This window comes from Melozone crissalis, unplaced genomic scaffold (assembly GCF_028551555.1).
Source record: "Melozone crissalis strain CALT ecotype California unplaced genomic scaffold, PUWL_Pcris_2 ptg000009l_1, whole genome shotgun sequence".
NCBI classification, from domain to species: Eukaryota; Metazoa; Chordata; class Aves; order Passeriformes; family Passerellidae; genus Melozone; species Melozone crissalis.
The window spans coordinates 17633221-17702290 of NW_026535787.1; the positions used below are offsets into that span (position 1 = coordinate 17633221).

The window sequence follows — 69070 nt, forward strand, 5'->3', positions numbered from 1 at the left end:
TAGGCAGACAGAGGAACTCCTATGAGGAATTTCAATCCCTCTAGCGGTGGGAGGGTGGAAATATACTAAGGGAACCTCTATATGCATTCAGCAAGTTAAATATGAACCTAAATGAGCTTTAACTGTGTAACATCAGCTGCATTTGAAACCCATTCAATCTTCACAGGCTTCCTTTTCCTGACAACAGCTTCCAGCAATTCATAGTTTTGTAACTTCCCTACACAGAAGTTGCACCTGAATCTTTGTGTGCAAGAGCCATGCAGTCTGTGAAACCATCCATTCCCTTTTTTTAACCTTCTCCACATTTGATTCTCTGTATCTTGCTACATGCATTCCACAACACAGGACCTTTGCAGGTAATATACAGATTATATTGCTTCACACCCTCTTTTAGCTTGTGTGTACCTCTAATCTTAGAAACCACTTTTTATGTCATTTGTCATAGATGCAGAATATCTCACACAGCAGAGCAGACCATGGCACAAGTAATGGAATTCCATCAGATGTTTATTCAGCATGAGCAACAGTTTGGAAAGTTAGCGCTTTCCACCAACACGGGGAGCAGAAACCTTGACTGGTTTCACAATCTTCTGCTTAGGTGCTGCCTTTGTAGGGGCCTGTGGAGAAATAATGAAGTATGAGTGAAAAGAAGCCATTTATCTGCAGTTCTAAAACTGTCCCTGTATGTACTTTTGACAGAAATCAGACTAGGGATAGATCAATACTGGGATCATGTTAGCATTTGTTTACAAACATAACACTAAGCCAACACATGGTATTAATTCATTAGTGATAATGAAACACAGAGTAGCACTCATCAATATATTGTTACCAAGTTCCTAGACAGTGAAGATGTCACATTCAGACAAGTTTTTATTTATTAATTATCTCTGATATTAGGTCAGAGAATAGATTTCTTGTAATATTTTCTTATTATTAAGAAAGTTACACGAAATGCTTCCTCAACACAGAAACAGGAATTTCCAATTAAGTGCCACAGCAAAACGTTGTGTGTCATATTATTCCTTTTAATAATTTCAGTTTGCATACTGCATCTCACCTTTGCAGCAGAAACAGCTGTTTTCTTGGTTGCCTGCTTAGCCTTCTTGGCTTCCTTTGCAGCCCTGTTAATTCATAGAAAAAGTGGAAGTTATCTATGTCTGCCATACACAGTTTCCTTGTTTCAGCACTGTAAGCTTCCCAAGATCAGGAATGGAATGCATTACTGCAGATTTCTCCTCTATATTTACTATCCCCTGAAGGAATTTCTACAGAGACAGCAGAACTGTCAGTGACAAAGGTACAAAGGGAAAAGGCAAGGAGAGATCCTTCTCTGCTGCCACGATCTCTTGCCAAGATTACATACAAATATACAGATTAAAAGCAAACAAAAAATTCCACAGAAAATCTTGTAAAACACAGAGCCCGCCTAGAGTTTAAGCTTTTGTATGAAAAGTACTGTAACCTTTGAAAAGCTTGGGATAGCTCCACTGATCTGACTCCTCACCTGATAGCTTGTTCCCTCTGTGCCTTTCGTACTTCGGGCTTCTGGTTCCGCTTGGCCATGATCTCAGCGAGAGAGGCACCAGTGATTGCTCTCTGAAACTTCACAGCGCGGCGTGTGCGCTTCTTCTGGACCTCTTCCTAACAGGGCAGGAGACAAACACACACAATCAGCATCACAAGACATCAAATACATGGCTAAAGACAATTATGGGAACAAGCTGCTACTCAAATTGAAGCTATTTAAAACTGTACACTGTAGTAGAATTTTACTCCTCATTTTAGAGAATCCTTCTGTTGGGGACAGAGAAGTGCTGCCCTACCTCCACATGGCCCCTTCTCCAGCCACATCCTGTACTTTTCATTGTGTGTTACTACCAACAATCCTTGGCTGGCTCCCCAGCTGTCCAGCTATCAGTGCTGGAGACACACATATTAGACCCTGTATCGTCTATGCTTCTACAGCAAAGTACGAAAAAAAATAAATACTTTGAAAGAATGTTAGAAGTTCAGCCATCGGTAACTCCCAGACAAAAAAAGGGGGGAAAGATAAACCTTTGATGGTGTCTTCTGAAAGGAAAACACTCCACACCTATTCAAGTGAATCAGGTGCTGGGGAGCAGGGTAAGCCATCATGCACCAACTTTCTTCAACCATTATTGCACTGCTGTAAGCCTTTCTCAAAGCTCCTCTGCTGTGCAAGTTTAAACAAGAGCACTGCAGCATACCTCATGCTACACGTTTCACGATTTATCCTTCTCATGCAATGACAGCTACATAGGGAAAGACCTCATGCTACAGCCTAAAGTTTTCAAGGAGAGTACATTAGCAGAGTCATCCCTGCCCCTCTAACCCCAAAATCAGCTCCCTATGCTGTCACCATTGAGCAAGTTTACAAGACCAAACTTTTACACAGTCTGCATATTAAACAGCATTACCCACCTTCCCTAAAACTAACTTTTAAAAACAAGACATTCCTAACAAGCCATTAGGATCTGCTGAACATACTGTGGCTCTGAGTGGTCTCTCAAAGAAGTGCTACAATACAATACACTGCTTTTGTTGAAGTGGCGCATAAACTCATGTAACTGCAGTCACATTTTCACCATTATTAACTAGTCTTCAACCTGGTAACTTGGGTCATGCTTCTGCTGAACACTGGCACACTTAAGTGACCTCTGACAGACCAGTGACCACATCTTTTGGTGACCACCTTCCAGTGCCATTGGCTGGTTTGTACTTACTGACTGTCCCTTCTTGTGCTTACGCCTGTAGAGAACAGTCCAGTTGATCTGACGAGGGTTTCTCTTGGAAAGGAATGCAGACTCACATTTTGCATTCAAGAACTGAAAAACCTGGGAGAGAAAAATGTTTTGTGTAACTTCTGTTTCCATGAAAGACATTACCAGAGTTTGCATTAAGTATTCTTTGAGTCAGTGTTTTTCGACATTGATGTTTTTGGAGTACTTAAACACAGCTCTGGCTAGTCAAAATTTTAGAAGATAATTCAAGAAATCTCTAGTTTTGTATTTTGTTACATTGGTTAAATGGGTGTATTGCAAGGCATTCTGAAGCATTTTCGTTTTTCTGAAAAAAGTTCAAATTACCACTTGCATCCAGTGCCGCTGTGTATTTCAGGCATAGCATGAACAGCTGTGTCCAGCATCATGCTTCCCAAGTGTCTGTCCTCAAGCAACAATGTACTTCCCGTATGTGGGAGTGACTCAAAACTTGGCCTAGGGAACACGGGGAGGCCAATGCTCCACCCGATTCCCCCCCTGCCCAGTGACACTAACCTGTTTGTCTATAACAACAGGCAGAACGTGCAAGCCGGTTTGTTATTAGCTATATAATTCATTTAAAGTACAACCTTATTCCCAGGAGCACTCACAAGGATTCGGCCAGTCTATCTCCTGGTCATTTTGCTGGGAATTCAGCAGAGAAAGATGACTGTACTGGGATACTCAAAAGCCAAGCCATCCTTTCACAGGTAGGGACAATCCTGTCTGCCTATGACATGACAGCTTGAAGGGCTCTCCATCCTATTTTACTTAAAATATTTATACTCAATTAATTTGGGAGACCAGCTGTTGGCTCCAGCGAATCTCAGCATTTGATGCAGGACATCTAAGCAGCATTTTCTACACAACTTTGGTACTTTACACCTGCTGCTTTAAGACTCCCTTTAGAAACTGCATTGTAAAGCTCAACCCCAAGCTACACCACGGATCTCCTGCGGAGCAGCCACGGCAACTGCACACCGATGCTGTTTTGACACAGCTCGATACGAACGCCTCGGGCATGGGCCACATCAACACTACCGGAGTCTCCGGACAGTCCCAGAGGCGCGGCCCCGGCTCCCCGCGCACCGCCCGTCCGCCCTCCGGCCCGCAGGGCCCGCTCCGGCCCGCGGGGCTCGCCCCGGCCTCACCTTCCCGTCCGTGCGGGCGTAGCGGCGGCCATGGCCCGGGTAGATCTTGTAGCCGCTGAAGCTGCACAGCTCGACCCTGCGCGGGAGAGAAGAGTTAGGGGAGGGCGCGGGTGCCCGGGGGAGGCGGCCGGGGCCCCGCGGCGGCCTCCCCACGGCGGATGGGCGCGGATAGCGGCGGACGGGGCGCTCACTTCATGATGGCGGCGGCTTCGAGGGGCCGGAGAGGCGGAGGGGACGCCGGGAGGCGGTGTCGGCAGCGCCGCGCGGGGCCCGACGGGAGCGGAGCGGGAAGGGCAGGGCCGGGCCGGGCCGGCAGCACCGCCCCGCCCCGGCCGCACCGCGGCGGCTTCACGGAGCGCTCCCCGGGCCGGGCTCCCCCGGCGCAGCCTCGGCCGCGGGACCCGCCGCTCTAGCCAGCATAAAGGGCGCGGTGCTCCCGTAGCGGCCCGGCCCATCGGCGCTCCGTTGCCTGGCGGTGTTGTCAAGCGCGGGGCATGGCGGCGGCCGGGGCGGGGGACGAGGCGGCCGGAGCCGGTAAGGGCAGCCCCGGGCAGGTGCCGGGGGCCGCGATGTTGGGGGCTGCGGGTCCCGAAAAGCGCTCTGGCGCTCGGAGGGGTGCGGGGGGCTCGGCGCTGCGGAGGCGGCGGCGCCCCCTCCTCTCGGGGCCGGCTCGGCCGCTCCGGTGCCCCCGCTGTCAGGCGGCCCCCGAGGGCCCCGCGGGCTGGAGGCGGCCGGGGCTGCGCGGGGCGAGGGGAGCGCCGCGGGCGCCGCTTCCCGCCCTGAGGAGCGCCGCTGGCTCGGGGCAGGACGTGCTGGAGGGTCCCGCCGCCTTGTAGAGCCTTTATAGGCCAGGGTTTGAATGATATAGGGCCCGTTTTCCCTAGAGCGGAGGGCTGAGGGTCTTGGGGACAGCGCCACTTCTGAGGGTGTAGTTCCTTGGTTCCTGCCAAACGAGAAATAAGCGATTTTGAAATGTTTTCCTGGGTCCTGAAAGCCTATTAGGAAAATCTCGTTCCCCAGGTATTATATCAATGAGTCTTTAGAATGGAATCATATTAATTTTGTAGAGTTCCACGTGTATATCTAATTCATGCTGTATACTGAACTGCCATGCTTAAAGGATACCCCAGACTGGGAGATAGCGCCAGCACCCCAGGTCGTTTAACACCTGTGTGAAAACCTTCTTTGTCAGCATCATGGAGAAGTGATTGCAGCAAGTCTGACTGCAGGGATGTTTAATAGAGAAGCAGGTGGATGGTGTTGCCATAGAAATACAGGTTCTTTGCAAATAGTTGTGTGTGTTAAGTAGCAGTTGGATCATGTTATACTTGAATGTTGGAGATTTATGAGAACCGTGTGTAAAGCCACATTCTGAGTGCCCCAGTTTGAATGGGACACCTCGTGCATGAATAAAAGGATTACTCTTGCAATTCTGTACTCTGGGTCCTTGCTTCTCTCCTAGGTTGGAGGGGCCAGTTGTGGATTTTTGTAACAAACCCTTGGATAAATGAGCAGATGCAAAGTTTGTCTGATCAATTAAAGTGATCAAGCAGTTGTAGAAGTGACTGCTTGAGTGAGAAACAAGTGGTACTTCCTCCCTGAATGTGCAGACAGGAGTGTGATGATTGCTGGCTCTGCCTTGCTGCTCTCCAAAGCTCTTGGGACAACCATGGATTTGAAAAAATGATGAGAATATAATAAATGTCATCAGACATCTTTTTTTAGAAATGCATGTTCTCTAGCTGACAAAATGGTACAGAAAAAAAAATGTCTCCATCCATAGTGTAACTACACCCTAAAAGCTATAAACTGTAATATTAATATGTGCATCATATTAGGGTGAGAACACTATTTGGGATATGTTGCTGAAAAAGGAAGCATTATTTACTGAACAGATATTAAGAGAACAAGAAGCACTACAGTGATATTTGTACATCAACTACACAGCAGAGAGGCTCAATGTATGAAAATTATTACAATTATCAGGTGTCACTTTGGGTACCCAGTGATTCAGGCTCCCTGTAGATGGCAAATGTTTGCCTTTTAACTTTATGTAGTGACCCTTTTTGCATAGAACATTTGAATTGTGTGTTGTATTAAGTAAATGGTGTGCTAGCCCATTTACAGTTTCTTCTTCCCAGTGCCCCAGTACTGTAGTGTGGCTGCATGAGTGGCTTTTAGTTTAGATAGAATGCTTACACATAGTTAGTTGTCAAGCTGCTCAAAACTTAAATTCTCTGAAGAATTTTTAAATTTAGGTTCCTTTGGAATTTGGGGTTTTGAGGATCACACCTTTAAATTTAGTTACCAGAATTTTGCTGCATCTCACTTCAAAGGATTTTTGTGACTTTCCCAGAATTCTGCCAGAGTTCCTAAGTGGGACAGTGTCTGGTATATGTGTATCTTCCAGTAACTGGATCAGTTACTCTTAAAGTGTTCAAACTGAAGTCATTTGTTTCAGTTTTACATGGAAAAGAAAGTTAATCTGTTTTTCCAAATTATCTGCATCAATTATAAGCCAAATCTTTTTTATTTTGCATTGCTTTTCCAATACATGTTCTCATATATAAACTTTGTGGTGCTTTTTTTGTTGTTTTTTTCTCCTTTTTATTCTAAGGCTTGGTAGTCAACTGCTCAGGTCAAGGATTGCAAAAGCTGGGTCCAACCTTGCCCTGTGATGCTGATACTCAGACTCTGATTCTGGACAAAAATCAGATCATTAAATTGGAACACTTGGAAAAATGCAGGAATCTGATGCAGGTCAGTATTGCTTGATTTGAAATTGTTATCAAATAATGGTGCTATGATGTTAGCATCTTCTGCCTTCAGGCACTATTATGTTATTGAAGTAAGCTAGCAGTTACTGTCTTCACAGGAAAATAAATGATGGCTGGCTAAAGTAGAAAGCTTTGCCTTCAGTGGAGGTCTGCACTTGATAGTGGAGGGGGCTGTAACTAAAAATGAGCTAAGTAAATCCTAATGGGGGAGAGACATGATAAGAACACTTAGAAAAGTCACTGATAACTCAAATTTTGATACTTCTTAGCTTCTGAGTACATGAGCTTTGTAACATTAAAAATAACTTTGTATTATCACTGAAAGTCCTTCTGGATAGACTGGAAGCTGCCTGATAACTTTTACAGGCCAGCTACACTGAGTTGGCAGAGGTGGGGTTTGTTGCTACAACAAACCTTCGCCACACTGCCAGCTTGGTGATCATGTTACTGAAGTGTGCGTCTAGTCAGGATTTACCCTTTAAAAACTTTGTGGTTTACAGTCCTATTAGCACAGGACCTGACTGAGAATTGTGTGAAATACATTTTGTCCTCTGCCATATTGACAGTAAGTGCAGTTTTACACCAGGAACGGGGCAACAATTTGCACAATGAATTGGCAGTTCTGCTATTACAACCTTATTTTCATATGACACAATTCCTCATTCTTTTTCCTTTATTTAGCTGTTGCTAAGAGAATTTCCTCTTAAGTTTGTGGAGTGAGCTGTGAGGACTCATGTTCTTTGATCAGTAATTTATTTCCTGGCTCTTGCAGGTTTTTTGTCTGTGTCATTTACTTGAAATGAAATATGTAGACTGAACAATTATCTGTTGGAGTAGATTTTTAAATACTAGAAGTAAGACCTTACTCTGTCTGCCAGTTAAAACTGTTTGTTTTGTGTGTCCATCTGCAGCTCTCTGTGGCCAACAACCGGCTGGTGCGAATGATGGGTGTGGCAAAACTGACCAAGCTCAGAGTGCTCAACTTGCCTCATAATAGTATTGGGTATGTGGAAGGGCTGAAGGATTTGGTGCACCTGGAATGGCTGAATTTGGCAGGAAATAACATTAAGGTAAAGTATTCAATCTGTTGCATTTACCAGAATCTTTTGTTGTAGAAATTTGGAACATGCTGCAAAGAAATCTGAATATGTTTTGATTGGAACAATGTTACTATTTTGTGTCTGCTGGCTTATGAAGTAGAAGATGGTAGCTTTCGGAGTTGTCTAGGAAAAAATAAAAGGTGTGATATCAAAATGAAATGCAAGTAAGGAAGTAGTCTCCAAAATTATTATCTTTAAAATACAACTGTATTAAAACATAGTTTTTTATTTTGTGTTACTTAGCTAGTGGGTTTTTTATCTTTCAAAAGAATTTATAATTATTGATACCTGGTTTTATTTAGTAGCTAAAAAAGGGTTACTGTGAGTAACTGATTTCTTTATTTTTGTAGGCCATCGAACAAGTCAATTCCTGTCTGTGTCTTCAGCACCTTGATCTGTCAGACAATAACATAGCTCAATTAGGTGATCTCTCCAAGCTTACCTCACTGAAGGTAGGTGTTCTATCTCTGTTTTTAATGCATTCTGTACAGAAAGAAATTTGCTTTGAAAATTGCTGCCTTGAGACATTCACTCTTTGAACACTAGCTCTTGGAGCATTTTAATTCATTAAATGTAATTTCTAGAGAGAAGTGTGTAAATGTTCTTTTCCTTGTTTTGAAGGTGCAGAAGCTGAGGCAGTGATTTTTCTATAGCCACTCTAATGATTTTGATAAAGATATGATGGTGATATCTTCTTTGTAACTCTTTGTTCTCTTACCTCCTATCATGAATCAAACCAAAACATACTTCTAACTCTTCCAACATGCACGCTATAGAGAAAAACGTATCCAAATACATTTTTTTGGTAACTGTGACCAGAAAGTCTTACTTATCCTTCTTTTGCAATGTGTTTTTGTCAGGTGATGCCTGGAAAAGAAATCTGTGGGTTCTGATCAAGCATTCATTTCATCATGTGTTCATCATATGTTTTTATTTTATAGACTCTGTTGCTGCATGGAAATATTATAACTTCACTTCGCCCTGCCCCTGCTTGCCTACCTCAGAGTTTGACTGTTTTTTCTTTGGCAGAAAATGAAATCAGAGACTTAAATGAGGTAAGATATAGAAGACTGATCACTTTGTCTTTAGGTAGACTGAAAGAAGGAAGTGGAACAATTTTTTTGAGATTGTAACTGAAAATGGGCTCTCTTTGAAACAGCTCAACTTATAATATTTTACTTGTTTCTATGTAATAACCATATTTGCATTAGCTGCAAAAGCTAGTGATGTCTTTTAAAATTTAGTCTGGAAAAAAATTTGCCTTTCTTCTGTTATGTTTTTTTATTCAAGGATTTTGAATGGAACACTTTTAGGCCTAACCTTTTCTAGTTGTCTGAAGGTTGAAAGCTGAGCTGACTACATGCTGCAGAGACCTTCTGCAGCTGCTGGGATTAGAACAGAGGTTTGAATTGCACTTGTTGCCACTGACCTATTTTTCAAACTGTGTAAGAGAAACAAATAATCTGCCTGTGACTTTTGTCTTTATTGTTTTGTTTGTTTCATTTATTATAAGTAGCAGCCAAAACTCTTGGTTGGGATTTCATGTTGGAAGAAAATTTTTTGGTAATAATTTCTCTTCAAAACAGGGCAGGGTTTCTCCAGCTTTTTGGTTTGCCCCTTTTTTTTTTCTTTGTTTGTTTTCAAAACCCAATAGCTGTTGTAGTAAACTGGACTTATACTACATCTTTCTATACATAAAGCCCCATTCCCAATTTTAAGAGAAGGTAATACTTTCCAAGGACTAATACCATTTACAGAAGAATCATTGGGAACTTGCACTAACTGATAGAAGGTCCTTTGTAGTCCTTTGTGTTCAAAAATAAAATGTGGTTTTTGATTTGTCATTCTGTTGTTTTACACAAGCTGTCCAGCTGTAGTTAGGAGAAATGTGGAATGTTTTTCTCAGTTAACAAATATATTTTGTTTTCTCAAGGTTTCTTTCCTGGCCTCTCTTCACCACTTGGAGCAGCTGTCAATTATGAACAATCCTTGTGTGATGGCCACACCTTCTGTCCCTGGCTTTGACTACAGGCCTTATATTGTCAGCTGGTGTCTGAACCTTAAAGTTCTTGATGGATATGTGATCTCTCAGAAGGAAAGGTGACATAATAGTATTATTAAATCTCTAAAATTATTACATCAAGTTTGGCTAAGCTAAAATTGCTGTAGCTAAATTTTTCATCTTTTACACTGGAATTATTATTTAGTTAGCTTAGATAGAAGTATGAAGTTAAGCTTTTGTTTTGTTGCTCAAATCACAGAAGCACTTCTACAAAGCAAAACTGTGGTAGCAGTTCATCAGTGTCTGGTAGCCTTTCTTTACAGCCTCTTTGACTTTGCAGAATGTGACAATCAGCAGGAGTTAAAGCTGTTGTCTTGGGGGAAACTCAAACTTGCCTTTCTATAAGCATGATTTGTATGTGCATTTCTACATTTGGCTTTTTTTGTTATTGATTAGTTAAAAATTATTTTGCTCAAATCACTTGTTACTGTATCACTGTGCTCATTATATCACAATGATATCTGCATGACAAAGTTCTTGACATCAGAACAGCCCAAGCATAAACATTATCCAGTATAAGCACATTCCAGTCCAGGACACTCATATATCCTAGGACATTAATGTCCTTTTTTCCCTGTTATTAAAATAAAAAGGTGCCTTTCTTTTGGTCAGAGGTGAACCAATTCCATTTCTGTTTCACCATAACATGCTATGACTTTCCACGAAAGGTGCCTGTTGGAATTCTAGACTTCTTTTTCATGACTAATGGGATGTTCTGTATTAACTATATTATTACATGTGGGTGTATTATATTAAATAATATCAGGCAGAAATTAATTTGAAAAACAGACTTGTTGAATACTTCTTAGCAGTATGTGCTCTCTGTGTCAGTTTTGCATGTTTTTGTGAACTTCTCTGTTTCTTTGAAAGCTTTGCTGATAAGTTCATTGAGACAGATGTGTTTTCAGTGGCCAAAGATAACACACAAAGCAGAGATGCACAGTTTTGGACAAGTAGGTTTTTTCTTTTTTGTTTCATTGATGCTTAAGTGAATTAGTACATTACTCATTGTTCTGATAATGACATTGCCAGTTTCCCTGGGTGTTGGGAAGGATGAAAGTTTGACAAGAAAGTCTCACAGATAGGTATGCTTGGCAGAGAGATTTTTGAATGTGGAATCTGAAGAAGGAACAGAAATGAAAGCAAGTTTTGATATAGAAGAAGAGAATTGCTGAGCCAGTCTTACAGGCTCTTACCTGGGCATTGCACATGTTCCAAGTCTTGCTTAGATTTGTAGATTAGCTCTTTGGTACCCACTAGAAGAACTGTAGTGAAAACAGAGTTACTGTTTCTATGCTGATTATTAAAGGTGCCATTTATTAAACCATTTCCCCCTTCCTAACAGCTTGAAAGCAGAATGGCTCTACAGTCAAGGGAAAGGAAGGTCATTTCGACCTGGGCAGCATGTTCAGCTAGTTCAGTACTTGGCTAATGTATGTCCTCTCACATCTGTATATGGACTCCAGACTGAAGAGGATGCCAAACTGGAAAAAATACTGAGTAAGCAAAGGTGAGAATTTAGTTTCTTTCTTAGAGAATGTAATTGAGAACATAATTATATATCTGATGTGTTAGATGTGGTAAGATTTCATTTTTAAGTATTTCAAAGTAACAGTGAGGGCTGGAGATGCAAAGTGCCATGAAAGTACAGGATGTGTCCTAGATGGGATTGAGAGGCAAGGCAGCAGCAGCAGGAGTGTTTTTGTGCTTTCTGGGCCAACTAGGGGAAAATTCCTTTGTATTTTTCAGCCTGTGCTTTGTAGGACACTGAAAGTATTTTGTGTTAGAACTGTGATTAAAATAAACTGTGAACTGGGATTTTTTTTTTATTGCCACACAAAAAAATGATGAAAACTTCAAGAAGCAGCTTAGCTTTTGTTCTAATTGTAAATGAGGGCTACTGTGGTACACTGGTGTATTAGCCACTTTTTTATTATTGGAATGTTCTTTCTTGGTTTTAAAATTAAAGTTGTCCTTTGGGGGGCACTGTTCCCAGTGATGCGTTTGTCCATCTGTATCTGGCATCTGAGGTCTGTCAGCAGGGGCCTCTGGAGAGCCTGCTGGTTCTGGTAGCTGTGTTGCTAAGGTCTGTGCAAATAGATGAGTAGAGTTATCATGGTGTGTTTCTTGTCCATGTAAAGGTGAGCTAATTTTGGTTAGAAGCCAGAAAACAAAGCAGTACAGGTTGTTCTATTCCCCAGGACCTATTGACAAACTTTTTCTTGCTGAAAGAGCAGAAAATTCAGCTCCCAGAAGTAGGCTACCTAAGTGGCATAGTGTGGTTAAAAAGTTGAGCAACAAAGTGCTGTAGTTAGCAGAAGGGTGTCTCATCAAAAGGCCAGAAACTTGGGAGCATCTGGAAGGAGTTACTGCCCACTTTGCAAGTGTAGATTGGCCTCCAGGAGGAAATGGTGGAAATGTTTTGGCTGTTTCTGAGGAGAAGGTGCAGTCAAGGCATCTTGACCTTGGAATCTCTAGCTAAGTGCTCTAGCATTCACATCTTTCTGGGGAAAATCCAGGAAGTTGTTCTGTTGAATATAACTCTTCAAAAATTAAAAAAAAGCCCTCAACAACCAAGCAAAAAAAAACTTGAGTAGAAAAAGCAATCCCCCCAAATCCTCACCTGTATATATGTACATGCATATATGATTTATAGTTTGACTTCGTCCTCTGTCTCCTGAGCTTCTAATTTAGCTGGGCTGAGACAACCTGTGTGTTCTCTGAGCTTGTAAAGGATGATGTTTTTTTTGTGGCAATATTTGTTGATTTGTACTAGGATTTCGGGCTGTTAGTAACAGGAGCACCTATTCCTTGATTCACTCACTTTGAAATGTAAAAGATACTCCCAACATTCCTCATACTCCTCTATACCTAGACATATAATGTATTCCACTTTAGAAACTTAAAATATTTTCATGCCTTCTTTGTGTGTATAAGTACCTCATGGTTTTCAGTTTGTAGTCAGAATTGCACATTGGGCTTTTTCTCGTTTTTATTTGGTTGGTTTTTTGGGGTTTTTATGGGGATTTTTTGTTTGTTTGGTGGGATTTGTTTTGGGCTTTTTTTTTTTAGCATGTAATGAAGAAAGAGGGGCTGGAGGAAGGGGAGCAGGAAAAGACTGCAATTTCCTACTTTGTGGGTAGTCCTGTTAGTGTCTTGTGTGTAAAGGATTCTGCATAATAAGCCTCTCCTTTAGAATATTTTGATCATGAATGTTTCTTTTGAAATAGTTCATAGTTTCTTTTAGATGTTTTCTGTACAAAAGAAAGCTTAAGTAAAGCACAAAATCTATTGTTGGCACTCTGTGTTTAGACTCCACCAGAGGCAGTTGATGCATGAAAACCAAAATGAGGAACCACGGACATTTTCTGCTCCCAGCAAAGCAGTGCCAGTTGCTCATGAACACAGTGCCCAGGCCCAGCCATCACAGATGGTTCTTGAAAACGGTAAGTAGCTCATCTACTCCTGTGATCTAACCTGTGGAAATAAATATTTTTCTTTTGAGCATAGGTAACTTCATGGAAGGAATTTCAGAACAAGGCCCTGTTATTGTTTTATTTTATTGATCTTCTATTTTCTCAACTGAAGTTGTAGATTGTTTCTAAAAAAATCCAGTCCATGCTTATTTGTGTCTGGCTGGTTAGGCAAAAAACCCAATCCAACAAAATGAGAGTTACTACTTTGACTTTTGCATTTTATACAAGTTTATTCTCCAAGGAAGTGCAGTTTATGCCATTTCTTGTACCCAGTGTTTGCCAAGTTTGGATGTTACTGTGGTAAATATTGTCCTGATACAGAAATAATGCTCATTGTTACTAATATGTTAGATCATCTTACCCACCCAGGTGCTAACTGTCAAAACCAAATTGGGAACCCCTATGAATTAAACAAAGTACTTATATTATTGAAATACTCTATAATGTGCCTTTCTGCCTATTTAGAACCTGTCATCCAGAGGAATTCTTGGGTAGGACCAAGTGCAAACAATGATCATTCCTATGCAGTGAAGAATACTTTTCTTCATGAAAGAAGCTTTTCTAAGGAGCTACACCTCGAAGATGTACAGACAGATGAAGACAAACTAAACAGCAGCCTTTTATCCTCAGAGTCTACTTTCATGCCAGTTGCTTCAGGATTGTCTCCAGTGTCTCCTGCTTCAGACCTGAAGCTACATGGAATGAATTTGAGCCTAGAAGATGATGATGATACAGTGATTGAAGGTGTGAGAGATGTTAATAGAAGGGAAACAACTAAAAAGCAAGAAGCTGTGTCTGTTACAGGAGAGCACCCTAATAGAGCAGCAGGAAGTGTGGAAACCCAAGAGAATATCAAAGAAATCCAGCAGGTCGCTGCTCCTGAGCTGGTAACAGTTGGCCTGGCTGCAAGGACTGGCCACTATTTAGGGGCTGCTGAAGGCCAAGTTCAGCACAGTCACCCCAGCACCTTGCTAGGTGCTGAGTCAGGAGTAAAAACTCTTTGTCCTGAGCAGGTGACAGAAGAAAGGAATGCTTCACTGGCTGGGCAAGGTGCAGCAGCAGCTGATCGAGGTGCAGCTGAGCTGCAAAGGATGAGTGAGGCAGCTACCAAGCTCCAAGCTTCCTGGAGAGGATTTTACACCAGGAACCACCATCCTCAAGCCAAGGAAGTGCGGAATGAAATTCGCCTACACAGAATGCAGCAGCACATCATTTATTTAACGGCTGAAATAGAAAAGTAAGTTGAGGTCATGCTGTGTATTTGCAAGTCTGTCTGAATAGAGCTACCATTCCAGAGTATTTCAGATCAGATATAGATGATATAACTACTCACAGTAGAACCTAGCATCAGAAACATAGAAGTGATTACATTACAGGATCACTTCCTGTAAGGTAAGCACAGTTTTGCACATGGCTATTCATACTCTCAAAGTGCTTTCTATAAGTGGATTGGATTAGAACACATTTTTCTGTTCCTATTTTAGCAGGACTTGCATATTTCAAAATAGAAATTGCTGAGTGGGATTTTTTTTGTTTGTCTCCTCACAATTAGAGCCTATAAATCAAGTGTCCATATTGGGACCCGTTATTCTGTTGCTGGTGAAAGCAAGAATTTCCTCTACCTTGTATGATACAATTTTAAAATGTGACTGTATTTGGTTCTGTTTTAATTTTTGATCCTGTGAATTCATGTTTGGAGAAATCATGGTCAAAGTTCCTCAATTTGTTAGCCAAAAATTCTGGATTTACTTAATATCTTTCTGGATCAGCCTGGATCACTCAGTCTGACAGGCTCTTTTTCTTCACTCTCACAAGTGACAAAAGCTGTATAAATTGAGTGTTCAGTGAACCTCTAGAAACTCCCAATGCTTACACATCATACTCCATCCATACATCAGTGGGACAGCATAATTTGAAATGAAGTACTGTTTGGTGTGTGAGGGGGTGATAGTTGTGCAGGAAAAAGTAAGAGCTCGAGTTCAGTTTACAAAAAGACACATTATTGCCAAGCCAACAAATGTGCTGCAGTAAAAGGAAGCAGAATTTAAATGTAACTGAAAAAGAAACTTCAAGTCAGCAGCTGGGTATTTATGGCAAGCCAGACTGCAGTAATTTCTTAATGTTAGGCTCTGTTGTATCTTTCAAAAGTGCTGTTGTATAAGTAGGCATTTTTATGTGTTCTTGTTGCTCTTGTTACTCAAATGTTACTTATTTAAGCTGCATAAATTTTGGATGTGTGTTCTTGCAGACTGAGAAAAGAAAGAGAGGAAGATAAAATGCAAAGGCTTGTACAGGAGGAAGCTATCAAATTTCTTTGGAACCAGGTAAGTAATTTTAGTCCTCTTGTTTTTCTGCTTAAATGTGAATTTGGAATTCAAATTTGAATCTGCCTATGTGTGAATTCACATTCTTTCTTACTGTAGATCCTGAAGAGACAGTCAATATGGTTCAGTTTTTCCAATGATTTGAGTGGTTTAATAGACTATTACTGCTGTGTTGTCTGCTATACTGATACTATGGAGGGAAATAACCCTCAGGACATTACTGCAAGTACACTAGTTTTACTACTAAAAACTAAATAGTGGCCTGGTGTGAGAAGGAAGGCAAAATGCAAGAAAAGCTAAATAAACATAAGCAGGACTGTGAAGAATTATGTGACTGGTAAATGCCCATGGTAAATGAAATGACATCAAGCTGTGTTGCTTGTGAGCAACTCAAAAGTTGTTAATACAACTTTTAGGAAGGAAAGTTGTTAATACATCTTTTAATAAGCTTTTCTTCCAACAATAAGGTTGTTTTCTTAAAAATGGATAAATCCTTTCTGGTTTTAAGAAGAGATTGCTTTTTCTTCAGGTACTTGAACTGGGAGCTTTTGTGCTCTGTTAGTGTTTGGTATGTAGGTTTAAAAGCCATGATTTCACAGTAAGAAGAACAAAATTCCCCTAATGATACAGGAAATCTTTTTTTTGTCACTTGGTCTTGGATTTTATACTAGAGATTGGTTGCTGAATGCAATAAATCCACTAGAAATCCAAATATGTTTATCTGCATTTCATAATAAATTTTTCTCTATACAGGTTAAATCCCTTCAGCAGTGGCAGCTTTCAGTGATGCAGAATTTAGGTGGTGCTGGGATCCCTTCAGCCAATACTTTATGTTTATCCAAACCACCTCTTCAGTCATCCACAAGGGAGCAAGAAACCCCCCCAGCTGTTAGTTCTGCTTTGTTAGCTCCAGCTAGTGAGGATGATCTCCAGGAAAAGTCTTCGTTGCAGTTCCCAGATTCTGGCTTTCATTCTGCAGCTGATCAGACTCGTGCCAGTGAACTGTGCAGCTCTGCAAAGAGCTCAGCTGAAGGAAGTGAGAGCTCCCTTTCCATGGAAACCATCAAACAATATGGCAATTGTGTTTCAGCATGTTGCTCAGATGGAGAGGGTGGGCAAAGTAAAGAGAGCTCTAGTAATGGGCAGGACAACGGACTGATAGAACAGTATTTAAAATCTGTTCAGCAGCTGGAAGAGGCTGATGAAGACACAGATTGCAATGAGGAAATGGAGGGCAGCTGTCTGCAAGTGTCTGTGTCAGCAGAAAGCCAAGATTCTTCCTCTGACACTGTCTCTGTAGAGCTCCCTCAAGACACATCTTCCCCAGTCCAAGGTGAAATCTGTCAGATACCACCAGGAAGCTACAAACTGACTTCAGGAATAGTAGAAGGGAAGCAAACAGACTGTGATTCTTCATTCCAGATGCTGCATGTTGGGATAGCTGTATAATAGGATGGTTTCCGCAAAGGACTAGGGATTCCATTTCACTTTCTCTTTCTTCTTCCTGTTTATACAAAACTTGCTTTTCATGTGTGCTGTTTCAGATTCTGACTCATGTTATGAATTTATGTTGTAATTACTATTTTATTGATGTTGCTGAGGATTGATACTAACTATGCTAACCTGAAATCAGTAAAGTTCTCAGTGACAATCATTATGCACTTTATTTTCAAACATAAAACTGGTATCCTAATAACTGGCCTCCATTAAATTAATTCTGAAGATTGGTGGGTGGATGGTGGTGGTGGTAGTGTTTGCTGTGAATTCACTTTGGTGAATGTGTTAGTAAGTATTTGTTTGGTTTTTTCCTGCAAAGAAAGATTAAATTCTTATTTTGCAAAGAGAAGAAAACAATATGGGAAGAAATTGAGTCAATACAGGCAATATATCCTGTCATAGATGGTATACAGCCCCCTGAGAAAGATGAAAAGTTGCTTTTCAGACTTCTTTTGACTTAAACAAGAGTAACTTGGTCAGGGTATCAAAGATGCATTCCAGAAAACCAGTGTCCGAGTCAGTGACTTTTTTGTAAATAACTTGAAGCTGCTGGCAAGAAATTAGATCATTTACATACACACTGAAACGAGGAATTTCAGGAGAGTAACCTCAGGGAACTTCAAACAAGCTTTGACCTTTGTTTGCCCTGGGGTTGAATTTCCCTGCTTTCTCAGGTAAGACTCAAAATGGAACCAGTAGCAGCCAGGACTAAGGAAGAATTTCAGAAGAGCATGTGATTTGGGAACATCATTTCCAGGGCTGCCCTGCTGGGTTGCAGCAGCAAACTTGGTGGTGTGTGTTTTACTTCACTAGGATGCTAATGTCTGTGTGGGATTTGGATTTCAGTGGCTTTCAGGACATCAGTGAGTTTGATGGATCACAACTACTTTTATCTACAGGTATAAATACTAAAAGCAAATGCCATGACTTAACTATTTCCTGATATCTCTGTTGGGTTTTTTGCTTGATTTTTTTTTTTTCCCCTGTATGTCCACTAGTTGACATTTTCAGTAAATGTGGATAAAAAGTTGTATTTCTTCCCTGTTAGCAAATGTGCTGAGATACTTAGGCTATGCTTTCCATTTAAACACTGGGAAAGCAGCAGGGTTTGTATCTCAGCCAGCCATTGCTATGTTGGGTTTTTTAATGGAAAACTACTGGGTATCTTAGTATACATCAACAGTGACAAGGGAAATCTGTTTTGCCATGTGATTTGTGATGGACAATAGTGAAATAAAAGTTGATGTTGTGATTTACAGGGGTCAGTTGCATTTTGCAACATGTACTGGAAGCCCAGTGTTGCAGTAGTTTGCTAATGTTTACTTCTCAGTTACAGACACATGCTTTTGTAATTCTCTGGTTCCACAGGTTAACTTCTGATGCTACGGTGTCCCTAAAACCAACTAGCGCTCTTTTAAAAGGACTCTTATGGCCACGTTACCATGTAAAATAATTTAGTTTTTGTGAAAGCTTTGGTTGCATGTCTGCTTTTGGTTCCAAGCTGAAATTTGCCACTGCTCAGGAGTTTGGTATGAGGCCAGTATCTGCTTGAGGCATCAAAATATCCTTTATTTAGAACATAAATGGTGTTTTGGACTTGTACCAGCCATCTTCCCAGTGGTGAAGTTCACCTTGGAGGAATAAAGCTTGCCTCTGTGTTTAGAGTAGCCATCATCTCTTTTTCTCCCACCCCAAAAAAGTTCTAGGGCACCAACTTCTCCAAAGAGCTGTCTCTGCAGTCAGGCTGATCTTTGACTGTGCCTTGCATAAGAGGAGCATTAAAGAAAACCTGGAACAGCAGAGGTGGTAGGTCCTTAGTGTGCTGTCCTTCTAGCTGAATGTAGTCACAGCACATTGGTAGCATGACCATATTCATAATTAGATCTTGGAGCACAGTTGTGCTTGGGTATTGAAAATGGTACAGGTGCATTAATGTGTCACAGTGCCTGATTACCTGGGCAAAGCAGGGTGGAGTCCATGGGATCATAGCCTTGTCCTCTGAAGGTGCTGAACTTGGCTTTAAATCTGCCTTGCCTGGGGATCTGCAGTTGATAGGACTTAGCTCTTTGAATGTCAGTATGTTATATAAAACCCCCAAATGTCAAATTGCAGATTGAGAGAGGAATTATTTCAGTGTTTGAAGCAGTTCTGGATCTTGCACTCTGGAGGCAGTGGTCAGGTGTAAGTTCTCTTCCATGGCAGAGTGTTTTATTGCCAGACCTGGAAGGAACTAGACCACTGCCTGGATAACAATGTTTCCCTTACTGGAGACTCTGAGGGAGCATATGTATTTTCCTGTTTTGGATTGTCACTTTTGCTGTGCACTTAGAGGTGAAACAACTTTAATTTTGGACTTGTCACAGGGGGAAAACTTGGTGCAAGTAAATTTTTTTATGGAAGCCCTAGATGTTTCTTGTTATTTCCTTTTCCTGTTAGAACTTGCAAGCACAAAGACAAGACAACTTGCTTTAACTAATGCTGAGGTCAGCTGTTGTCCTTATTAATGTGTAACCTGTATATACAAAAATGGTTTTATGCAGGTACAGCAAAGCATGTACCGACAAATATTCAGCTTTATCTTACTTTTTCTTGGGAAACAGTGAAATACTAGAAAGTTTTTTTCTAATGTTCTGAAAAGTATCTTGCATGTGTAGAAGATGAGTTGCCTAAATATAGAGAAATCAAAGAATGGTGAAGTTTTTGGATTAGTTTTTACAGGGTTAAATGTAATTATAGTTTGTATATACAGAAAATATTTTCATCCTGACCATTAAAATACATACAGGGAAAGACATAATGAGGGATACAATGGAAAAATAAGGAGTAAAACTGAATGTATACTTAAAATTGTCTTCTTTCAGCCCTGTTTTGAACTCTCAAAAAATCATGATGTGGAAGTATCATAGTTTAATATATGACTTAGCATTTACTCATCTTTGTTTAAGTAAGTTTCCTTAATCTAGGTGTGCAATATTCTTTTAGCTGGATAGGGATGCAGTTTTCCTTTGGAGGTGATGGAAATTTCATAAAGAAATTGGAAGGCCTAAAATAGATCTGAAACTTTCCTGTGTTAATATTGGATTCTTTCCTTTTGAAAGGCTTCATGATCAGCAGAAGAATGTACTTTGTAGAAGAAAAGCTTATCTCTTGTGTTTTGTCCTGGGCTGATCCTCCAATGTTAGTGGGAGAGATCCCTTGGTTATTTGCCAGGTGGTGTTGCCAGCTCTGCTGTGAGTACAGTTGAAATATTTCTTTAATTTGCTTCAGAAAAATCAGATAAATATAGCTTAGGCTATTTAAACTGCACCACACAAGTAGTTTTGCTCCAGATGAGGTAGCTGGCACATGAAGGCCTGTTTTCTGCTAGTCTGTGGTAGAAATTACTCCTTTTTCTCTTTTTCTGAAGGCTGGGACAAGTAATTCTATATACCATAAAGGAAGAAGGCATTAAGACTGCAGATTTTATTTTGCTGCTTCTAAACCACAAATGTCCTTCAACAAATACTTGAGAAAATCCTTGCTAAACTAAATTGCAGAAGCCTAACAGTTGTTGATAGTTAAGTTGCTTAAACAACCATAGATTCCACTATTTGCATGCAGCAGTTTAAATAATGCACTTAGCAGCCAGTGTCTATATTGAAAAGTTGGGTTTTTTCTGAATAATGTTTGTATTTGAGCTTGCAAACTGTTCCTGGGTTTTCTTATGATTTTGTATATATTGTCTGAAGAATTCCAATTTTTGTTTCTACTTGTAGCAGGTTATCTGATGAACAAAAATGGAATACATGTTCCTTTGAGATTACCTGGGTAATTTTTACTGCACTTGATGTTCTCGTGTGTCTCACATAGATACTTTTTCCTGAGAGGATAAAATTGTAGCAGTTAGGGGAAACTGACTAAATGACAAAAAACCATAAAAACCGGTCAGTTCCCTGCTAGTGGAAAAGACACTTCCTTTTTTTTTCCTCTCCTCTTGTATTAACTTTCCCCCCTTCCCCCCCACCCAAGTGAGTATGCATCAAGTATTCATAAAGTCTTTCAAAATGTCTTCTTTTAATAGTTACACTTCTTTATTTCCCAGATTAGCTTTCTAGGACAAGTTACTGAGAAACACTTGCTTTCTATATGCCTACCAAAAAGTTGGTCTGTCTATTTTTAAATGTTTTCTTTGTCAGTAATGGAAAAAGCACAGGATCCCTTTCTTGCAAGAACATAAACCAGTATTTATCAGGAAAGGTGCTTTATCTCTTAGAAAGTGCCATGCCAAATTTTATTGTGCAAGAGCTCTCAGTAAGAATCTTTTTTTCTGGCTTCATTACGTTTATAAGTATATGGGCCAAATTTATTTGTAGCATAATTCTACTGAATTAATTTTTTTGAGACTTCACAGTGGTATTCTACCTCTAAACTAGAATTTGAGAAGAAAAGAACAATTGGGTATTGGTTTGTCTCTCTATTTCTTGCTGTTTTCTGTGAAGAATGGTGGGTGGTTAAATTGGTACAGTTAATATATTTTCTATAAGTGTTTACATTTTGGATTTATTGTTTCTTAAGTATTTTGTTTGTATTGCTGAGTTTTGAATTTTAAATAAATGATTTGTACATTTATTGAAAATTTTAAGGTGTACCTTATATTGACTTTTATGGCTATAGTCATAATCTTACAATTGGAGAGCTCTCCTGGACATGGGAAGCTGAAGAATAGAAAGCAAGTGATGACAAGATAAGCATTGGGATTCTTTCCTTGGCACAGCTGAGACATCTCATGGCCACTGTTCCAGTGCCTGGGACAGTAAGAGTGTAGTAGGGTACATGAAATGAGTTCACCAACGACTCTGAAATTGGTCTTTGTGATTTGCAGCCCTTTGTTTCCAGTGCTGGCCCTCTTTTGTGCTCTTAATTACCTGCTGTGTTTGAATTCAAAGATGTGGCTGTGTTCTGTGCCGAGTTTTCTAGAGAGGGAGTTAAGAAACACAATTGCAATGTGTGGTGTTGCCTCTCTTGGTTTGGTCAGATAGCTGCTCTCGTCTGAAACAAATGAAGGCTAATTAAATTTCTTTTAGGCTTTAGCAAAAAGAAACAGTTGAGGAGTTCAGACATACATGAAAGTCGTGTTTTACTGCAACACAATTTTCTGAAAGGTAAAAAAAAGTAAAACAAAAACAGAACTGAAACAACATAGCTAACTGTGTTTTCACTCAACTTGGAACACGTGGAGGTTTGTAGACATTTTAAACTCTTTACTATGTGTTCCTACTTCATTACACCAAAGAATTTTTTTTTTTTAAGTGGGACTCTTCTATATTTACTGTTAGGGTGGTGAGGCACTGGAACAGGTAGCCCAGAGAAATGGATACCCCACCCCTGGAAGTGTTCAAGGCCAGGTTGAATGGGGCACTGAGCAATCTGGTCTGGTTTCTGCTATGGGCAGGAATGCCCTTCCCATGGTAAGGGAGTGGGAACCAGGTGATCTTTAAGTTCCCTTCCACCTCGTTCTAGGACTCTATTTAAATAACAAGAATAAGCATAGCTAAAGTAACTCCACTTCAGGTATGAAAAAAGAAGAGCAGTGCCCTTTTCTTTTAAAGGCCTTAAAGCTGTACTAGTAAGTTTTAAATGCTGTGTGTTGTAGGGACAGTAACCACAGCACTTCAGGAACTCAGGTTGAAGTTCACTCTTGTCTCTGGCTTCTATTTATATTTGTAATAAGATCAGACCTTAAAATCTTTGGTTAGATTTGGAAAATAAAGGGATGACTAGTGGGTGGGCCCATTTTGATCAAATGGAAATAGTTACTTTTAATTTTATGGGCTGAAATCCTCATCTATGCTGAGACCACCCTGCCCACTCATTGGTGGGGTGGTGTGAGAAGCAGAAAAGCCCTTGGCTCTGTAAGCACTGCTTGGCAGTAGCTAAAACTGCCCCGTATTATCACAGTTTCCAGCACAGTCAAACACAGACCTATCATAGTCACTGTGAAGAAAATTACCTCTATTCCACCCACAACCAGTATAGGTGCTCCTTCTGATGTGTGCAAGATGATATTCACCAAGGGAAGGAATATGAGAAAATTGTGCTCAGGATGCCCAGATTAAACAAGTTGCCTCTGACTTCTAAGATGCTCTAAACTGTGAAAATTGAGATCATATGAATGCTGATATAAAGAATGCTCTGGAAAATGTAAAATCTGGCACATTGTTTAAAGTGCTCACGTGTTGGACTGAAAGCCATAAACCATTAGAAAGGCCTAAACAATTCTCAGACAATGTACTGAGCAGTCTAGTAGTCAGGGATGTTTGCTTAGCCTTGTGCTAAACTAACTGCATTCAAGCAGCAGCCTTTGGGAAATCTCTTCCTATCCATTGCTACACCAGCTGAAGTTATCCAGTCCCCTGAGCATTGGCAGCATGTTTTCTGCTGTGGGAAGTGCATGGAAAATGTGCTGAGCATCCTTACTGCTGCTTATGCCTTAGAGCCTGTGGGACCTGGGGAGAAACAGGAGACCCTGAGAAACTCCACAACCAGGATTCACTTTTCTTCTTTTCATCAGTAGTTCCTACAGCCCCTTCAACCTGAAGTTTTGGGCAAATGCCTGTGGTATTGGAACCCATGTTTTCCAGACTGGCTCTCCAGCTGCCTTGTAATGTTGATCTCTCCAGGGCAGAGATGCACTTGTTCTCTCCTCATTGCAGCTTGCTCATTCCCAGGCTCAGTAGCTTGACAGAAGCTTGGCTTCCCTGTTGGTCTCTGATTCTTTGGCTTTACTCACAGATAGGGAAATTGTTAAACATATGAACTAGGCTTTATTTTACTAGTAGGACAAACAAGCTGCCTTTATCTCACCTGCTTTCTCACATTCCTAGCTGCCTGATGCTTTCCTTCCTTTGGTGTAGCAGTGTCAGTGTTAAACTGGCAGAATCTATTCTGGGCTGCCCATGGCTGAGATGGCTGTGGCCATGTCCATTGTGTGGTGGAGAAGTAGAAAAAAAGACCAGGACGAGTTTCTTTTAGTCCCAAAGGTAAGCAGAGCCACCTGGAAGAAATGGAAACCTGTGTTCCTTCCTGCCTGTCCCTGGAGTGGGAATGCAGAACAACTGCTTGAGCCAGGTTCATGGAAAGGCTGATGCCTCTAGGAAAGCTTCTCTGTCACCTTTTGGAAAAGGACTTGAGGAAGCTGTAAGATGATTCTTCTAACAAAAGCGTTATCCCTTTAAAGCATTAGATGATGTGAAAACCATCTGATGGCACCAGCTCAGCAAAGGAGTTTTTCCAACAGCTAAATTTCAGTTCTGCCTGAAACCAGGGGCCATGCTGAACTTGTGCGCAAGGTGAGAGTGAAACTTGCTGTTCTAAGGACTGCAGAAGTACAAGACCTGGATGGTTGTGGAAGGGAAAAAGTATTGAAGAAGTGATACAAGGGTAATATAACAAAAGGAGACAGATCAAAGGTGTCTTTAGAAAGGGAACAGTGTGGGTTGTGTTCTTTGCAGACTGTCCAATGCATTGTTTGTTAAATCTCACCATACTTCAGCACAAAAGTGTGTTTTAATTTGCCTCAGGGAGCAAACCAAAACATTCCTCAACACTTGCCTATAATCAAGAATGGGTTCAGTAGTCCCATATATATTATCAAAAAATATTGTGTTTTATTGACTATTTTTCGTAGGTAAGAGAGAAAAGGGCAATGGGGTCAAGGGCCCAGCATAACTTCATCTTACTGCATATAATTCTGGAAAAAAAATAAGGAAATCTGATTATTTTTCACTATCCAGTTTTCTGTGCTCAAATCAAAATAACTGGCAAGTGCTCCTGGTGTGATAAACAAGGAGGGATGTAAGGTGAGCAGCAGCTGCTTAAGCTGTACTTCTTTTGGCACTAATGACATTTGGATGTTGCATGGTGATGAGGTGGAACAGACCTCACTAATGCCATTGACTCTCAAATAACCCAAACAGCCTCTTACATGGGGCTTTTTGTAGAGCATGGGGGCAAACACAGAGTAATTGGTTAGTGGTCTCTGTGCAAAAGGACTTCCCATGTTAGAGATTAGAAAGTCATATTTAATTCATTATTAGGTCTTCATCAAGACTAACTATAATGATAACTGAAGAATTTATGGAGAGAAATAGTGTGGGGGATCACTTCCCATCTCTGAGGGAATGTGAAAGGTAAAGTGTGGCAAAAGCTAGCATAGCAGTACCTATTTCCTTAGAAGTGGCAGGTTTTCGAACTGTTGTCACCTTCCATACCTTCACCCCCAGCATCACTCCAGATATATTAAGAGATGGATAATGCTTGGCATTTAGCACACATGTTTTGCCTTAGTTTGCACTTTGAGCTGCAGAGTTTGTAAGGGAATTTGATGCACTGCATGGCTCATGAAGGAAGTGTGAAGAGAAATGAGACTGCTATAGAACTGATAGACTTTGTGTATTGAGAGGGAAAAAAAATCAGTACCGATTATGTTTCAAAATACTGTCTTTTTAATGTGTTCTGCTCGTACAGCCAGATGGCTTTCAATTCTTGACCTACAGTGTATAATAGAAATAAAAGCTGGTGCCTGTTAGGATTTTGCTTTCTATCTCTACCAGGTAACCACTGTTGTAAGATGCAGAAAGGAGAAAAATAGAGATAAGATCACTTCTTCAAAATAGCTATGGCTGGGGCAGAAGTCAGAAGTAGGCAATTTCTAATGGCTAAAATACTATGTTCGCAAGAACGTTTCAGCTGCTCTGGCTTGTTTCTGGTTTTAAGCAACCCACATATTCCTTAGTAAAAATAAGCTTAAGCCCTTAAGCTGCACTCATACAAAGAACTTCTGGCAGGTGAGTGTTTTGGCATTCCCAAACTTATGCAGCGTTTACAGAACTAATTGCAGATGTCCTGCAGATTGAAAGTGCCACCCGGCTCTGGTGCAGGGTGCGAAGCTCAGCCCTGACTGTGTCACGTTCTCATCAAGCACAGAGAAGTCCTGCCCCAGGGCAGCAGTCTTTGCCCGGTTCTGCTGGGCCGTGCCTGCATCCCCCGCTCAGCCCCGGCAGCTGCTCTGGGTCCAGGCTCTCCTTTCTCAGCCTCCTCTCTGTCCAAGAGCCGCATCTGCTGTTTCCTGCTCCGTTCGCCCTCAGCCCCGGCAGCGTTTTTGCTGCGATGGTTCGTGTCAGAGCCTTCTCCCTTGGCTGGGGACCGTGTTGATGCCACCCAGGCCACAGCGCTTGGCTCCGCACCGCCCTCCCACATCCTGCTTTCCTAGGCTTCACCTGCCGTGGCTCAAAAATAACAGGGACGGTGGCGTTGTTTTTGTTGGGTTTTGGGTCTGTTTCCCTCTCCGTTGCCCCTTCCCGGCTGCGGCTGCTGCGGCGGGGCCAGCGCCGCTATCGGGGCGGGGCGGGAGGAGGCGCGGCGGCCGCGGCAGCCGCTGTGTGAGGGGCGGGCAGGAGGGAGGGGCGGCGGGAGCCGGGCTTTTACAGCCAGCGCCTCCGGGCCGGGGGCGAGGCCGCCGCCTGGCCCGGGGGAGCGCCGGGGGCTGCGGTGAGGGGGCGCGGGCGGCGCGGCCTGGCGCGGCTCGTCTGGGGAGCGGGGGGAAAAGGACAGCCCGGCGGGGCAGCCGGAGGGCGGCGGGCTCGGGGCCGCTGTGGGAGGCCCGGGGCGGGTGCGGGGTCCCGGGGTTGGTGGATGCCCTGCTCGGATCCCCCGTGGCCGCGGCCGGGTCCGCCCGCCCGCAGGGCCGCGCTGCCCGCGCCGCTCGGGGTGCAGCGAGGCGGCGGCTGAGGGAGCTTCCTGCCGGTGCGGGGCTGCCTTGTGCCGCTCCACGGGCACGCCGGGGCTGCCTTGTGCCGCTCCCCGGGGATGCCCATCCCGCGGCATCCTAAAGTACCTTTGAGGCAATAAAGCGGAGCTGTGCGGCTCGCACTGCCCGCAGCGGTGCTTCCTGCTCGCTGCCCCCGTCCCTGGCCCGGGGGTGCGTGTCCGGTCCCGTGTCCGCCGGCGCTGCGGCGCTGTCCCTGGGATATCGGCGGGCTGGGGGCCGCCGGCTCCCCGTGCCCCGGGGACCAGGGCGGAATCTGCGGAAAACAGCAGCAAATCTGCTTTTCCGTGCTGGCAGCCAGGCGAGCATCAGCCCCTGTGCCCCAGTGACATGGTTTGGGCATCGCCAGGGGTAGCGGCTGCTCTGTGCTTCGGAGATTTGCATGGCAGAATTTGGAGAGGTTGCACTCACACCTGCCTTTGTAACGCTGCTGGCTCAGAGAGCTGAGGGGATAGAGAGCTGACAGGAATTGACAACTTGTAAAGAAACCCAAAGCAACAATCCTGTAATGGAGCATGCGGCGTAATTTAATGACGTATTCATAAAAATGTCATTTAATCGGTTTTTGTTTTTAACATTGGGTAAAAAGGGGCTTGTGGTAACGTGGAAAAAAGCTGAGAGAAGTAATGCTTAGTAATAAATAGCAGAAAATTCAAATGCACAGCATTGAAGTTTAAAGGAATAAAATACTTCAACAAAATCCTTGGGTAATTGTAGAAACTAAAGTGATTTTACAGGTAAAAAGTTGTAACTGCCATTTTATTTTGTGCCACTGTAAGCAAACCACCAATGTATATATTTTACTAAGAAATATTTGTGTGTGTTTCTATAAATATATTTATTTTTTAATGTATTGTTTCCAAGGTTGTTGGCCTTTTGTGTGGATGGCTTCAGAGAACATTTCAGGAGTAGGGTAAGTCCTAAGGCTTTTTAGTGTATTTATGGGCTTCCCTTATACAAAAAATGAACAGGATCAATTGTTCACCAATTTTGATGACACTGGCAGTATAGTAAGCTTTTAGCATAAAGAAAGCTCTAAACTTGTACATTTAAATGTTTTAGGGCATGTGACATCTACAGAATACAGAAAATTTTAATAAAAATGTATGGTACAGCATTTGTGGTATTTTTAGGCATCTGAAATTATATCTGAAATTTTAGGCATAGGAAATTACATTGCATTTTCAATGTCTTTTCAGTGATGTGGAAAGAACTCTCAGCAACAGAACTGAAAAGTCTGGTTTTGTCTAATGTATTTGTTTTTCTTCCTCAAATGGACATATATGTCCTTAAATTACCATTTTCATGTACTCTAGGTATATTTAGTATCAATTTATGCTGTTTTATGCAAATTTCATATTAGTGCAGAACTGTTCCAACAAAGCTGCATTTTTTGGCATTTTGATACTTTCACTTTAATGGATGCCTTGCTCTTTCAATGTCAGTTCATTGGTCAGAAATACAATCTCTCTAATTCTCAGCAAAGCATTTGAAGTTATAATCCCTATAATCCTTGTAAAGCAATTTGATGTGTGGTCTATTTTGAGGCTGTCCTGGTTATACCAGTAATGTTTTTCAGTTTTCTAGCCTATATTAATTTGATAAATAATTTTTTAATTTTGATATTTAATGTGTCACTGTGTTTCATTTAAATTTACACAGCATTTTTCATATAGTCTTAAAACTATAGGTACTATGTATTATATCTTAATTGTATAAATTCTCAGTTATACTATTTATGGAAAGTTGTACCAAGTTTATGTAATCATTTGATTATGTTGTTGCACTTGGTGCAGGGTTGTATGAGTAATGCTGCTTTGAGGATGTTTGGTTTGGAGAGATTGGTGTCTTTTGAGTGTCTCTTCTTGCCATCTGTTTTCTGCTTCCAAGTTTAGAGCTTCTGCAAGAACAGTACCCTTTTTGTTTGCAAAAAGGCTGCATCAAAATTGTCCTTCTCAGAAGGAAAGGAAGGCTTAAGAGTCATTCTGAGCAAGCATTGAGATCTTTATCAGTGGCTGTAAAGTGTGTGATTTTATAGCAGATCTGTTATCAGGCAACCTTAAAGGAATGCTATTGTATGAAAGTTAAAGTTTATGAAAGACAGTACTATTATTACATTTAAAGAACCAGAAACACCAAATCACAACACATTGTATTCTTTCCAGAAGTTTATTTCTTTATTTTTTGGAACTGCATATGAGTACCTGAGATAAAAGCAATGATAAAAAAGCAGAACAGGGAAGATGTAAAGTAATGTAATGTTATAGATGGTGCATGAAGTTAAATTTTAGTGCTTTCAACTCTCTTAGGTATCTCCCGTTTAATGCTACAGTTGATTTATTTTTCCCCTCTTCCCAAGCAGCAAACTGGAGGAAGTAAGTTTTACCTTGCTTATCCAAATTTATTTCAGACACCAGTGTTTAATAACAACTTAATGGAATGTGTAAACAGGTAAATGAGAGATGTCCAAACCCACAAGTTCCTGCTATAAAAGTTAATGAGAGATGTCCAAACTCACAAGTTCCTGCTATAAAAGTTAATGGGAGATGTTCAAACCCATGAATTTCTGTTTCAGTCTGGACAGTGGTATTGTGGCCTAACAGATAAATAGGGTGGTGGTAATTTGTTTTGGTCTTTTTGATAGCCAGAATGAAATCTTGTGCTCTTCTTTTGCCTTTTTTTGGAATCCACTGCAGGTGAGACCAGCTTTATGATAAGGGTTTGCTTTGGCAGATCCAAGAGAATTCTGTAACATTACAGATAACACTGTTCAAATTAGTTCCACAAAAACAATCTGCATTGACTGTTCTGTTGTACTGGTTATTGCCCCACCATTTGTAAGCTTTCAGTGCAAAACTTGACTTTAGTTCTAGTAACTTTCTGGGACTTAACAGAGTTTTTGTAAATGCACTTGCAGGGATGAGGTGGAAGGCAGCTGAGTTCTCTCGTGCCCTGCTGAGACGAAATGCCATTCCCGTTTGCGGCGGACAGAAGCCATGGCAATGTGTAACATGGGAGGGGAAGGCACGGCTGGACCATGTGGCGTGACTCGCTCAGACTGCAGCTCTTCTGCCTGCTCATGGCAGTGCTGGCTGTCGTGGTGCTGGTCCATAACTTTTTCCAGTTAGAGGTAAGTGGAGCCTGTTTCTTCTCCAAGATGGCTTGAGCAGCGTTATTGGCTTTTGAGTGTGAGGTTAGAATTGTCTGACTGACAGCATTTAGCTGTAAATTGGAATCACAGAAAATTCATAGTTGAAGGCATGTCTGGGGGTGTTTAATCCAATACCCTCCTGAAAAGGCTGGCATCAGAGTTAGCTTGGATTGCAACAGGGTGTTTTGACTTTTGACCATATTCAAAGACACTCATATTTTACAACCTACCTAGGCAGCCTGTTGAAATGCTGCATCCCTCTTAGAGGGAAGAATGTTTGCCTTAAGTGCAACCTTTTGTCCTATTAGAATGTACTTTAACTCCAGTTCTTCTGTGACTCCCCTGTGGTTAGTGAAAGACTGCAGTTAGGTTCCCTTTTGGTCTTCTCTAGAATTAAAAAAAGATGCTTTGGTTCCCTTAGTGTCATTCCAGTTCCCTAAGCATCTCAAGGGTTCTTAACTAGTCTTGCCAGCTTTTCTCTGGCATGGGTTGTCCAAAAGCCAGACACAGTGTTCTAGGTGTGACTTCACCATAGTCTAGTTGAGGAGAACTCTAACTTTGCTCAATCATCTGCTTAGGATCTTGTTAATTCTTTGCCACAATGCTGTGCTGCTGATACATGGTGAGTTTGCTGTCTCCTGGAGTCCCTAGGTCTCTTTCTGCAGAGCTGTTACTGGCTTGTTCATCTCCAGCCTGTCTGATGCAATTTTTGTTTACCTTTCCCTTTTTCCCTCTGCTGTATCTGTCTTGCATATTTCTTCATTTTGCTTCTCACTTCAGTGCAGAGGTACTTTCAAACTGCTTAGTCAGTAAGCCCATAAGATTAAAGCCAAGGAGGATGAGGATGTGTCTGCAGGAGCCCTGGAGGCTGACCCCGCTCACTGGCTGCCTGCCTGGCCAGGCATTCCAGTGCTGCATTTGGTGGATGAGCATGGTAATGCTTAGCCTAACACCTTGTTAAATTATAGCTGTCCTTTGTGCATGTCAGCCAGTCAGTAAGTGCTTTATGCTTTTAAGTTGTGTATATGCTGTGTGCAGAATCTTCCTTCCTCCTGGCTGTGATGCCCAGGTGAAATGATCCAAAAGAGGGGCTGTAAAGCCCCCTCACCCCACACAAAACACAAATGAATTGGAAGAGGATTACATAAGGGTGAGGAAGATGTTTGGGAAGTCTAAAACCACAAGTGATTCAGGATCAATAACTGAGTGTTTGTTACATATTCCAGATCTAGTGGACACATTAAATAAAAACTGCAGAGGCTGGTTTTAAAGGAAGCAGGGATTTTTTTTTTTAAGGATTGCAGCAAAGCTGCAGAAGCTTTTGCAGTAAGTCTTTGTAGTTACTAAATGCATATATTCAAAAACTGGATGAATGCACAGAAGAAAAGTCCATTGGGGGTTCTAGATCTTAAGATATTTACCCTAGTGTTTAAGAAATCTAAACCATAAAGGGCTAAAAAGTGGGTTAAGTCTACAGGAGGAAATGGCACAGCATGTTCAGTCTGTTTTCTTTTCCCAAATACCTGCTGTTGGAAATACTGTGTTTAATGGACTTTTGGTTCAAGTTAGCATGATCCATTTTGTTTGTAGGAGGCAGCTTTTGTTTTCTCTTTCTGTGGTTTTATTTTGTTTTAGGTTTTGACCTAGGATGTTGCCTGAGGAGTGTTGATATTTAGAATCTTAAACTGTTTTCTTTCAATTTTAAAATTACATTTCTTGGAGAAAATGGCTCTGGCAGCACTTTGAGAGTGAAATGGAAAATGCAGGTTGGGTGTTCACTCTGTGCTTTCTCTGGCCATTGTCCATGATAAGTTTCTTTGTGGCTTGGTTGCCCTTTACATGTCTGCTATTCTAACCTCAGTTAAGTATTGTGCTCCTGATAAATCTTTACACTAAAACATGCAACTCTAACCCCTTCTGTTGTCATACTTTTCTGAATGGACCTGCTCCTGTATTTGTCTTGGCTCAGTTTTCTAGGCAGTCTAATATGGGCATTTATGCTGATGCTTTTCAGTCAGAGATCAAAGCCAGAAAAAATCTTATAACACTTTCATAGAATATCTGTAACCAAATCTGTTCAGGCTCTGGAAGGAGAGCTTATTGTTGGTTACTGTTGAGAATGTGTTTGTAAATGCATCACACATACTTCTCATCCCTAAAACATCCAACCTAGCCTGGTTAAAGCTCAAGATTTAAGCAATTGTCAGCTAGTGTCCCTTCTGTTTTGCTTTAGGATTTTATATCTTTTCATGTTGGAATATTTCCTCTCAATTCCTTAAACTACTAATGACACCCTCCCAGTAGTCATACCCATGTCAAATTTTTACTTTGTTATCTTGTGCTTAAAAAACCCAACAAGCTGTCCATAAAAAGTTTGGTAGCCAGCTTATTATTTACTTTGCTTTTTATTATGGAATAGCTATTCCCTTGTGGTCACATAGTTGATCATACAGTACCAGAAGAAATGTGTGTTTATTTTATTAGAATTTTTTTTCTGTGCATGTAGCCAGACACATAAAATGTGCAGTAATTTTTTGTGAAGTATCAGGATTTTGTCCAAACATCATGCTCTCAGAGTGCAGGAGGGTTTGTGTATTTGTACCAGTGGCCTTTAGGGTGACAGAACCACTTTGGGATTGGTTGTGAGTGCTATTTTATTTAAAAGGACCAAGAAGAGAGAGTCTGTGGGGAGAAGGGAAGTTTCTTGCCAGAACAGAGTATGAAATCAGATACCTGAAACTGATCAAAAGAACTGTGTGACAAAGTTTTAAATTCTTGCTGCTAAGCTGCAGGTGCCTACAAAAGATAACTTTATCTTATTCCAATTATTTCTGGAACATTTTACTGAGAGGTGATGGCTTTTGAGGACTGGCTTTGACACTTAGAGTAGTTTAGCAGCCCCTCAGTGCTGTGAGATGATAATGATAGAGAACTGATTTCATCTCTGTGACAGACAACAAATAAAGTACCTGGAGTGTAAAATTACTGAATATAAGATGGCTGACCTTTCAGGAATTGGTATTTGTTCAGATTCAGATGCTGTCTCATGGAGCTTTTATTTCCCCACTGTGCCTGTTGCCTGGGAATCTCCTGTGTTGTTTCCTGCTTTAGTGACAGTGATTTAGGCAGGTTTGCAGCAGCTGCTGAGGCCAAGGCAGGAGTTAACAGCTGGTGAAGGTACTGGGCTTTGAGGTGGAGTTCCCCTTTTCCAGCAGCAATGGAAACACTCAATGTTTTCATCAGCCACCTGCACTGTGGTGTTTAACTGAGGACAGGTGTTCATTGCAGATCTCCCCAAGTACTCTGTGACCCATCTAGAGTATCTTTGAGAGAATTATTGCCTGGGTTAATCTTTATGTTGTATCTAATTTTTGCTTAGTTGGTGGTGAGAATGCCAAAAGCTGAGGAGATGAGCTGAAACTTTCATTAGTTCTCATAAAAATACTTTTTCCTTTTTTTTCCTTTTTATGGCATCTCTAATGCAGGAACTGCAAATGGATTTATTTGTGCTTAACTGACATGTAATCTCTTCTATCCTGCCTGGCAGGTAGCCATTAAATTACTTTGTGGTCACATTTGGGTTCTGGTTAGCTTCAAAATGCAGTAAATTAAAAAAAAAAAAGATAGGAAAAAACCCCCCAAAAGCAAAAAACCGAAACAAACTCCTCCCACACAAACAAAAACACCTCAAATGCAACAAACAAACAATGCCCCTTGGGAAATGCACTTAAAATACTTGACATCTTGAATGGTGTATAGATGGAAATAAGCAAAGCAGGTGTTATCCAACATGGAGCCTGTCATCAACACTAAAACAGTCTGTGTCATAAAGGAAGAGCACTCTTGAGAAATCCTCTCTATCTGCTTTTCATAAAGGAATTTTGTTTAGTTTAGCTACTAACTACAATAGAAAACCCTTCGTTCTGCACAGTCTCAGTATGATGACAGAGAGGAACCAGAGAGACTTGGAAATGCCAAGAGAGAGTAGGAAATGAAGTGGGGACAAACTCAGCTAATTATTTACCTCAGAGCAGACCTTGTGTATCCATAGGGGCAGGAGAACTTAAGTACTTGTTTGGAGCTGAGCCTGGGAAACACTTAAGAAAGGAAGATGGTTTGGAAAGCTTTTATATTCCAGTCAGGGATCTTTGGTGTATTAATTGACTCTGAAGCTTTTTCTGCCTTTACTGGCAAAGAGAATCTGTGCATCTCCTGTGAATAGCATCCATGGTCTAGCTTATTTTCACACAAAAGCTTATAATTCTGCAACAATACAGGGTCCTGGTTAGGCTTGAAAGAGGCTGGAGAAAGAATGCTCCTTCAGGATGTTGAAGAAGCTCTGCTTTTACCTTCATGGAGCTTCCCCCTCAGGCCCTTTGAAGATAGACTGAGGAAATATTTGTGATATGATCTATTCTGCTTAGGGGGACATAACCTGGAGATGTTGAAGTGACAGTGCATGTCCTTGCTCTCAGCTGCATACAAGGAAGAGCTTTGGCTAAAAAAGCCAAAAAAATCTCTGTAGGTGGACTGATTTGCAGCCATCAAACCATATTCTCTTTTCTGAATGAGTTTGTTGGCTTGGTGCTCTCTGCACCCTTTCCCAGTGAAAGATATGGGTATGCCTCTGGAAAGACTTCAGAAAGCCTAGCTGGGCCAGAAATGGTATCTCTGCATCTCTGACAGAAAGACTGGGTTAAAAACCCCCCAGGAAATTTATAGAAGATTAAAATTAGGGATACATCAGTTTTTAAGCTGTCTTAGATGACCATCTCTTCTTAAATTGAAAGGATTTGTTTTTCCCCATGTCCACCAACCAGTGAAGAACCAACTGAAAGCCAGAAACTTTCTCTTGGGAACTTACACTGAAAACAGCAATTAATCCTAACACATATTCTCCCTTCCCACTCCTCTTTAGGAAAATAGATAAATATTTTTGCTGAGACATTGTTGCTGGCTTATTGGATGCATCAAAATATATAGCAAATTTTTATATAGCAAATATTTTAAGAATATTTCCATGCAGTATTTTCTGTGTTATATGTATATATGTGCGGATATATTTATGCATGAGCAAGTGAAGGGAAGAAGTTGTGAAGGTGCCCAAAAATAGAAACTTGGCTTAATTCAAGAGTGCATCTAGGCAAGATTTAAAGTAGAACTGTGCCTGAGATTCACTCTCAGCTTTGGCTGAAATTTACTGGACTAATAAAAGTAATGTGCAGCTTACATCTGCAGCTTGGCTTGCTGCAGCTTGGCTTGCTATGATGGAAAACAAAAATAATTATGAATTATGGCCTTCAGGGAAAATTTATTAAATCCTGGGCGGGACTATCAAACAGAAGCAAAAGCTTCTATTGTGATGTTAACATCTGGTGTATAGATGAGTATATGTCAATTTATGTTTTAGAGCTACAGTGTAGCAATTTACAGTTTCAGGTTTTATAGTTAACTTGGATATCAAACAAAGATTTTGTGTATCCATTGTACGTCCTCCTGTGCTCATCCTCTTACTCTAAAGCTGATCAAAAGCAATTTATGTCACAGTCTTCAAAAGCCTGTATGTTTTTATTCCTTGTTAGGTTTACCTTTCTTCTGAATAAGTATGTTGAATCTCAGTGTGGTTCAAATGATTTTAAGACACTGCTGATGTTTCCATGGCCTAAGAAAGATTTATAACAATGAATAAAGCTTTAATATGAGTGTTGTGATTTTAGTACATGACATTTAAAAGTAGCTAGTAGTGAGTAGTTAGTTAAGGAGGAAGTAAATGGAAAACACTGAGGTATTGGTAAGTAAAATGATATTTTTTAAGATTTCAAACAATGTAGTTTGATTTTTTTAGCAATCTTTCAAATCTAAATGAGCATATCATCTGATGCTATGTGAATGGTGCACTGTATAATTTTAATCTTTGCTTGAAAGACTATTTTCCTTCTTTATGAAATAGAACTATGGATAAGTTCTACTACATATACCTGGTAATTAATTGGTCATTAACTGCTGATTTTATGTGTATTTGAAGAAGTTTTTTTTAATTTGCTGATTAGAAATCTCATGGGTACCTCTGGAGTCTTAGACTGTGCTATTTTTAAAATTTTCCTAATGCAAATCTGCAAAATTATGTGATGTCATAAAGAAGATGGTATCTGCAGTCATTTGCATGCAAATACAGCTTTGGACACTGATATTTTTGCACAAAATACAGTTTTATCAAGCTGCAGCAGAAGCCTTTTCTCTTAGTTTAGTTTTGTATTTAAGTATTTTAATTTACAAACTCTTGTGTGATTAGGGGATGCTTTGCTTGCTGTTTCATTTGGTGCTAGAAGCAGCTGTATATAGATTTTAAAATCTTATAAATAAGATTTATAAATAAGCAGGTTTTTTAGTCCTAGCTTGTCCTGTACTATTCTACTTGCCAACTGGCTCATGAATTTATTGTCCCAGGAGGATCTGGGCTTTTGTTCTTTTATTTCTTTTAATGTGTACACTGCAGGGAAACATGCATTTCAGATAATTAGCCAAGAAGAGATGTGAGTGTGATCAGATAAATGAGTGCAGCTGCCACATGCAGCAAACCTCTCTGGAAGGCAGGGGTGCATCAGCTTAACCTGCAGTGTAACATCTCAAAGAAAACCTATTTGCTTGCATTACATGGGGCAGCTATTAGAACCCATGGTGCTCCAAAGCTAAAATGTTACTGCAGAAGAAAAGGAAATGTGATTTATAATTTAATCATCCAACCTTTTTGTGGGGGTGTTCACAGGGGTCCCAGGATGAGGGAAGAGATGAGAATCTTGGCTCCATGTTTCAGAAGGCTGATTTATTATTTCATGATATGCATTATATTGAAAGAAAATGATATATTAAAACTATACTAAAAGAATAGAAGAAAGAATTTCATCAGAAGGCTAGCAAGGAATAGAAAGGAATGAATAATAAAAGCTTGTGACTCTTAGAGAGACCAAGTGAGCTGACTGTGATTGGCCATTAATTAGAAACAACCAACATGGACCAATCAAAGATGCACCTGTTGCATTCCACAGCAGCAGATAATCATTGTTTACATTTCATTTCTGAGGCCTCTCAGCTTCTTAGGAGAAAAAATCCTAGCAAAAGGATTTTTCCTAAAATGTGTCTGTGACACCTTTTGTCATTTTTTTTTCACATTGCTGATATTTGGAGAGTGTACTGGTAGCTGAAACACTGCCATGCATTGGATGTAAGCTCTTTAAATGCTTGTTTGCCAAAGCAGGATACATACAGGTTGCCCACCTGTTTCCTTAGAAATCTCATGATCAAAGTAATAGATTTGGGTCTTCTAGTGAAGTTGCTTCATTTGGCCAGTTTGAAAGCTCTGTAAAGCAAATCCCAGCTCTTAGGACCATTTCCCAACAAAGCATCCATTATTCCCAGTGTTTCATTTCACAGCACAGCTTCAGGTAATGTTTTTCTCCCCAGCACCTGGATGATGACACAGTTTCAGGATCGAATTGGATAACAGAAAATAATGTGCAGCATCCTCTGTCCCAGACAGCCAAAACCACCAGGAAGCCTTACTGCGGGTACACGGAGCAGGCCTTGTCCAAACGGGAACAAGCGGAGCAGGAATCCTTGCTTGCTGCAATACAGTGGCCAAAGCCCCCTGATGGCAAAATCCCCTTTGCACAGAGCACTGATCCCACGCACAGTGACTTTGTGATTGTGAAACCCAACAGGTTCTTCAAGGTGGGTGATCAGTTGGAGGTACTCGTTCGCATGAAGGATTTCCAAGGAAAGCCCAAGCAGTACGGTGGAGACTATTTACTAGCACGAGTTCACTCTCCTGGCCTGAAAGCTGGAGCAGCAGGAAGGATTGTAGATTGCCACAATGGCCTTTACAAAGTCTTCTTTACCTTGCTTTGGCCAGGAGAGGTCAAAGTTTCTGTGTCACTTGTCCATCCGAGTGAAGCCATCCAAGTCCTCGTGCGGTTGCGCGAGGAAAGGCCGGACAGAGTCTATTTCAAAAGCTCCTTCAAGTCTGGGAGGTATTCAGAGACTACAGAGTGCAACGTTTGCCTGCCTGCAGGTCTCCCAGTCTGTAACTTCACAGATCTCTACACGGGTGAGCCGTGGTTCTGTTACAAGCCTCGGAAACTGTCCTGTGCCAGCCGAATCAACCATGCCAAAGGTGGATATCTGAAAGGTCTTCTGACACAGGAGGAAAGCCTCTTTTTCCAAAGGTTTGTGTGTTGTTGGATTTATATATACTCAGTCAAGTCAATAGGCATATTTAAGGCTATTGTTTAAATAAGACACATTGCCTTAGAGGTGGAGTGTATCTGCAGGACCAGGTGTTAGGTGTTAGTTGATGAATAGTGTGTTCCCCTCCATTCAGCTGTGCAAAAATCTCAGCAATCTTAAAGAAACTTGGCATGTAGTTCTCTTTCTGTGCTTTGAATTCAACCCTGCTGAATTTCACAAGAGCATGCTGTCTAAATCTGTTGCTGGTTTTTTGAGACTATTTCCTTATTTTCTATTTCCATACGTGCACTTGCAATATTAATAACAATGCTTTGAGAAGTATTTTTGGCCAAATATAAGCAATCTAAAAAGGATCCGGGTTTTAGGCTCATTTTTACAGAAATTACCAATTGTTTTTGTCCTCATCAAAAATTGTCTTAAATGTGTTCCTTGTTGCTCAATATGACTTTCAAATCTTATAAACAATTTTCATAAACGAAACACCTGGTGGAACAAATTGCTGAGAAATACCCATGCAAATGGAAATGATCTGTGCATGTTATTTCAAGTGTCAAACTAAATTAGTTTCACAGTCATATTTTATTTCTGCAAACAGCATTAAAAAAATCCCAAACGATCTATTATTGCCTGTGTATGTGTGACAGAACTGCTTCTGTATGAAATTACATAGCTGAATTTAGATAAAGTTAGTTACTGTGTAGTGTCAGAGTTGTAGTTGCAATGCCTTGCTAATGCCTTGCTCTCCAACAAAGATGTTGTAGGAAAATCTTTTGGGACAATGTTCACTTGAGGTCTAAATTGGAAAGATTTTAGGGTAGCAGCTCCAAATAATGTAATTTAGGAAAGTATGTGTGCATGTTCATAACCAAGACCAGAAATAAAAAGTAAGCATCAGTGGGGGATTTTTTTTTTGGCTCATCCATATCAAGTGGATCTTTTGACTTTCTGTGTCTCTGTCAGTCCACCTGTAAAATATAGCTTATATTTATTGGTGATGTTTCCATATGGGAATGGGAAAGCTGTTTTTCTTGGTTTAGTTTTGATTGTTTATTTGTTTGTTTGTTTCATTCAGCTCTGAGATCCTTGACTGAAGTGGCTTAAAGAAATTCAAAATAATTTATTTCTTAAATGGTGAAAAACAAATAGACAAGGATTCTCTTCAAAACAGTAGCAAAGGACAGAACAAGATCTCAGTATCTGTCAGCTGGGAGCTGCTGCTGTGGCCCTGTACCCTTGCAGTGATTTGTCCCCACAAGTTCTGCAGGCTGGGAACATCTTTGGGGCAAATCCCCAAAAGCTTCCTGCACCTCTGGCAGCTTGATTGCTTTGCTGAGATTTGTGTCAGTACAAGTTTGCACAAGATTTGTGTCAGTGCCATGAAATTTTGAATTTGGATCGAGAATAGCAACTATAGTCTCAAAATAAATGTGGAATGAATTCAGCTGTAGGAAGTAGAGTAAACTTAGAGTAAAAATTTGTAGTGCTGTGTGCTTATTTGAAGTGGAGGAAGAAAAAAAATGAGATAAATATTACCTCCAAGTTTCACAGTAACTTTTGCAAATATTGCTGTGTTCATTTTTTGTTCAAGTGACGTGAATATCAAAAGGCCAATACTCTCCAGTGGACCTGATTCAGTCATTGTAAAGCCCACAGCATTTACAGGTAAGCTGAACTGCATAAGATTCTTGTTTGTAATTCATAATCAAATTTATAAAAAGAACAACAGGCATCAAATGATAATTTGGGGTTTTTTTTAACATGGCAAAAAAATCAGTATCAGATTTTTATTAAGATGATGAAGGCTTTTGTGTGTTAACTTTAATACAAGTTCACAAATAGTGAATTTTTTTTCTGAAATTACATACATAAATGGGATTATTAGCAAAAGAAGAAATGAAAAGAAGAGACAACTTTGTTCTCTTGCCAAAAATGCCTTTTATTTCTCCTAGCATTTACTCACAGTGTAAAATCTCTTTGAGTAACTGCTTACCAAACTCTCAATCTAATGAAAACAGCTGTGTGGTGTTTCTTAATTTCTTTCTTTGTTAAGAATGTTGTCTAACAGATTTTGATTGCATTTAAGTATTACTATAATTTGTGTTACCACAGGATGTCAGAATCTACAGTTCTGGACCAAAACTTAATTGTTCTGTGCCCTTTCTAAGAACAGAACAAAGACAGTCTGTAGTAAAATGAACTCAGAGATTTTATCTCATTCATATCCAAAAGCAAGCTTTTTATGCTTCTAAAAAGTCTGCATAAAATGTGATACACAGAGAATTATTTCTTAAATGAAAACTTTTCGTATTTTTTTTCATTAGGTTATAAGAGACTTTTAAGGTAGAGTTACTGACCTGAGCAATAAAGTCTGAACAGAAGGCAACTTAGAGCATTTCTTGCTTTTAGTTTTACTGTTCACTTAAAAAACACAGTTCTGTTACTAGGCTTGCAGCATTTTACCCTCCACCTCTTTTCTTTGTCCAGATCCTTTAGCTGAAGTGTTTTTGTTGCTTTTTTTAATCCTGGATGTTTCCTGACAGAAACTGCTGCAAATTCAAAATTTGATTGTCACCCTTCTTCCAGGAGCTAAGAATGATCAAAGCCTGCCTACAATGTCCTGACAATTAATGCTGGGTTAAAAAGGGTGGATAGGCATAGCACACTTCCTCAGGGAAATTCCTTCCAAGTACAGCAGTCTCTGAATAAATAAACTGAACTTATTGCTATAATGCTCTTGAATGTGTGGATTGGTTAGGACTGATGATACACACAAACTCATTGTTCTTTTTGTGCATGTTTTTCTGTATGGTGGTAAATGTAGATCAAGTTTTTAAAAACATTTGTTTTTCTGAAATACAAGTTTTTATTTCTATCCTTGTTTTTTAACTTCAGATTGGAGCTTTTATTCTCTTTTATAAAATCTCAAAGTAAGGGCCAATTCTGAATTTTGGGCCAAAACTGGTATGATACTATACACAGATTGAAATGCTGATTTACTGTGGGGCACCAAAAAGTTGTTCTAGTACCACTGTTATATATATATATATATATGAATCCATCTAAAAGGTAAAAAATTGAATTGCTTTTGCATCAAAACTTAGAATCAAACAAACTCAATTTCTGAATTCACATTCTGAATTAGTCTTTAATGACTATTGAAGGCTCTTTTAAGGCTCTTTTTTTTTTTTCTTTCTCCTGTTAATAAATATTAGATGAGTTCACATTATTATCTAGGTTTTTTTCCTTCCTTGATCCTGCTGTCAGATTTAAAGAATCATCCAGAGATAGAATTTTCTGATGGCTTTGTTCTGTGGTAATTGTGATTATATTATTTGTGTTATACAAATGTAAGTGTATAGTAGTTTGGTTTTTAGTGTCCTTGCGAGGTCTAAGGAGGTTAACATCCACTAATACAACATGCAGAGCATATTGAATAGAAAAAGAGTAATAAAAATGCTTATTAGGAAAGATGGTTATGGTTGGCTCTATCTGTGTTAGAAGCATCTATCAGAGGATGCTTTTGGGCTCTGGAATTCCAGTGTTTGTACTTTTACATCATCTGAACAGTCCCTGGCAAGATTTTGGCCACAGCAAGGTGTGCTTTATCAAACAGCTGTAAGTTATGACAGGGCATGGACTGTCCTTAGCAGTCCCCACACCAAGGTGAGTAGAAGTGCTTAAACAGAAGTGTCTGCTCCATGCAGCTGGTGTTTGTGCCAGGGAAGATCTCCATGCTTGTTCAGCTGAGGTATTTGAATACACAAATGGCAAAGGAGGGACGTGAAACAGCCTTACAGAACTTTGATGTACCAATATCCCCCTGGTTACTAAGAGATATATGGCAGTATTTGTATGATATAACCATGAGATTGCAGTTTCTCTTCCTGTAATCTCCTGTAATCCTGATACTTTTGCTTGCAAAGTATTGCTCAATTTCTGCAAGTTAAAAGGGCATCCTATGGTCCAGAGCTTCCCTGATGTGTAGTTGCCCCTCAGGCAGTAAATGGGGAGGGGGCTGGATGTCAGAGATAAAGTACGAAATCCACGGAATTAGGGACTCTCTTAATTATCATATTCAAATGGCACATACACCATTTTTGATCATAGCTTCAATTCTGGCATTTTCTGGCTTTGGAGGCCTTATGGTTCATACTTAACTCTTCTAGAGTGCCGAGGTATGTGTTACTCCGTAGGAGTAGTTCTTTGGGGGTTTGCCTCGGTCTGTGTGGGGGTTTTGTGGGTTTGTTTTGGATTTTTTGGATGTTTCTCTGGGTGTTGCCAGGCTGTCCCCGCGGGTCGGTGTCCCCGCCGAGCAGCGCTGCAGTGCGCGGGCCGGCCGCTGGAGGGCAGCAGCGCGCCGCGGCAGGGCGGCCTCCGTGCTGGATCCGCAGCGGGACGGGGAGGATGCTGTGCCGGCCTCCCTGCCTTCCCTCCTTCTGCAGCGGGACGGGGAGGATGCTGTGCCGGCCTCCCTGCCTTCCCTCCTTCTGCAGCGGGACGGGGAGGATGCTGTGCCGGCCTCCTGCCTCCGCTCCTTGTGCAGGGCAAACACCCGCCACTGAGTGCCTCCAGCGCCCAGAGAAAGGTGTCAGATACGTTTTTACATTAGCAGCAGAGATACCATTTAATTAAAACCAAGCTGAACTATAATCGGCCACCCAGCTCTTGTCAGCAGTCGCTGACTACATGTCGGTGAAGATTATGGAGGCTGTTTTGGTTGCATGTTAATTTCAAAGGATTTTTCTCTTCCAGATTCAAGCAGTATGGGCAGAGCTGAAGATCCCACAGCTTCCCCTTCTGGTTATTATTATGAAGACCAGTGGAGGTCCAGAACACATTGGATCCATAATTTTAACAAATCAGAGGATATAACTGAGTGCTTACAAGGAAAAGTAATCCACTTGTTTGGAGACTCTACAATAAGGCAGTGGTTTGAATATTTGACAGCATTTGTTCCAGGTAATTTTTTGTTATTTAGCTTTAAGGGCCTTTACAAAGCCTTATTTCTCACATCTCAGACACAGAACTGGTTTTACTGAGTGACAGTGACAAAACAAAGGAAGAGGAAAGACAAAACCTCATCAGAAGCCCTGGCAGACAGCCAAATGTTTGAGCAGACACTGAAAACATGTAGGCCTTGTAAATGGGGCCACCAGGTGTCTGCAAAGTTGTCCTTGTAACAGGACTGCTGCTGTGGTCATGAGTTAAGGTGGCAGAAAACCACTTGGGTTGCCTCTGTAAGGCCTTGCAGCATCCCAGTCACAGGAGAGATTTTGGAATGAAGTAGCAAATTACCTCCATTGCTATTTATAGGTTTTGGGGCCCTTTTCATTATTCAAGTTATTTAAGTAGAAGAATTTCAGTAGAAAATTAAATATTCCTGCCTCCCTCATCCCTTTCCCCTGAACCACTTCAGTTGTGTTGAAATACAGTCTTTGAGCTGCCTTAATTCCTACAACTTGAAGTAATCTTTAAATTTAATGGAGTCCTAAAATTGCTAGAAGAGTTCTTGTGAACCCTGGATTCAGAGAGTAACTGACTATTTGTAAAAAAATTAATTTTTACAAGAGAGAAGGAAATAGTTTGGGAAACTTGGAAAAGGCATTGACAGCCTTATGAAATCCAAATGTGCTGTCCTGAAGATTTCAACACCCATAAACTCCGCTCTGAAAAATGATGCTCAACGTCTGTTTAGTTTTAGAGTTCTTTGAAATATGTTCAGGTTTCCTTATCTACTCCTGCTTTGCCCTGTGGTCTGAGCATCTTGTTGAAAGCTTGAAGTTCTTGTGCTGTGTAGGAGCGTTGGGGGGTAGGACAGTCGGGATGGATAGAGATGAGAGATCTCTGCAGCCAGGTCATGGAACTTACAGTTTATTGCAAAGGGCCTGGGTGCAGGGCCCTGCTGGGAGCTGCCAGCCACAGCTCGGAGCAGGCCTGAGAGAAGAGAGGGGGAGAGAGGATGAGAGCGTAAGAGAGTAAAACGGGAAGGAGAGTGAAGTTTTCGTTACAATACAATAAATCATCTTCTGTGTTGAATATTTTGATTCTCACTAACTAATTTAGTACAATATACAAATCTTATAGCATTTCTATACAGCTTATGAGAATCGCTACGTTACTATACTGTGTTATATTTTAAACCTTAAAAACTACTCTTTGGACTCCTTCTGCTAAACTGGTAGGGTCTGCTCGGACCCTTAGACTTGCCTGCAAGCAGAGGGTATTGTTTCATCAAAAGGGGATTACCTTCAGTCTGGTCACACCATTGTTTTCCCATTGTTCAGTAACTAAAAGATCTCAAAGCTTGCTTTCATTTCAATCTCGCTTATAGTTTCTATCTTCTCAAAATCTTTTGCCAGACAATCATATTTGTAAAGTTTTCCTGTTTCATCTTCCCCAACAGTGCTGTCTTTGTCTAACGCTCGCTCCTGGCCTTTCAGATCTGGTGGAATTTAACCTGGGCAGCCCGAAGAACGTGGGCCCCTTCATGTCGGTGGACCTGAAGCACAACATCCTGCTGAAGTTCCGCTGCCACGGGCCGCCCATCCGCTTCTCCACCGTGTTCAGCAGCGAGCTGCGCTACATCGCCAACGAGCTCGACAGCATCGTGGGCGGCAGGAACACCGTGGTTGCCATCACCATCTGGTCCCACTTCAGCACCTTCCCCGTGGAGGTGTACATCCGCCGCCTCAGGAACATCCGCAGGGCCGTGCTGCAGCTGCTGGACCGCAGCCCCAAGACCGCCATCGTCATCAGAACGGCCAACGTGCAGGAGCTGGGGCCGGAAGTGAGCCTCTTCAACAGCGACTGGTATTCCTTTCAGCTAGATTCTGTCATGAGGAAAATGTTCTCAGGAATTGCTGTGCACTTTGTGGATGCTTGGGAGATGTCTGTGGCTCATTACTCGCCACATAACCTGCACCCTAATGAAGTAATTGTTAAGAATCAAATAGATGCGTTTTTATCTTATGTGTGCCCTCTGCAAACTTAGCACAAATGGGTGTCCCTATGTCGCCTTTTGCTATAGCCCAAGTACAGCTGCTCTTTTGAGCTGTGGAATGAGGCTGGATGATAAGGAGGAGCTCTGGGTACTTGCATGCAGGACAACTACGGTGGCCTTAGTCTGGGTAGCTGTGAAAGGGTGGTAAAGAGGAGTTGACTCTTCAGGCCATATCTTCCTGCAAGGTTGATTCCTTCAAGCTTATCATTCATACCTGAGATTATTAGAGCACCTTAAATTAAATTGGCAGGATTCAATAAGAGATTATTTGGGTTATTAGCTTTACTAGTTATCTGCACGGTATGCCTAATTTAATCCGTGTGACACTGATTCTGTTGCCAGGGTCTTGTTGCTCAGAACAGTGTGTGAAACCTGGGAAGGATTTTGGGAATGGTCTTTCTCTCAGCATTCCAGAGCATAAGGGATGTCTTCTCCAGCTGTGTGTCAGAGAAACACAGTGTCTTGTTTCAAAGTCCTAATTAGAAACATAAAGGGTGTGTACCAAAGTCACCAATAAAGAAGCACAATCACAATATCTGTAGAATTAAGTCATGAAGAATTTGCTGAAATCTGATTGAGCACCCTAGTTAGGTACCTTTATTTACAGATGGCTGCTAAATAGTGCAAATAGCCAGTATTTTAGTTTGGTTTCTTGTACTACTGAATTTCTTTTGAGCTTTGATACACTGTCTACTCCTTGATTTGTCATTAGTGAGGATATATGTGTTTTATGACCTCAGCAAAAACAGTGTTTCAGGCAGTTTCTGCAAGTTCAAGTTGCAGGCTTGCCTACTTGAAGCTTAAAGCATTTGGCAGTGAAAGTGTTTCATTTAGCAGTGAAAGTGTTTCATTTGCCAGTGAAAGTGTTTCCATTGCCTGCCAGCTGCCGCCGTTCCCTTAAGGTCCTGCAAAGCCGGGCTGCCCTCTGCTGTGTCCTTCATACCCTGAATCTGGACAGGGAGCCAAGTGACCCGAGGGTCCTGCTGTGCTTTGGCAGTGGCCACACAATGACTCCTCTTCAGGGTCTGGCAGTTCTGTCATTTCTTCATGAACTTCACTGCTGCCAGTATAAAAGGTGGCACACCCTGCACCCAAAAGCTGAGCGTGCCCAGGGCTGCCTTCATCTATCTGCTTGGCACAGAACCAGGTTTGCTGGGCTGACAGCTGGTGGCTCTGCCTCCTGGCCTGGCATTTACTGCTGCTTACTTGATTGAGCCTGCCTACAGTTTTAACTAGAAGCACTTTGAAAACAGTTTGTGATGAAGTCAAGTCCCAAATGAAACAGCAGAGAGGTGTTCCATGCTGTCTTATCTTTGGTCACGCTCAGGCCAAAGCCAGTCTTCACTGGCTTGTGTCAAAACCAAGTTGAGTCTTTGTGAGCAAACTGAGAAGATTAATAAGGCAAATTGGCAGGTTGCACAGAGTGAAATTATCAAAATGTCTTTATGTTAAAAAAAGTTTCGCTCCTTGTTAGCTTGCTGCTCTCCTATTGCCAGAGCCCTAAGAGAGCCAATGCTGCCAGCTACAGCAACAGTGTTTCTTATTGTGTTCATTTTATAGAGCAACTGAGAAGTGGTTTAAAAACAGATATAAATTATTTTAGCATGCAAAAGGCATCGGTACTATCCATCTATAAACTTTACAATTTAAAGATGTTTAAACATGTCTGGAGGAATTGTGTACACTGAAACGGCATTCATTCTTAGCTTTTCAAATCAGCAGCAAGGAGAGGTCCAATTTGCTGGTTCCTACTGACAGCTGCCTCCCACAGCATCTGCCCATGCATTAGTGTTAGGTGACTGTTGCTTACTTTAATATGGTAACGGCAATTTATCCTCTGCTGAGAAGAGGCCACACCAATTCAGGTCTGGGAAAGTAAACTACCACAATGAAAAGTGAACTTTCATCTTTTCCAGTTGTGATTTTTATAACAGGTAAAGGCTTTCATCCTGAATAACAACTCTATCCTAATAATACTCATGGAAATAGGACTTCAGACTTCTTTGAAGGAAACTACTGAATTTGTGGACTGACCATTAGGTTTAACTCATAAAGCCATATTGTGTGTGAAAATGTTGTGGCTGCATGTGTCTTCTCTGGGTGTTGTAGTGCTTGCTACTGCTCCTCAACAGCAGCTTTGTATCACTGTTAGCTACCAAGCACAGAGAGAGAAGAAAATGTTATTTTGAGTGCTTTGACAGTTGAGCAAAAGAGAAGTGAACTGCTATTAGAAAAGGTGTCGAATTGCCTTCTGGTAGAACCTCATCCTTTAGATTAATTAGATTAATTTTTTAACAACAGATGAATTAACTTATTGGTAATGAACTTCAGGGAAATTGCCAGTTGGTTTAGAAGGAGGCTCAAGATTTTATTTTTTGGGCTCTGAAATAGACAGGGAAGAGAAATGAAGAATCTGAGGATTTACCTGTGTTTGGGGACACTGTGCTTTTAGATGTCATTCAGGTGATCTGTGAACAGTCTTTCATTTCTCTTCTCATCTTGTTACCATCTATCTCCTCATGTTACCAGTTGTGTATGTATGGGATATGCAAACACAGAAGCAATAAAATATTTTTAAATCAGTTTCTTTAAACTTCTAAATGGATTTTAATAGGGACTTAGGTTAAGGTGTTGGCTATTTTTGAAGTTACTTAATGTGAAACAGGACTGGAAAAGAATTTCTCAGCATCTGTTAAGTATCTTCCTCAACACATAAAAAATTAATTCACAAGGTTTTCAAAGCCTTGTCTTCCCTTTCTTTGCATTTTCTTCCTTTGAAAGGAAGATGTATTATTTTTTATATTTTCATTTTTGTACTGATAATTTTGATTATTAATCTTTCATTAGATATTTATTTTTTAATTTCTTCATTCAAAATACAGCTCTCTCAAATTCCAGTGAAAGAAACTACTTTTATTGTTTTTATTAGAGGATTTCAGAGTAATTTATTTATAATGTAAGTAAACTCAATTTTATATATATTAGTGTTGCACTGTAATATTTTGAATCTTGTTTCTCATGTGTATATTCTTAGGCTGATTTGTTTCTTCTAGAAATTTAGTAAAAATGTTAGTTGAATTGTTGATGAGAAGGGAGGATGAAAAGCAAAAGCTTCCCTTTTTTCAAGTTTTCAGTTGCTTCTAATTTCATCTGCAAATGTAGCACTGTTTCATGAGATTTAAATTACCATTTTTCATTGCTTTACTTGTTATAGGTAAGCAATTAAACATGGAAACTTTGCTTACCACAAGTGTCTGTACAACTTTTTATGTACTGCCGGTGACAATTTCATGGGTACATTACAAAGATGAAGGTTTGAAGTTGCCTCCTGGAGGGGTGGAGGATGCTGGAGTTTTGCTTTGGTTTTGTTGCAAAAGTGTGCATTAGAACATTCTTCCATTCATGACAGTTTAAGTAATAGCAAAAAAATTCAGTCACAAATGTGTTTTTCATTTAAAAAGCACTTACTCCTTAAGTCCAGATAATTTAATATCTATTTAGACCGTTTGGAAGGCTCTTACTCTCTGTTGGGAGCAGTGAAGTTTGTTAGAGAAAGAACTTGTTTTCAAAGAACTTGTTTTTTTTCTAATATATGTATGTTGTTGTAATGCTTACAATATACAGAAGGCTCTACTGTCTTGTTTGTTTCCTGATGCAATCAGAAAAACAATTTGAATAGCCAAAAAGCTCAGAGGATGAAAAGTTCCTAATAAAGAGGGCAAGTTTACTTGAACCATTTAACCTGATTTAGTCTCAGTTTATCTTGTTTGTTGTAATCACATGTTCTTTATATTTTTATAGCTGCATAGTAATTCCCTTAGTTTTACCTATTATATTTTGTGCTGTGTGTTGGCTAGGAGTTTCATGCTATGGTTTATAGATAAATTCACTCGAAGTGATTTTTTTAATGTGATTTGTATTTGGAGAGGGGTGATCTGTGCCTGATATGAGACCTAGCACTGAAGCACCCTGATGTTTCTCTCTGTTGGTGTGTCAGGCCTGACATATAATAAAAGGTCGTCCATAATCTAGGCTTCCTTCTTTGAGAGTTTTTGCAGCCTGACTGACCCACAGGACATCCTTAAACCACTTAATTTTAAAAAAGTGTGAACACAGATGAAGCATGGTGATTGTTTCTCCATCTTATGAACAGTTTTTACTTAAATAATGGAAGAAAAGTTGAGGAGAGATGTGTCCTATGAGTCAGTTGGGGTGTTCAAGGGCATCCTACAGTGGTGGCTGTGTGTCCACTGCCCTGTGAGCCCAAGGGCTGCTGTGTGTGCAGGGTCATGGACAGGGACAAGAGTGGCTGCCTGGCACACACTGGGGAGTCTCTGGGATGGCCCAAGGGTGGAGGATTTGGGGGATGTCCCCTGGCTTGCCTTGGAGTTAGCTTGCAGCCAGGGTTTGCAGCTGGGAAAGTAGCAAGGAGGGCACAATCCCTTTGTGCTGGTTCCTGACATAGATAGCCAAAAATATCCTGTTTGACCAGGCTAAAAATCCCTGAATGACAAAGCTGACAGCCAGGAGAGAGTGCTGAGGCGCTACTGCCAAGTATTTGTTCCGGTTTTTTGTTCCCCTCTCACTCCGTGCTGGCTGCTGAAGGGGGCAGGGCAAGGCCAGGGCTGTGATCTGGGTGCTGCTCTCACGTTCCTGCTGAGCACAGAGTGGGGCCATGGCCCTGCCTGCTCTGGCCATCCCAACAGCCCTGAGGGGACAGGGCAAAGGCAAAGCAGCTTCTTCCCAGCATTTAGCTCTGGAAACTGTGCTGCCACCATGTCCAACCCACATCAGCCTTCACTCAGCCAAAAATGAATGTGAGAGGCTGCAAAGTATGAGCTGTTTCTCAGTTGGTGTTAGGTCAGGCCCCAGGCTTCTTCAGAGGGGAAGTGAGAGTGATGAGTAGGACAGAGAGGGGAAGCAAATAAGTAGGATGTAGTTAAGGAAAAGCAACACACAAAGGTCTTGCTCTGTGACACCAAGGAGAGGAAGAAGGTCAGGGATTTGGTCATGTGGAGATGTATTGCCTTTGGAAATCACAATTGTGTGGGACAGACTCACTCCTCTGAGAATACACATAGATGTGGTGCTCCACATGTTTTAAAAAAGGAACAGTTCTTCCCACCTAGGCTGCTCACCCACCTCTTCCTCTATGCCCCTGACAGTGATGACACAGCAATCATGTTAGGTGCAGTTCCAAAATCTGCTTGCAGAGTTGGTTTGAAGCCATGTGTACCATGTTCTCACATGACTGTGGATGTGACAGATATCATAGCTGGGAAACTTTCTAAAAGAAACCCAAAGCATTTGTAATCAAGCTTAGGAGGAGTGCACAGGCAGGTTTTCATCATGTGCCAAGTGCTCCTCAGGGCTGTGGTGACTCAGAGGAGGCATGCAGCTTGCCTGAGATGGCAGAGGTTGCTTGGCAAGGGCAGGGGCTTGAGCCTCATCCATCAGACAGAGACAGGAGGCTCACCAGGGCTGGCAAAAAGCCAAAGCTGCATGGTTTCTGATCTGGTTGGAATGGGGTTTCTTGTGTTCATCCCATGGTTTAGCCCTGCATCCCCAGTTAGCAGCATGTAAGGCAACTTTTAATGTTAGCTGTTCTATTTACAGTGCAAGATCAATGTGTTTGAAACCAGGGAAATGTTTCATGTCCTTGAACCTGGATCTTTGAGTCTTCCTGAATTGTTAATTCATCACAGTGCTTGTCACCCAGATCTGAACTCATGTAAGAAAACCTAGTTTATATCTGGGCAGTGATTCCAAAATCCTGTCCTAATTACTGTGTCCTCCTTCCCTGTTGGTGTTACTAGCCTCTTGTGGGCATATTCAGTAACCTTCTGGGTTTGCTTTGTGAGTCTGTCATGGTGAATTGTGCAAGAGCTTCTCTGCTTGGAAGGGGAAAAAGGGATTTTGTGGGGGAATGCTAGGGAATTGAGTGTGTGAGTTAGTTTCTGTGAGCCCCAGATGAAGAGTGAGCAAGTCACTAAAGCTAAGTGAAAGTGCAACATGTCCTCCCCCACATCCCAACTCTGTCAGCTTGGGCTTAATAGATTAATCACTTAATGACTGTGGCCAGAAGAGGGCTTTGAGGCACTGAAAAAGAGCCTGGGATGACTCTCAAATGAAAAACATAAGCCACAACATATTTGTCTTGGTGGTGGTTTGTTTTCTAACTCCTGTATAGTTTGTGTTTTGAAAACAAATGTCACAAATACCACTGAGGCTCTTTGATTTGAAGTTTGTGAGTGAAATCAGTCGATGACATAGATTTGATAACTCTTAGATTGAAGACTATGCTTCAGAGGATTACTTTTTTCCCCCCAAAACATTATTTTATATCTGATTTTTTTTTTTTATCCTAAGCCACAAAAGGATTGAAAGGAGTGAACTTTACCAGGCTAGAATAATATATCTCAAGTTACTTTTTTCTGCAACATAGAAAATTAAGCAGTGTCTGTGGTCTGAGAGCAAGACATGCTGTGGCAGTCAGTGTTCTCTGGGTCAGCCATCCATTAAACATTTTGTCCACTCCAATTTTTACTCTCTCCTTCCCTGGTCAGTTCTGAAAATGGACAAGTGCTTTTCACCCTTTGCCCTTGCGCTCTCTGGAGGCACTGTTGTTTTTTGGTTCAGTTTGGTACAAGGCTGTCCCTTTGCCCCCTAAATCTCTGCTGCAGGCTGTTTGCAATGAAAGGAGTATTTATATGATATTCCTCTGCTGTGAGGTGGCAGCTCCCTCTGAAGGACCTCACAGAAGAGCTTCCAGGTGGGACGTGCCTGTGGGAGTGCAGTAGGTGAGAGGCATGGCACAAGGAGGACCTGCAGTGAAAGAACCATGACAAATGGCAGGGTTTTTCCCCTCTTGCCATCCTGCAGTCAGTTCTTTCCACTCCTTCCTACCCTTTGGTTTTCCCTGAGCTGGGTGAGTCATGCTTTCCAGTCCTGCCTGCCCTCTTTTCTGAGTCAGCTTCTCTCAGGGAATTGTCACTTGCTCTTGGCAAGGCAGCTATTTCTGTCTCTAGCTGTTTCTTCCTTCTAATGGTTTCATATCATTCTGCTCCACATTTGTGTATTTTCCCCTGTGTAGTATTATTATTATTATTATTTGCTTTTTCTGTGCCTTTCTTTTGCCCATGCCTTGAAAGTAACATTAGAAAAAGAAAGTTACTTTACTGAAAAAATATCCTGTCTTAAAAATCCAATTAAAAATATCAGGTGCTCCAGTAACAAGCTGATATTATAATTACTTTACACTGTTGTAAAATGTGTTCAACATATGTGTATCTTCCAATCCCAGAAGTTTCATATCTTCTGGTTGAAATGTAGGTTCCCTGTGTTAACACATTTCTTCCTGATGTCCTGTTGCCCATGTTCTTGTGCACAACAAACATTGTTACAAGTAGGTATTTTCATTTGAGGCTGGAGTCATGACTTTTCATCCTGCCCTGCCACACATCAGCCATGGCATTTTTACTTTTCTTGTCTTTCCTTTCTTGTCAGACTTGGATTTTCCTTTTCTTTGCAGCAGGTACTCATCTCTTTGCACAGGAGGGGGCTGACCTCCATCACATATTCAGCTCATTAAAAATGTCCCCTGTTGTGGCAATGTTCCTCACTCGGGGTCACCAAAAGTGGTGGTGTCCGCAGGGATCCCAGGATGAGGGAAGAGATGAGAATCTTGACTCCATGTTTCAGAAATCTGATTTATTATTCAGAAGGCTAGCAAAGGAAAGGAATAGAATGATAATAAAATCTTGTGACTGCTCACAGCCTTGACACAGGTGGCTGTCATTGGTCATCAAGAAAAACAATTTCACATGCTGGGTAAACAATTCTCCAAATCACATTCCAAAGCAGCAAAACATGGAGAAGCTGAAGCTTCTCAGCTTTTCAGGAGAAAAGATCCTGGCAAAAGGATTTTTCATAAACTATGTCTGTGACACCCTGTGATTTCTGGAGTCAAAGCACCTGAGCTCCCTAACTCCAAAGGCAGTGACACCTGGGAGAATGGACGAGCTCCGTGGCGCTCCAGTTGCTGCTCCTGCTGCCTGTGCTGTTGGCCATCTGTGCCTCTTTGGGGCTGCAGCCTCCCCTCTTTGCCAAGTGAGATCTTGACCCCTTGTGGAGGCACTCAGAAGCCCCTGAGTCCCCAAAGGCAGCAGGTTTTGCTTCCCAGCTGCTGCAGGAGAGAGCAGGGCACGGGTCTGGATGAGGCCCCACCCTGACACGTGTTAGACAAGACTGAAGGCAGCATGAGCCTTCAGTGAGCAAACAAAGAGCAGCCCCAGCTGGAACAAACCATCCTGATCTCAAAGAGAATATCGAGCCCATCAAGATTATCAGTTGAACATGTTCCAGTGATACATCACATCTGCCAACAGGAAGGTGGAGCCCACGCAGAGCTTCCTGCCTGCAGGGGGAAGGTTTTGAATGTATCACCTTTGGGATGGGGATGTTCTCTCCCACCTCCCTCCTGCAGCTTGCAGGGGCAGGGCAAGTGTGGGCATAAATTCTGAGGATGTTTTAACATCTATGTTCCAGTGCAGGAAGCACTGGGCACACACCAGGCAGGGGGACCAGTGGTCCAGTGCTTTTGCCTTGTTGGTGCCAGCTGCTAAAATTGCATCAGTTAGCTGCATTGGGAAGGGGCAACACAAGGCACTGAAAGTGACAGGTGTTTGCCCTGGAAAGATTTGGGTGTCCTGTCCTTGCTTACCATGTTTGATATGCATGGTGAGTCCTGGCCCATGCCACTGCTGACAGAAGAAAGGAAAAGGGATTATGATTAAGATGGATCGACTCACATTTTAGGAAAATCCAGGACAACTTTTTTATACTGAAGGTTGTTTCTATCTACTGGAGTAGGTGACTATTTCACACCTGATACCTCTGTGAAAAATGAGACTAATTTTTTTCCTTTCTATTTTTTTTTTATTTTACATATAACCCCCTTCCCATTTTAACCAGGTTCCTGTCTATAGGAAGCTTTCACACTGACACCCTGTGAAACTCATTCCAACCTTTCTGAGGGCAAAGTCCTGCTGAAAGCCAGCCATTTGCCAAGGAGAGGTGTTTGTCCTGCAGCACCTCCCAAAGGCTGGAGCTATTTTTTTTTTCCTGTGAGACACTGGATTTCTCTTTTTTCCTAGGTGAATGCTGTGCTTATCCAGTTTAGCCAAGACAGAAAAGGGACAGTGAGATGCAGCTCAATGCCTGTGGCCACCACAGGCAGCACTGCAGGGAGGAGGTGGGCAATGAGAACCTGACCCTGGCAGGCAGGAAACCCCACTGGGAAACCTGCAGGTTTCTCTTCCCCCAATTGTTGCCCAGCACTTTTTCATTATTCTTATCTCATATCAGTATTTTCTAGACCCTTTTTTGGCAGTATTACACCAGCCTGGGATTTCCTGCCAGCCTCTTTGGCAGGGGAATGTCCTCAACCAGGGCTTACCCCACCTGGGAAATTCCACCGTGCAGAAAAAGTCCAGGGAGCCATGCTCACGCCACTGTCCTCCTCCACCCTGCTTCCTCTCACATGTCACAACATCCCTGCTTCCTGTCAGCCAGAGCCAAAAGATAAGTGGTGTGCAAGCCACTGCACTTAAGGTGCCCTGTGGGTACTCAGCCAGAAGCTGAAAGAAACTTGTGTGATTTAGTTTTTTTTTTTAAATTTTTTTCTTTTTTTTGTGAACAGAAAGCCAAAGTAAGCAGGACTTTTGTGAGGGAGGGGAAGAAAAATTTCCTTACCACTGCTTCTCTGTTTCACACCTTTAAACCTCAGAGGAACTGCTCAGTCATTCACACAGGCATGGCCATAAGGAATGATCAGTTGCCAATGGGGTGCCAAGAACTGCCTTGTTTTCCATAGAACTATTCCTAACTTCACTCCTCCAACATGAAGGTATGCTGGTATAATTTTATTTGATTTATTGCTTAGAAAACCTAATTGATTGAAACAATATTGGCTTCTAATAAGTTTTTATTTGTAACAGCCTCACAAGTGGCTTGTGCTGTAATAATCTGTGTGTTTTGGGGTTGAGTATGGAAGAATGGTTGGCTTTTGGGAAGGTAATGGGTAACAGCCAAGAGCAAAGAAATCACAAAGAATGGTGTGATTTTTGAAAACCCTTGGTGAATCTGGTGGCAAAATACTCCTAAATAGATTAGCCGTTCTGGGTGACTCTGAAACAATCTGCATTTTTAGGAGAGGGTGTAATAGCTTTCCAGAGGACGGATGGATGGATGGATGGATGGATGGATGGATGGATGGATGGAAGGAAGGAAAGCTAACTTTGAGAGTACTGAATGGAAGAAACATTGTTAGTGGAAAAAGGTGTTTTGTATAATCTTGATTACAATTCTTTCCTGGCAGCTCATCAGTAATTTTGGGATAGCAAAGCACCATCAGCATATGAACCTGCCAGGTTCAGCAGGACAGGACTACACTGTCATGGTGCAGTGCGAGACAGCACAGGGAAGCATTTTTATATGATTACTTTCTTGTAAATAAAAAAACAACGGTGGGAATGAAAAGAATTAAGTTTAATGAGCTTAAAATTCACTTTAAATTTTGTTATGCTAAGGGGTTTATTAAACCAAACCATAAACTCCTTTTCATCACCTGGCGAGGGTTTCCCTGGCTTACCACACAGGGCTGATTATGCAGCACCCGGTTCATTAACTGTGCCTGTCTCTAGGAGGCAACAAGGGCAGCTCAGCAGGAAGAGCCTTGCAGAGGATGAAATGAAGTCTGCTTTTCAGACCCCAAATGTTTAGGGGCAGGTGTGTGCTGTGATGACATTGGAGATGTGTGTGCTACCAGGGGTGGGTAGCTTGCATATACTTCAGATGGAACCAGGTGATTTCAGCTGAGACGAGAAGGTTTGCTGGAGGCACAGAGGGCAGGGAAAGGGAGACACCCTGGGCTCTCCCTCAGCCAGAATGGGTGACCAGCAATCAGGGACAAATGTCACCTAGGGGCCGTATTTCTGCCCCCAAACAAAACTCCAGTATCAGCTCCGTGATCACGTTCCGGCAAGTGATTCTTTATTTTTGCTGGTTAGACTTCTATTTGCTTTCTTTGCAGCAAGCCACATTTCCTCTTGCATTTGGTGGCAGTGGGTGGGAGCAGGGCGTGTTCAGGGAGGAAATGCCCTCTGTCATGAGGGGCAAGCACCAGCCAAGCACCATCTGGGCTACTTGGGGCAGCCTTGCAACCTGCCACCCTGGAGGTCATGGTTGGGATATCAACATCATCATTATCGTTATCGTCATCATTATCATCATCAGTTGCTGGGAACAGGTCTGCAGCAGCAGTCCTGGGCACTGGGGAGCTTCCTTTCCCATCCCTGGGCTGCTTGGAGCATCAGGGTGGCAGGGATGGCATCCCATCCCTTTGCTTCCTGCCCCGGTGGTCTGACCTGACTTTGCTTCTCACCTGGACTTTCAAGAGCAGCAAAACTCAGTCCTGATGGTGCTGCTAAGAAACCCTGCCAAGAAACCCCCGTGTGACTTTATGTGTTCCCAGTCACAAACTCCTGAGATGAAACGTGCAAGGCAGAACCAAGAGCTGCTTTTACTTTTGCTTTCTTCTTAAGAAATTGGCAGGAAATTAAAAGGAAACTTAAACATCCATGGGCTGGCTTCTGTGGAGAGCAGCGTCCTGTCAGACAGGATGTGTCTGGCTTTGGAAGGTGTCTTTTCCCAGCTGGGAACTGGAGGAGGGAGCCAACGCCTGGGAACAGAGCTCTGCACAGTGCCCCACCAAATCAAAGAATTTATTTCCAGCTTTCTTGATGTTTTATACTAACTCGTGCACAATTTACATATTACTGTGAAGCTGTCATTACTGTCATGGATTTCTTTCTAAACCTGTAGCAGGTGGCTGTTAACTCAATAGAAAGAACAGAGTATTTGGATCCTTTCTGTGATATTTGTATCTTTTACGCAGACATCTGGGATTGAGACTTGTGTGACAGCAAATTCTGACCCACAGGTGGAGAGGCATTGTCCCATCTGTTCCAGCACACATTTAACTGAAGATAAAAACCTGCCTTAGTAGATGCAATTCATCCTAAGCACCAGGAAAATTTTTGTGTCACTGTTTGGAAGTGACCTAACACTTTCCCTACTATAACAAAATTTTATTTGCCTGCCTTGAATTAGGTGCTTTTTTCAATGAGAAAATTTCCTGTTCATTGAGTTTTTGTCTGACTAATGAAGGACAGCTCTGGAGCTGAGTTTCAGGACTTTCCCAATGGTCAGATAGACATGTATTTTGAAAGCTGGGATTTCTCTAGTGAATGGATGTCTGAACTGAAAGCATTTAAACTCTATCAGTGGAAAGCACAGTGAAATAAGCTCAAGACATTAGATGAGGCCATTCCCTTCAATGAACTCTACAGTGTCAACATGCTACAAGTGCTTTTTACTGGTTGTCTTGCTTCTGCCTGGACTTTCCTGCTCGTTAATCTGCACCCTTGAGCTGATGGTATGCACACAGGATGTGTAGGATTGTGCAAATCAGTGCTGAGGCTTCCTGCAGGTGCTGATCCTGCCACGCAAGTGCTGCACAGGTGGGCTGCAGAAATACTGACATTGTGCCTGGGGTTTCTGGACTGGTCAGCTGTTAGACCTACTGTCTGGTAGACGTGACTGGTTTGCCATGTCCAAGTAGAGCACAAATTTTCAAAATCTGCCTAGACAATGTTTTTGAGAGGAAAAATGCATGTTTGAGAAACCTGGATGTATGGAAACCTTAATCTTCGATAGGTTACCTGCTAATACACACAAACTGAGTCCAGGAATGCAAGTGTCTGGGTAGAGAACAGTTCAAAAATCATGTTTTTCTAGGTTCAAATCTCACTTTGAGATTTTTTCCTCCTACTCCTGTGCTGAAGTGTTGCAATGTGCATTGGGACAGCTCTGCAGTCCCTGTTAGAAAGTGGTTTTGTTTTACAGGTGGTTGAAGTGGAACAACCACTTGTTTGTGGAAGGCAGGAACATTGAAATCAAAGTACACCAGAGCCCAGCTCATCTACTGTGTGCAGCACATGCTCCTGCATCTGACAGCAGAACATGAAATTAATGTGAGCTATGAATGCCAGGTTTTGGCCCAGGCTGATCATCTTGGTTAGGAAGAAAAATGTCTTCAGCATGAGCAACAAGGAAAACTGATGCTGACCCCTCCAAACCTACACTGAGTCTCCCTAGCAGCACTGAGAAACTGCGCCAACTCCCTTTCTAAACTGGAATACCACAACAAGCCACTTACTTTGAGGCAAGAAGATGCACTCTCCACCTCACCTATGCACACACACAGCATCCTTTAGGCTAGGTGACATATGATGTTGCCCTTTGCTATGGGGAAATGGCCTCCTGCTCCTTGTTTACACGCTGTGACATCAGTGCTGTGTGCATTTCTCCCCTGCTGCAAGGCACTAATGAACTAATGAGACGGGTAAGCTGCTGAGAAAACATGACTAACCAGGGTAGTGAGTATGATGGGAAGAATGTCCCCAGACACGAGGTATAAATACAAGGAAACTGCTTTCACACAACTCAGGTCCTCTCTGCCAGCTTTGCAACACTTGCTGGGTTTAGGGTTTCCTTTCTTCTGTACTGATTTCAGCTGGTTTATATACACAGTGTTGAAGGATCTACTTAGGAGCAACCCACTTTTTTTTTTTTTTTAATATGAGACAGCTTGAGAGAAAAATAACAGAATTGAGGGTATTCTCTGGATCAAAGGAGTAAAGCCCAAAAGAAATATGTTAAATAAGAAGTCTAAGTTTTTCCTTAATATGAAGAATTATATATGCCCCCTTTTGATGTTCAGGTTAATCCTAGAATGTCAGTCTTGGAGACCAAAGTCTAGGAAAAATGTAGCAATACAAGTATAACAAAGAGGGAAGAAACACTAACTCCTCTGTACCAGCTTTTAGAGTAAAACCCTGTCATGGACCACTTCCAACCTGCTGACAAGTGCTCTCCAGAACCCTTAAAGCAAATGCAGGTACAGACCCCAAATGCTCTCTAGGAGTGGAATTGTTCCTGAGATTTTACCTGTGTTTTTCTCAATGCCAGTCTAGAAGCAAAGAGAGTGTTGTGCTGCATGGTTTGGGAGGTGTGTGCTGTTGGAAATGCTGCTGGGGTGGGGAGGTGTGGCCATGGTGTTTGCACACCTCAGCTCACAGTGTGCAGCAGCAGCCTCAATTACACCCAGTGGAGGATAGGGCATGTTTGACATCAACACAGCAAATATTCACTTGCATTAAGCAACTGGGTTGTAAACTACCATTTTTATGTCCAGTTTAAGAAATACCACGAAGGTCATGCTGCTCCAGAAACATGTTGCAAAACCAAGTTCTTGTTTCCAGCAGTTTGTGCTCTGACACTTCACCTAGAGGCTGTCCCTTACTCCATGCTGCTGCTCAGGAGACAGAGTGAGGGGAGAGATTGGTTCTGCTCCCATACCTTCCAAACCAAGGGCTGCTCTGAGAGCTGGCATGTTCCTCACTCACACAGGGAGCTTGTACAGTGTGCCTGGCACAGTGACTACGTGCTGATCCACAGGGAAGGCAAAGCTGCACTTACTGGGCTTGCTTTATTCGTTCATTTATTTATTTAAAGCCTACATTCCCTATAGCGCTCACCCCAGTACGTGCCCCGGGGACCCAGCAGTGCAGGCACACTGCATCTTTTCTCTGTGCTTGTTCTGATTCAGATGGCAAAGGGGATAAACATGACCTTGGTTAGCCTAGGTGTTTAGCAGGTGGTTGAAGTCTAAGGTGCTGGTATTCAGTCTCTTTGCTTTCTGTAATAAGACCCCTACCCAGCAAGCACAAGCTTGAAGACAACTGGATTTTGGTTTTGTTCTTAACAAAAGTTTTTCCCAGATCCCATGAAGTAGCTCATGCGTGTGCACAAGTCACACTCTCAAGAGTTATTTCATTAATCAAGTATATTGGATTAACCTAAACCAAGACTGATTGCTTTTAATGCTACAATACTGGGCTGTGCTTTGAAGAGAAGGAAGAAACAGAGTTTGCAGAAACAAGTGCATTCTGTTTCCTTTCTGTTGGTATTTGAGATACCAAGATAGGCTTATCTCACTTTTTGCAGGTGCATAGAAAAGTGGTTTCAGGACAAATGCTGCTGCCGACGGCCACTAGTTGGCATTATTGATACATTGGTGCAATAAAAACACGGGCAGACGGCACATCGGGGAGCTGAGGTGGCTGCCTTGTGCTCACCTCGCAGCCTTCTCCAGCTCTGAGGCTGGTGGGCTACACTGAATTACAGCTCGGCCAAAGACGGCTGAAACCAGCTGGATGCCTTCCCAAGGAGGAGAGGTGACAAGTGCTTTTTTCTTTGGTCACCACCCTGCCCCAGAGGAACTTTCTTTGGTTGAAGATGCCTCTCAGGGTTTTGGTCACCACAGATGTTACGTAGTGCTTGGGCCAAAACCCAAAACCCATTAATGCTCAAGGTCTGCAGCATTAATAATTACAGTTTGTGGATGTAGCAATAATTTACCAGTAACTCTCAGAGAAGCACTTTGAGAACACAGGGCTGCTGTGAGCCAGCACATATTGTGCAACCAATGGGTGTGTGTATATTTTTGAAAGAGCCTTTTGTTATGGAGCTTGGTGGAATTAGACTTGCCTTAATCTGCTTTGCCTGGGAGTAGATTTATGCCAGGAGACCTGATAAATAAGATGTCACTGATGAAACAAGTATGAGTTCAGGTATCAAATTGTTGCCTGAAATGGATTTTGCTTGGTAAAAGGAGAGCAAGTCAGCAATTCAACTTTCATGGGAGGAGAGTGTTTGGAATAGAAGAGAAAAAGAAATTCTATGCCCTCTTCAGGGAAAAAAAACCAAACACAAACTCATTAAATTGTTTTATAGAAGAGTTTTCATTCATATGTTGAGACTAATCTCCAATTAAATCCATTCCAAAATTGTTATTGAATAGCAAGGATAAAGGTGCTGCCTGTCCCTGCCTGCATGTGGTTTAGGAACCTTCTACGACACAGAAGAACTGCAATGAGACAAAGCCATGTTTGGTTTGAAATCTCTTTTACTCTTGACATTTTCAAGGCAACTGCAATGACAAATCTAATTTTCTGGGTTATCAACTTCTCAGATTTGCATTACCATCCACTTGCTGAAAGACAAGATGCATTTTGTAAGAATTGTAGAGCCTCCTGTGAGATTGAAATGAGTGGCTTTCTGGGCTCCCTGGCAGGGATGAGAACACAAAGGTCCATCAGTTGGATCCACTTTGGAAAGTTGAGTTGTGGGTCCTCCACACAGCCACTGCATTTGTGGGCTCCAGGATCTCTGAGCAGCAAGTGCTTTTTCAATGAGGAGAAAAGCATCTGCTTAAGGTTAAGGTATCATAACTGAGGTCTTAATGCTTGAAGAACAGGGAACCATCTCTTTGCTTGTTTAAAACACACAGCCTGATTTAATAAATCCTCACGTGTGTAAAGTGCTTTGTTAAATGAGGGAGCAGGTGTGCTTGGGAGTGAGTTTCTGCTAAGGGAGCAAGTGAATTTCTACCTTTATTGGGGTATTTCTGCCATTACTTGGCATCTGATTTTGTTTTATCGGTTCTACTTGCAAATTTCACTCTGGCTGCATAGATTCAATCTACGGTGTAAAACAACAGTCTTTGGAGTAGAAACCTGCCTAGACAGTTCTCAGCAAAACCCTTTGTTCACTTGACGGTGGGAGAAATATTTGAATAATATAAAGCAATTCTCTCCTGCCTCCTCATGGGCTGATTAATATAATTTCATATTGCACTGATCCATGGTATTCAATACAATTAAAACATATAAATTATAGACCTCCAGTTTGCATAATATACTTTAGAAAGACCATGTAAGACTATGTTGTTTTACTACCTATTTATTGGAGCAGCCACAGTGCTAAAAACATCGTAATCTCAACTTTGTGGGCAAAATTGCTCACTTGTATTTTAGAAGATGGTGACTTCAGCGGAAGTGGGAAAGCAGAAATATTTGTTTGAAAAGTAGAAACCTGAGAAGTCTTCCTGAGAACGTTGGTAATAACTCAGTGATGTTAACAGTAATCGCACGGTTTCACCCATTTTTGTTTTGGCATCATGTTGCTTTCCCACTTCTCTCCAAGAAGAAGGTTGAGGTGGCCTCGATCGAGAGGATCTTGCCACCACAGTATGGTGCAAACTACAACCAAAATCGCTCCTTGTCTGCCCCTGCCTGCTCCAGGCCGGGTAAGAGGAACAGAGATGACTCATCTCAGCTGTAACTGCTCACGTTCCCCTTCTCGCTGGATGCTGCTCATGGGATGCACATGACCAAAAAGAGTCTCTGTTCTTCCATGCCTGTGTCCTGGAGCCAAGGACTGGCAGGAGTGGGGCAAAGTGCGAGGGATGCCTGAAACGGGGACATGAGGTGGCATCAGCAGCGGTGGGAGAACAAAGATTCTGCTCATCCCCACCTCTGCAGCTCCATAAGAGGGTGGCAATCAGAGGTAAGCGAGGGTTGCCAAGGCTGCATCTGGACAACGCTCTCAGGCTCAGTGTGATTCTTGGGGTGTCCTGGGAAGGGCCAGGATTTGGACTCGATGGTCCTGATGGAGCCTTTCCAACTCAGGATATTTTGTTATCCCGTGAAGCCCACGGGGGCAAGCTTGGCGGACAAGGCGTGAGGCGGCAGCCCGGACTGTGATCCCACCCGGGCTCTCCCGGCAGAGGCAGCGGGGGCAAGCTTGGCCAAGAAGCGTGAGGCGGCACCCCGGACCAGGCTCTCTCGGGCAGAGGCAGCGGCCCTCACGGGCAGGCTCCTCCCGCCGCCCTGACGGGAAGCGCGGCCCCGCCCGGCCGGCCCCTCCCGCGGGGGGCGGACCCGGTATAAGCGCGGCCGCGGCCCCGCGCCCCCAGAGCCGCCGCGCCGCCCGCCCAGCCCTGGCCGTGCCCGCTCCGCCGCCCGCCGCCCCGCGCCGCCGCCCGCCGCGCCGCACCGCCATGATCGTGGAGAGCAGCCGCGACGCGGCGCCCGATGGCGGCGACGGCGGCGCCCTCAGCAGCCCCATCAACCTCGCCTACTTCTACGGGGCCTCGCCCCACTCCAGCGAGGGCAGCTGCTCGCCGGCGCACTCCTCCGCCCCGGGCTCGCCGGGATCCGACTCGGACCTCTCGGTGAGCAGCCGCGGCGGCGGCCGGAGGGACCCCCGGGGCGGCCCCCGCCCCGCGCTGCAAGGTACGGCGGGTCTCCGCGGCGGCCCCGGCCCCGGGGGGTGGCGGGGAGAGCGCGGAGCCGCGGGTCCCGCTCCGTCCCCTCGGGGGCGAAGCCTCTGGCATGGGAAAGCGGCCGAAGCCGGGAAAAGCGGGCGCGTTTGGCCGGCGCTTCGGTCCCGGTGCCGCGGTGCTCCCATCCGGGCAGCGGAGGAGCCGCACTCCCGTGGGACGGCGAAGGGGTACGCGGAGCAGCTCTTTGGCTCCTTTCTGCTAAACCAAGCTTTAGGTGCCTTTCCACGAGAGTTTCTAGTTTGTTTGGGGTTTTTTTTCTATATTTATTATTCGTTAAGCGTAAACGAAATGGGTGGCTTAAGTTCGGGTTCTGTTTTCGTGTCTCCACAGTTGAACAGCACATGGGGGGGGGAAAGCAGCACAGAGGACCTTTCCAGGGGGTCCGTGTGAAGAACTCCGTGAAGGAGCTCCTGCTGCACTTCAGGAGCAGCAAGCAGATGTCCTCGGCTCCTGCCACCGAGGAAAGCAAGGTAACCGGCAGCTTTCTGCGCTGACAGGCTTGGTTCTAATGGTTACTGAAGCTGGCAAGAAAGCACTCTGCGGTAATGCTAGAAATGAGCTTTATCTCCTGTGGATGGAGTCAGTGTTTTTCCTTTTCAACACATAATGGAAAAATGCAGCTGGGAAGAAATCAGAAAGAAGGTTTGCCGTGAGAGAAGGAGGCATTTAAAACTGTTCTTACTAAGCTTTATTTTCTAAAGGGAGTCTGGATAAAGCTACATTTGTGTTGCGAAACCGCAGAAATTCCGTGTTGGCTGGAATGAGATCATTCATTGGAAGGGTTAGGGATTTTTCTCAGATTTGTTTGTCGTGCTATTGCGCCTCTGTGCAAAGCACACAGGGTAGGCCCTTTCACTCTGAAAGGACAAAAAATTACAGGAAATTCTGAGAAGATTAAAGGCTATTTTTGGTTTGATTAGATTATTATTTTGTGAGTGTATGTTTGAAAGCTTCCTAGATAAGTGTTTTTAGAGGAAGATATTTGCATAGGAAAGTTCATGGCATTAAAAAATTGTAAAATTGGCTGGGTTATTAATGTTTCAAAAAATTCTCTGGTCTCTGGAAGGAATAATGTATTTCTCTAGATTTTCTGGAGTTTTGTGGTATTATAACAAATGGCTTGAAAAGCCTAAAGAAAAACAGTGGGTTTTATTTAAGTTTCATTAAACTATTTCCATTTTCTAACCTTAATTAAAAGCAATTAAGTTAGGGTTAGACAACCACGTACTAGAATTATTCTAAGGTATATTCTGTGTTTGTAGAAGGAAGTCATGGCTGCTTTCTTGTTATTGTTGGGTGGTTTTTTTGTGGTGGATTGTTTTTTGTGTTTATTTGTTTTTGTTTGTTTTCCCCTCAGAAATAACATTATAATAATAGAAAATTTTTGATTTTTCTTAACAGGCACAAGGAGGATTGGCGAACTATGAACCATACACAGGTAGACCATGTTTTAATACATACCCTGCAGTAACATTTTAAGTCAATTGTGAGAGTAGCCTCTAAATGGATTCTGAATTTATTTTCTTTTCATCAGAACTGAAGAGCATACTGGGCCACAGTGGCAAAAGGAAGGCTCCTGAACTCCTTTCTGATGGACCTTCTTTCAAGCGCCAAGCAAATGTTCACCCACATCTCCTGGTAAGTCTGTAGTAATTTTTTCCATGCCTTTATTTTTCAGTTTGCTTTGTATGATCAGAAACTACCAGATACAGCTATACCTCTAATTTTCTGGGGCTTGTTTTGATTTGCCTTGTGTTGTTTTTTTTTCCATATCCATCAGACCCCACCCCAGACACCAACTTCTATGGATAGCATGGAGGAGACCCATAAAGCTGACCCCAAGCACGAGAGCAGCTCTGATCTGCTTCAGAACATTATAAACATCAAGAACGAGTCGAGCCCCATTTCCCTGAACACGGTGCAGGTGAGCTGGTTGCACTCAGTCTCCAGCCACGGCTCTCCTGCCGAGCAGTACCAGGACAGCCCGGGAACACAGGCGTTCTCCCCGTCCCAGAAGTACCAAGCGTTCCAGGACCACACCAGCCAGCACATGCTTGATCCTCCACAGCATTACCAGTTCCCTGCATCCCAGAGCCAAGATTTGCCCCAGAGTTACTCCTCAGATGGCTCCTCCCTGGACTACAGGCCGTTTGTTGGCAGTGACCAGTCTCCTGCCTACCAGCAGAGCACCTTTGAGAGCCACGAGCTGCCGTACTGCCCGCCGCAGAGCTTCTCCTCCCTCCTGAACGACTCCGAGGGCTCGGACAGCATCTCCGCTCCCCTCCAGCCACTGAGCAGTGCCCACCCCCAGGCTGAGGCTGCCCCTCACGCCCCCAACTTCAGCTTGCTCTCCAGCAACCTCTGTGGCAGTCTGGAGCGCAGCATCTCTCTGGCTACTCTCAGTGTCTCGCTGCCGGACCAAAACGTTGCCAGGAGCACGACGCAGCTGGGCAAGTCATTTTTTCAGTGGCAAGTGGAGCAGGAGGAGAACAAATTGGCTAACATCTCTCAAGACCAGTTCCTTGCAAAGGATGCTGATGGAGACACGTGAGCGCTGTTTATCTTGGTGTTTCTTCTGTGGGAGGTTGGGGAGTGTTTCTGTTTGGGTTTTGGCAGACTGTGGGTTATAGTGAAGCAGTTCAATAGTGGTGTTTGTGTCACAAGTGCAGTGGTTTGTCTGATCAGGGGAAAGGTGTGGTGTTGCTGATGGCTGCCATGCAGAGCTCCAGCACACTTGAGTAGATGTATTTTCTAATTTCAGGTGCTTATTGTTAGACTTGGTTAAAAGGGGAGTAAAACATTCCAATTTAGATGCTTTAAATTGCCCTGGTAAGAAAACACCCATGTTCCTGTCTTAGCTTCAGACCTCCTCTGTATAACTGGCAGCATAATACCTCTTCTAGACATTTGGTTCTCTGCTGTCTTGAGCCCTGGTTTGTGTCTGGTGGTGTAACTCTGTTGCCTCTCTTTCCTGCAGCTTCCTCCACATCGCTGTGGCCCAGGGCCGTCGAGCACTCTCCTATGTTCTTGCAAGGAAGATGGCTGCCCTGCACATGCTGGATATCAAAGAGCACAATGGCCAGGTGAGGTTCTGAAAAAAATCTTTGCACCTGCTTTCTGCACCTGAATGCTTCTGCATGTCTGAACCCTGGGAAAGATGTGGTGAAATGCTTATTTAATATTAACCCCAAGATTTAGTCTGCATACTAATATTAACCTTGAGCTATTAATACTTCTTGGGATCACCTTGAGCTGGTAAAACTATGTGCTCTGCTTCATTTGTCCTGGCTTCCTAGTATTCATAATCACTGCTTAAATAATACCAGGTACCTAGGGTTTTTATTTGTTTTAGTTGCTCTTTCCTGTTAGAGATCAGATGACTAATAGCTTAAATTTTCTTCTTGATGTTTGCAGAGTGCTTTCCAGGTTGCTGTGGCTGCCAACCAGCATCTCATTGTGCAGGACCTGGTTAGCTTGGGGGCTCAGGTGAACACCACAGACTGCTGGGGCAGGACGCCGCTGCATGTCTGCGCTGAGAAGGGGCATGCCCAGGTCCTCCAGGTAGGAGCCAGGCAGGCACAGCTCTGCCCCAGCCACTGACTCTTACCCTTAGCTCTGTTGGGAAACTCTGGAAACACCACCACACCAAAAAAATCCCTCCTTTATCTTTCTCTCTGGGTAGCCTTGTGAGTCTGTCTACACATAGAGCTTAAAGCAGGACTGAATTTCTCATTAAGGTTCTCATCAACATTTTGGAATAATTTTGGGGGAATCCTCTAGCTTACCAAACCTAAACAGTAAGTCTCCTCTTAGTTATAGGATCAGCGAATAGTTTGGGTTGGAAAGGACTTCACAGATTTTCTAATTCTAATGCCCCTGCTGTGCTCAGTGACACCTTTCACTAGACCAGATTGTTCAGAGGCCCATTCAGCCTGGCCTTGAACACTTCCAGGGATGCTGTTATTTATTGCAACTTTATTACAGCTATTGCAGTAAGACAATAAACAAATTTGAAGCAGCATGTGGTTTGGATAAGATGTAAATGTGTGCCTGTTCCCACTTTTGTAGGCAATCCAAAAGGGAGCTATGGGAAGCAATCAGTATGTGGACCTTGAGGCAACAAACTATGATGGTGAGTAGTTAAGAGTTTATAATTTACAGAGTTACTGGATAGTACAGTGTTTTATAGCTACTGATGGGAATGCAATAAAATGCAATATTTCCTTTTCAGATGGAAATTTTCAGGTGCAGTTGACATATCTGTCAGATGAAAACGTGATTAGTCTGTGTCTGTCAGGAGCTCTTTCCTCTTACACGTGATTGCTGTGTTTGGCGTGGAGAGCTTAGGTTGTAACTGGCCATTGTTAAAACATTGGAGTGCCAGGGTTGTGTCAGTGGATACAGTAGCCAGAATGTGGCAGTAGAAAGCTGTTCTGTTTGGACCCCTTTCCCATAAAATAGCTCTTTCTAACGTATAGTTTGTACAAAAATATATTAAAAATTGATTCTTTCTTTATCTGCTGGCTGAGGGCTCAGAGTAGGCTGCTGCTTCACTGTTATGTAGATGGACAGTCCAGATCTCAAGCTGCTTGAGTCCAGTCACTGTCACCTACAAATATGGAACCATCCCTGGGCTTAATGGGGATAGAAGCTCCTTTATCCAATCTCTGAAACAAGCAGCCAGTCAATACTTCTGTATTGAATTTGTTCATTCATGATGATTTTTATGGTTTTTTTTTTTTTGATGTTCAGGTCTGACAGCATTGCACTGTGCAGTTCTGGCCCATAATGCTGTGCTGCATGAACTGCAGAACTGTCAGCCACCTCACTCCCCTGAGGTCCAGGAGCTTCTGCTGAGAAACAAGAGCCTGGTAGAAACCATCAAGATCCTGATACAAATGGGAGCCTCTGTTGAAGCGAAAGTAAGTAAAATGCCGTAGTGTGAGGTGCCAGATCCAGAGAGAATGTGGAAGCAGACTGTGTCCCTTTCTCCCACGCTGCATTGATTACAAGGGAAGAAGACTAATTTGAAAGCTTCCCTACAGCTTAATTTACCCAGATGGGATGAGAATGCTGCATTTGTTCAGAGCAGGGTATTACCAATGCAAACGAACCCTGGGGAAGGAGGGAGGTGACAGTCTAATCTCTCGACTAAGAATGATGCTACGCTGGCTGCAGTGAGTGAGTGTTGTAAAAGTAAGAGTATGTTTGGAGCACTCTGAGGTACCCATAGTAGTGGGGTGCTGATGACACCGTGTTCTTGAGCTGCAAATTTTAATTAAAAACTGCTTAGCTGTGCAGTTCAGGTCTGTGCCGTGCCAGACCATTACTTAGCCAAAATATCAAATATTACATTATGTAAGCTTACCTGCAGATGAGATCAGGTTCCA

General features: G+C 42.4%; 5 protein-coding genes across 6 annotated transcripts in view; 3 read left to right on the forward strand and 2 right to left on the reverse strand.

The window, feature by feature from the left end:
* Nucleotides 1–489: 489 nt before the first annotated feature.
* On the reverse strand, nt 490–4196 carry RPL24 (ribosomal protein L24). Its single transcript, XM_054270202.1, has 6 exons — nt 4126–4196; nt 3935–4010; nt 2748–2858; nt 1508–1644; nt 1061–1124; nt 490–617 (listed from the first exon to the last, which is right to left on the reverse strand). Exons 1-6 carry the CDS (start codon nt 4128–4130, stop codon nt 537–539), a joined length of 474 nt encoding a protein of 157 aa, XP_054126177.1. The 5' UTR covers nt 4131–4196; the 3' UTR covers nt 490–536.
* Nucleotides 4197–4311: 115 nt separating this feature from the next.
* CEP97 (centrosomal protein 97) lies at nt 4312–18309 on the forward strand. Its single transcript, XM_054270201.1, has 11 exons — nt 4312–4468; nt 6552–6694; nt 7623–7781; nt 8162–8263; nt 8753–8866; nt 9745–9911; nt 11219–11383; nt 13186–13319; nt 13815–14586; nt 15598–15673; nt 16427–18309. Exons 1-11 carry the CDS (start codon nt 4429–4431, stop codon nt 17120–17122), a joined length of 2568 nt encoding a protein of 855 aa, XP_054126176.1. The 5' UTR covers nt 4312–4428; the 3' UTR covers nt 17123–18309.
* An 8128-nt stretch (nt 18310–26437) lies between these two features.
* On the reverse strand, nt 26438–27492 carry LOC128933310 (basic proline-rich protein-like). Its single transcript, XM_054270238.1, has 2 exons — nt 27387–27492; nt 26438–27231 (listed from the first exon to the last, which is right to left on the reverse strand). Exons 1-2 carry the CDS (start codon nt 27490–27492, stop codon nt 26438–26440), a joined length of 900 nt encoding a protein of 299 aa, XP_054126213.1.
* NXPE3 (neurexophilin and PC-esterase domain family member 3) lies at nt 26614–46853 on the forward strand. Of its 2 annotated transcripts, none has more exons than XM_054270380.1 (7): nt 26614–26698; nt 27840–27888; nt 29893–30105; nt 37588–38348; nt 39959–40032; nt 43123–43329; nt 44811–46853. In XM_054270380.1, exons 3-7 carry the CDS (start codon nt 30013–30015, stop codon nt 45359–45361), a joined length of 1686 nt encoding a protein of 561 aa, XP_054126355.1. In that variant the 5' UTR covers nt 26614–26698; nt 27840–27888; nt 29893–30012; the 3' UTR covers nt 45362–46853. The 2 variants fall into 2 exon arrangements, with proteins under 2 accessions (XP_054126355.1, XP_054126356.1); XM_054270381.1 differs by having other exon boundaries at nt 37660–38348.
* A 16658-nt stretch (nt 46854–63511) lies between these two features.
* The window catches only part of NFKBIZ (NFKB inhibitor zeta), an 8226-nt gene continuing 2667 nt past the window's right edge, over nt 63512–69070 (forward strand). The window contains exons 1-9 of the mRNA XM_054270366.1: nt 63512–63630; nt 64011–64150; nt 65082–65118; nt 65215–65318; nt 65461–66227; nt 66658–66763; nt 67095–67241; nt 67749–67812; nt 68433–68602. Coding sequence (XP_054126341.1) covers nt 64022–64150; nt 65082–65118; nt 65215–65318; nt 65461–66227; nt 66658–66763; nt 67095–67241; nt 67749–67812; nt 68433–68602 — 1524 coding nt within the window. The 5' untranslated portion in view covers nt 63512–63630; nt 64011–64021. The remainder of the gene's footprint in view (nt 63631–64010; nt 64151–65081; nt 65119–65214; nt 65319–65460; nt 66228–66657; nt 66764–67094; nt 67242–67748; nt 67813–68432; nt 68603–69070) is intronic.

Excerpts from the sequence above, each read along its gene's own strand:
- RPL24 (XM_054270202.1), bottom strand. Across the intron at positions 2,859-3,934 it reads ACGCCCGCACGGACGGGAAG|GTTTTTCAGTTCTTGAATGC; the intron begins GTGAGGCCGGGG and ends TTTCTCTCCCAG. Across the intron at positions 1,125-1,507 it reads CAGAGGGAACAAGCTATCAG|GGCTGCAAAGGAAGCCAAGA; the intron begins GTGAGGAGTCAG and ends ATGAATTAACAG.
- CEP97 (XM_054270201.1), top strand. The coding sequence starts at position 4,429 with ATGGCGGCGGCCGGGGCGGGGGACGAGGCGGCCGGAGCCG. Across the intron at positions 9,912-11,218 it reads GTGATCTCTCAGAAGGAAAG|CTTGAAAGCAGAATGGCTCT; the intron begins GTGACATAATAG and ends CCTTCCTAACAG. Across the intron at positions 11,384-13,185 it reads AAAATACTGAGTAAGCAAAG|ACTCCACCAGAGGCAGTTGA; the intron begins GTGAGAATTTAG and ends CTCTGTGTTTAG.
- LOC128933310 (XM_054270238.1), bottom strand. The coding sequence starts at position 27,492 with ATGCTCCATTACAGGATTGTTGCTTTGGGTTTCTTTACAAGTTGTCAA. Across the intron at positions 27,232-27,386 it reads GCAGCGTTACAAAGGCAGGT|ATTCCGCCCTGGTCCCCGGG; the intron begins GTGAGTGCAACC and ends TGTTTTCCGCAG.
- NXPE3 (XM_054270380.1), top strand. The coding sequence starts at position 30,013 with ATGTGGCGTGACTCGCTCAGACTGCAGCTCTTCTGCCTGCTCATGGCA. Across the intron at positions 38,349-39,958 it reads GAAAGCCTCTTTTTCCAAAG|TGACGTGAATATCAAAAGGC; the intron begins GTTTGTGTGTTG and ends TTTTTGTTCAAG. Across the intron at positions 43,330-44,810 it reads TTTGACAGCATTTGTTCCAG|ATCTGGTGGAATTTAACCTG; the intron begins GTAATTTTTTGT and ends CTGGCCTTTCAG.